The 72,089-nt window shown below is 45.4% G+C and overlaps 1 protein-coding gene across 2 annotated transcripts; it reads right to left on the bottom strand.

Moving 5' to 3' along the window:
- Positions 1–21,298: 21,298 nt before the first annotated feature.
- On the bottom strand, positions 21,299–61,369 carry TMOD4 (tropomodulin 4). Of its 2 annotated transcripts, none has more exons than XM_082275329.1 (10): positions 58,971–59,110; positions 47,194–47,352; positions 42,994–43,150; positions 38,098–38,220; positions 31,766–31,855; positions 31,120–31,250; positions 29,448–29,555; positions 23,713–23,856; positions 22,086–22,230; positions 21,299–21,748 (listed from the first exon to the last, which is right to left on the bottom strand). In XM_082275329.1, exons 1-10 carry the CDS (start codon positions 59,097–59,099, stop codon positions 21,720–21,722), a joined length of 1,215 nt encoding a protein of 404 aa, XP_082131455.1. In that variant the 5' UTR covers positions 59,100–59,110; the 3' UTR covers positions 21,299–21,719. The 2 variants fall into 2 exon arrangements, with proteins under 2 accessions (XP_082131455.1, XP_082131456.1); XM_082275330.1 differs by lacking the exon at positions 58,971–59,110 and adding an exon at positions 61,267–61,369 and having other exon boundaries at positions 21,300–21,748.
- Between the last annotated feature and the right edge of the window lie 10,720 nt (positions 61,370–72,089).

Genomic DNA, 72,089 nt, shown 5'->3' with positions numbered 1-72,089 from the left:
GACACTGGCAGGGAAGGGGTTAAATGTGTACCTAGGGGCGTGTTTCTAACTGTATGGGGGCGGGGCTTGTGAAATGATCACAGAAACCTGTGCTTGCTAACTGTGGGGAGGGGGGGGGGGCTCTGTCACAGGCACACAGAGATCGGGGTTTCAGCTTAGCTGAGACACACGATCTCACTGTGCCTGTCTGACAGGAGAGCCTCCTGCTTTGTTTACATAGGCAGGCGGCTCTCCTGTCAGTTTCTCTGAAGATCGCGGTAGGCTGGTGGCGATCGCGCCCGCTCCTCCCGCGGTCTGACTCCTCCCGCTGTGTCTAATCCACATGCCGACGAAACCGCGTGCACATAATTACGTAGATCTACGTGATTATGTGCAGCCGAGCCGCCCTGCCGCAGTAAATCTGTGTGGGGAGGTCGGCAAGTGGTTAAATATCACTTGGATTTTTTATTTCACGTCGCAACACATGAATGTAGGGGGGTGGATGGAAGACGATGGAGGGGGGGGGGGGGAAAGAGGTGGGGGAGGGAGGATTCAAGAGGCAAGGTTTAGGGGAAAGGGCCTGGTAGTCGCAAGATCTTTCTTGGTTAGGGTTATTCGGATTGCATACACTTCTCTCCTCCTACCCCCCCCCCTTTTTTTTTTTTTTTGAGGATTTGTAAAGGAAACTTGTACATCCTGTATACTGTATTACAAAATATAATACTATATGTATTGCACACTGCACTCATTGTGCACTAATAATGTTTTCATTACATGTTTGCATTCTTTTGAGTCCTGATTAGAATTAGCCCCCCCTATGTTACGCCCCTTGTTACTATAAGAGTACAATAGTAATATTAATGTGATACCTATGTAACCATGTCTATAAAAACCTTCAATTGCATCAAATAAAGCAGAACAGTTATTTTGGAAAGATGTGGAGTGTATCTTTTTGTGTCTGTTCCCTACTGCAGTAGTTATTAGTTGGAACTAGAGATCGACCGATTATCGGCACCACCGATATATGGAGGGCCGATATGCACTTTCCCCGATATATCGTAATCAGCCCCAGAGGTTGCCGATATTTCGGGAAAGTGCTTGTACCGGAGTGATGCCTGCAGCTAGAGGTATCACTCCGGTTCCGGCATCCATCTCCGACGGCCAGCTGTCACATAATGACGACAACCGTTGCGGCTGAGACGCCGCTCGGCTGTCATTACAAGGAGCAGGAAGGGACGTGTTTTAAGGCAGTGGTCCTCAACCCTGGTCCTCAGGGCCCACTAACAGGCCAGGTTTGCAAGATAACTGAAATACATCCCAGGTGATATCATTTGCTGCTCAGTGATTGCAGTGCTCAGTGATTGCAGGTAATACTTAAAATCTGGCCTGTTAGTGGGCCCTGAGGACCGGAGTTGAGGACCACTGTTTTAAGGGACACACTGGCCATCGGCTATTAAGAGCACACCAGAAATAGACGTCCACCTCCCGCTAGGGAGGTGGTTTAATACAGAACTATAGATGGAAGCCTTTGTAAAAGTATTATGATGTAGACAAATAGCCACTTTCGCTTTCCTGTAACTACAGTATTCATAATGAGTCCCATGATGTAATTGAATCTCACTTTCACTTTCCATCACAAGTGAGTTTCATAGCCTGGAGCCCAGAGAGTCATAAAGGTCAACCAATAGTCAGATCCATGCATATGTTTATGGCAACCTTATGACGGCTTCTTCTGTTGCGCAACTTGACTGCTCCCTTCATAAGAATGTTTACTGTTAAAGAACAAGCACAGAGCTTCCTGGAGACACGTTAAGGGTATTTCCACTAAGGATTAGTTGGCATGATATTGGCATTCCACCTGCATTAAATGCTGAAGTGAGTTTTGGACCCTCAGCTTAAGAATTGAAAGGCTTTGCAACGCTGTGGACATTTTTGACCCATTCGTGGTTTCATCCATGGTTTCCTCTGTTGTGCAACTGAACCGATCCCTCCAAAAGAGTGTTTAACACTAAAACATGGACACAGTTCTACCTTCTATTAACAAGGTTTTTGGCTATTGAGGATTACGTTGGACTTTCCACCTTCCCTAAGTAAATTTCGGACCCTCAATTTAAGAACTAAAAGACTTTTCAACACGGTGGACCTTTCCTGTAACGTGACGATGACACAGAAAGGAATGAATGACTTCTGTTCTTACTGTCTCCATGCTCCTGTGCCAGCTGTCGAGAAGTGCCTACCATGCGAAGCCACTTTGTGCCAAAACCACCTGAGAGTGCACAGCAAGTCTTCAGACCACACCTTGACCAACGTTTGTGCTTCTCCAACCCTCAGGAGATGTCTACACCACAATTCCGACTTTTCCTCGTACTGCCGTAAGTGCAAAACTGCTTTATGTTTTAAATGTGAACTGAACTTCAGTCATGCATTTCACGGTGTGGTAAACCTCAGAAATGCTCATGAGGCCAAGAAGAAGAGGTTGAATGAGGTTCTGGTAGAGTTGACGACTAAAAGGGAAAAAATCCCTGACCAGATCCAGCAGTTGGAATTGGCAAAAGATCGGCTGACCCAGAAGATCGGAGACATCATCTCCCTCCTCAACGACGATGACCCCGTGGCCGTCTTACAGGAAGAAGAGTCGGAGAGGAGTGATTTTTGTGACATTCAGGACAGTGACAGGAAGATGAGAGAAATAAAAGGACAATCCAGACAGGTAGTGAAAAAAAACCACGACCTTTTGATGGTGTTTTTTAGTTTAGTTTTTTTAGTTGTAATGCTTTATGCTCCATTTTAAATCAGCTACTTGAGTATAAAGGATTACGAAAATTCCACTTTTTTTTTTTTATTAAAAAAAATGTTTTATGGAGTGCCCCAAGATATGTAATTTCCTGATACTGTGATTGGCTCACAGATTTTCCAAGACCTCTACACTAAGATACAAGTAACATTTTGGGCATGCCATGCAATAGGAGTTTAATTTTTAGTGAGAGACTCCCTAAGGGTTATCTTCTTCTACATTGAATCAGAGACTGTTCTTTCCTCATTAGAACACTAGAAGTGCACCGGGTGGTTATAATTAACCAGACCCTCCCATTTAGAATCTGTCTGGAAAGGACATGGTGACACAAATAGTTATTTCTTCAGAACAGTATAGAGTAGGAATCTGCTGTATTTGTAAAGCCTAGTACACACGCAACGATTATCGGCCGACCGATCGTCCGTCTTTTGTCCAGAGTGGTGTTTTGTTGGTTGGAATGTGCCTAGACTGCACACGAATTTTCTCGCCCGACAGAATTCTACTTCAGAAGTGATGTCATCTGTTTGTTTGCTTTCTTTGTGTTTTTTCTTCTCTGAGCATGCCCAGTCTTGCTCATTAGATTTTTCCCTGTCGAAATCTGTACTGACTGCACGAAAATCGGACGTGTTTTGACGGCGGACAAAAATTTTATAGCCTGCACACCAGATTTTTTTCGGCCGAAAAGTCAGAGTCGGTTGTCGGAAGCATCATACTAACAAGCCGAAAATCGACAGATCGGTTGTCGGACGAAAATTCCCTGCCGAATTTCGACACGTGTGTACAAGGCTTTAAATCCCTGCAATGAACATTGATCACGGGAGAGGATCAATGTCCATTGCAGAATGAGGGGATCGTTTTTTTTTTTTTTCCCCCCAACAAAAGTGGAGTTACACTTTAAATAGTGCGGAGACAATTTGCCATCCTAGAACTTGTCACTTTCATCTGGTCATTGATCACCACCAGGCCCGGATTGGCCAATCGGGAGAACCGGGAGAATTCCCGGTGGGCTGGTCGGGTTGAGGGCCGGTGACACCGGTGTTCTAAAATTTAGAACACAGCTGACAGAGAGGAGGCAGGACTGGTTGCTTAGCAGAGAGGAGGCGGCACGGATAGAATACATCCTCGGGTCTGAGAGGAGGCGGGGCTGAGGCGGGACAAACTGCTTAGCTGGGAGGAGACGGGACGGAGGTAGAGAAAAAATGTAATCAGCAAGCTCTGCATTATTACAATTATGCTCGACCTCCGTCCCGCCTCCTCCTAGCTAAGCAGTTCGTCCCGCCTCCGCCCCGCCTCCTCTCAGACCCGAGGATGTCTTCTCTCCCTCCCACCTCCTCCCAGCTAAGCACTTCGTCCCGCCTCCTCTCAGACCCGAGGATGTCTTCTCTCCCTCCCACCTCCTCCCAGCTAAGCACTTCGTCCCGCCTCCGCCCCGCCTCCTGTCTCAGCTAAGTAATCTGTCCCGCCTCCTCTGCCAGCAATGACCTAATGACGCTGGGGGGGGCGCCATTTTCAAATCGAAAGAAAAAAACTGCAGTGGCCCAGCAGTGGCGCTCGCCTCTCATCACGGCCAGGTAAGACCCCTCCACAGCCTCTGACCATCTCCCCTTGTACCATGCCCACAGCCTCTGACCATCTCTCCCTGTACCATGTCCACAGCCTCTAACCATCTCCCCTTGTACCGTGCCCACAGCCTCTGACCATCTCTCCCTGTACCATGTCCACAGCCTCTAACCATCTCCCCTTGTACCGTGCCCACAGCCTCTGACCATCTCTCCCTGTACCATGTCCACAGCCTCTAACCATCTCCCCTTGTACCATGCCCACAGCCTCTGACCATCTCCCCTTGTACCATGCCCACAGCCTCTGACCATCTCTCCCTGTACCGTGCCCACAGCCTCTAACCATCTCTCCCTGTACCATGCCCACAGCCTCTGACCATCTCTCCCTGTACCATGTCCACAGCCTCTAACCATCTCTCCCTGTACCATGCCCACAGCCTCTAACCATCTCTCCCTGTACCATGCCCACAGCCTCTAACCATCTCTCCCTGTACCATGTCCACAGCCTCTAACCATCTCCCCTTGTACCATGCCCACAGCCTCTGACCATCTCCCCTTGTACCATGCCCACAGCCTCTAACCATCTCTCCCTGTACCATGCCCACAGCCTCTAACCATCTCTCCCTGTACCATGCCCACAGCCTCTAACCATCTCCCCTTGTACCATGCCCACAGCCTCTAACCATCTCCCCTTGTACCATGCCCACAGCCTCTGACCATCTCCCCTTGTACCATGCCCACAGCCTCTAACCATCTCCCCCCTGTACCATGCCCACAGCCTCTAACCATCTCCCCTTGTACCATGCCCACAGCCTCTAACCATCTCTCCCTGTACCATGCCCACAGCCTCTGACCATCTCTCCCTGTACCATGCCCACACCCTCTAACCATCTCTCCCCTGTACCATGCCCACAGCCTCTAACCATCTCCCCTTGTACCATGCCCACAGCCTCTAACCATCTCTCCCTGTACCATGCCCACAGCCTCTGACCATCTCTCCCTGTACCATGCCCACACCCTCTAACCATCTCCCCCCTGTACCATGCCCACAGCCTCTAACCATCTCCCCTTGTACCATGCCCACAGCCTCTAACCATCTCCCCTTGTACCATGCCCACAGCCTCTAACCATCTCCCCCCTGTACCATGCCCACAGCCTCTAACCATCTCCCCTTGTACCATGCCCACAGCCTCTAACCATCTCTCCCTGTACCATGCCCACAGCCTCTGACCATCTCCCCTTGTACCATGCCCACACCCTCTAACCATCTCTCCCCTTGTACCATGCCCACAGCCTCTAACCATCTCTCCCCTTGTACCATGCCCACAGCCTCTAACCATCTCTCCCTGTACCATGCCCACACCCTCTAACCATCTCTCCCCTTGTACCATGCCCACAGCCTCTAACCATCTCTCCCTGTACCATGCCCACAGCCTCTGACCATCTCTCCCTGTACCATGCCCACAGCCTCTGACCATCTCCCCCTGTACCATGCCCACAGCCTCTAACCATCTCCCCTTGTACCATGCCCACAGCCTCTAACCATCTCTCCCTGTACCATGCCCACAGCCTCTGACCATCTCTCCCTGTACCATGCCCACACCCTCTAACCATCTCTCCCCTGTACCATGCCCACAGCCTCTAACCATCTCCCCTTGTACCATGCCCACAGCCTCTAACCATCTCTCCCTGTACCATGCCCACAGCCTCTGACCATCTCTCCCTGTACCATGCCCACACCCTCTAACCATCTTCCCCCTGTACCATGCCCACAGCCTCTAACCATCTCCCCTTGTACCATGCCCACAGCCTCTAACCATCTCCCCTTGTACCATGCCCACAGCCTCTAACCATCTCCCCCCTGTACCATGCCCACAGCCTCTAACCATCTCCCCTTGTACCATGCCCACAGCCTCTAACCATCTCTCCCTGTACCATGCCCACAGCCTCTGACCATCTCCCCTTGTACCATGCCCACACCCTCTAACCATCTCTCCCCTTGTACCATGCCCACAGCCTCTAACCATCTCTCCCCTTGTACCATGCCCACAGCCTCTAACCATCTCTCCCTGTACCATGCCCACACCCTCTAACCATCTCTCCCCTTGTACCATGCCCACAGCCTCTAACCATCTCTCCCTGTACCATGCCCACAGCCTCTGACCATCTCTCCCTGTACCATGCCCACAGCCTCTGACCATCTCCCCCTGTACCATGCCCACAGCCTCTAACCATCTCTCCCTGTACCATGCCCACAGCCTCTGACCATCTCTCCCTGTACCATGCCCACAGCCTCTAACCATCTCTCCCTGTACCGTGCCCACAGCCTCTGACCATCTCCCCTTGTACCATGCCCACAGCCTCTAACCATCTCTCCTTGTACCATGCCCACAGCCTCTAACCATCTCCCCCTGTACCATGCCCACAGCCTCTAACCATCTCCCCTTGTACCATGCCCACAGCCTCTAACCATCTCTCCCTGTACCATGCCCACAGCCTCTAACCATCTCCCCCTGTACCATGCCCACAGCCTCTAACCATCTCTCCCTGTACCATGCCCACAGCCTCTAACCATCTCTCCCTGTACCATGCCCACAGCCTCTGACCATCTCTCCCTGTACCATGCCCACAGCCTCTGACCATCTCTCCCTGTACCATGCCCACAGCCTCTAACCATCTCTCCCTGTACCATGCCCACAGCCTCTAACCATCTCTCCCTGTACCATGCCCACAGCCTCTAACCATCTCTCCCTGTACCGTGCCCACAGCCTCTGACCATCTCTCCCTGTACCATGCCCACAGCCTCTAACCATCTCTCCCTGTACCATGCCCACACCCTCTAACCATCTCTCCCCTTGTACCATGCCCACAGCCTCTAACCATCTCTCCCTGTACCATGCCCACAGCCTCTGACCATCTCCCCTTGTACCATGCCCACAGCCTCTAACCATCTCCCCTTGTACCATGCCCACAGCCTCTAACCATCTCCCCCCTGTACCATGCCCACAGCCTCTAACCATCTCCCCTTGTACCATGCCCACAGCCTCTGACCATCTCTCCCTGTACCATGCCCACAGCCTCTAACCATCTCTCCCTGTACCATGCCCACAGCCTCTGACCATCTCCCCTTGTACCATGCCCACAGCCTCTAACCATCTCCCCTTGTACCATGCCCACAGCCTCTAACCATCTCCCCTTGTACCATGCCCACAGCCTCTGACCATCTCTCCCTGTACCATGCCCACAGCCTCTAACCATCTCCCCCTGTACCATGCCCACAGCCTCTAACCATCTCTCCCTGTACCATGCCCACAGCCTCTAACCATCTCTCCCTGTACCATGCCCACAGCCTCTAACCATCTCCCCCTGTACCATGCCCACAGCCTCTAACCATCTCTCCCTGTACCATGCCCACAGCCTCTGACCATCTCCCCTTGTACCATGCCCACAGCCTCTAACCATCTCCCCTTGTACCATGCCCACAGCCTCTAACCATCTCCCCTTGTACCATGCCCACAGCCTCTGACCATCTCTCCCTGTACCATGCCCACAGCCTCTAACCATCTCCCCCTGTACCATGCCCACAGCCTCTAACCATCTCTCCCTGTACCATGCCCACAGCCTCTAACCATCTCTCCCTGTACCATGCCCACAGCCTCTAACCATCTCCCCCTGTACCATGCCCACAGCCTCTAACCATCTCCCCCTGTACCATGCCCACAGCCTCTAACCATCTCCCCTTGTACCATGCCCACAGCCTCTAACCATCTCCCCTTGTACCATGCCCACAGCCTCTAACCATCTCCCCTTGTACCGTGCCCGCAGCCTCTAACCATCTCCCCCTGTACCCCATAGACATGCATTATGTCCGTATATCATCCGCAAACGGATAGGATGTTCTTTTTTGTTATTCATAATGTGTTGCTTGCATATTTGTTTGGCTTGTCTTACCTTCTCTGCCTTAATAAAAATGTTATATTTGAAAAAAAAAAAAAAAACATTCTACGAGACTGTCCTGTTCTAATTAAACATTCTTTAGAAGGAAAATACTACACACCCTCCATCCACTCCACTGGAATCCACTAGGAAGTGGTTGCATGCAATGACAGGCAAGAGGCTGCCGTCCTGAAGAAAGGACCTCTGCATGCTCTGTTCAATCTAGCAACAAGAAACAGGAGACATCTCTACAATACCGAAAGCTGAAAGGCAGAAATGAAAAACACAAATGTACGGAGCCCTCGTTATTCTATTATTATTCTATTTCACACCTGTACACCACCAAGGGCCAGAGCAATTTTTACATTTCTATGTGCCTGTTTATTATGCAATAAGTTTGTCATTATAATAATGTAGATTGTTGTTTCCATTTTTAAGACAAGCAAGGATTTCTTTTGGTGATATTGTCTTGCACAAATTATTTTATTTTTTTATGCAATCTAAAGCCAAACATTTGCCTGTTGGGAATGACACTAAAATGATGACTCTGGTACAAACCTTTTTTTTTTTTTTATTGTGACGCTGAAAATATGTATGAACAAACTGAATAGAAAAAACGTTTAATTAATAAAGGTTAGAAAAATATAAATTAAGCAGAAAATAAAAAGTTAAGGGCAGAAGGAGAAGAAGGTGTTATTTAGGGCTGTTTAGGGTAAACTAAGTAATAATAAGAATTTAAAAAGCACACATTTTTATAAAAAAAAAAAAGAAACAACTTTTCCATCCGGCTGTAGGATCGGATGAAAAAGGACAGGCGGTCCGTTTTCATCTGATCTCCCATAGAGGAGAGCGGGGATCTGACGGGTCCGTCTCTGCAAAGCAAGCAGGGACCGACCTGTCATTCGCCTGCTCAGCAGGAATCAGTGTATCGATCCCTGCTGGGCAAAACAGAGTTCGCCAGGCGGAAAGCCCGTGTGAAAGGACCCTAACTGACATCATATGCAGGTTAAACCTCATCCCTTTTGATCTACTGATGAATAAAATAGAGTTTATACAAAGTAACAATGTTACTTGTATCACATCTGAACAGTGTTTACAAACATTTCATCAGATGGTCTGTTTTTTTTTTTTTTTTTTTTTTTTTTACAGCAGCAGCCTCTATTACACATGATATATTTACACAGCAACGCCCAGCTATTATAAATTATGTATATACTTTATATACACTTTATTACCAAAAGTATTGGGACGCCTGCCTTTACACGCACATGAACTATAATGGAATCCCAGTCTTAGTCCATAGGGTTCAATATTGAGTCGGCCCACCCTTTGCAGCTATAACAGCTTCAACTCTTCTGGGAAGGCCGTCCACAAGGTTTAGGAGTGTGTCTATGGGAATGTTTGACCGTTCTTGCAGAAGTGCATTTGTGAGGTCAGGCACTGATATTGGAGGAGAAGGCCTGGCTCTCAGTCTCCACTCTTATTCATCCCAAAGGTATTCTATGGTGTTGAGGTCAGGACTCTGTGCAGGCCAGTCAAGTTCCTCCAACCCGAACTCGCTCATCCGTGTCTTTATGGACTTTGCTTTGTGCACTGGTGCGCAGTCATGTTGGAACAGGAAGGGGCCATCCCCAAACTGTTCCCACAAAGTTGGGAGCATGAAATTGTCCAAAATGTCTTTGTATGCTGGGTAGGTGAGATGTGAGAAAGGTTTTGGGGGTGGGGGAAAGTGAGAAATGAGGGCTGATGTGTGCAGAGCTGGAGATGGGGGAGAGGGGTGGAAGTGAAATGTGGACAGCCTGTAAAAGAGAGCAGGACTCTGCGCACACCTAAACCTTGCACTCTGTATGTAGCACACTTCTCAACCCTGAACTCTGTATGTAGTACATTCTTCAACCCTGCACTCTGTATGTAGCACACTCCTCAACCCTGCACTCTGTATGTAGCACATTCTTCAACCCTGCACTGTGTATGTAGCACACTTCTCAACCCTGAACTCTGGATGTAGCACACTCCTCAACCCTGCACTCTGTATGTAGTACATTCTTCAACCCTGCACTCTGTATGTAGCACACTCCTCAACCCTGCACTCTGTATGTAGCACATTCTTCAACCCTGCACTCTGTATGTAGCACACTCCTCAACCCATACACCCTGTATGTAGCACACTTCTCAACCCTGCACCCTGTATGTAGCACACTTCTCAACTCTGCACTCTGTATGTAGCACACTCCTCAACACTGCACTCTGTATGTAGCACATTCTTCAACCCTGCACTCTGTATGTAGCACACTCCTAAACCCTGCACTCTGTATGTAGTACATTCTTTTTTTTTTTTCAAATTCTTTATTTATTTAGACATGAAAGAAAAGTACAAAAGTGCATCAAAGTACATATAACAAAAGCCGTAAACATCAATCCTCCAGAGTGCAAGTCATACAAGGAGCAGTCAATATATGAATTCAAAATACCCGTATGTTTCCGTTAGCGGAAACTTCGTTCAAGTCAGTAAGGGCCGGGGAGGATACCAGCAACTTGAATAATAGCAATTATAGTGAGCATCTCCACACACCCGTGGACAGTGCTCAGAAACATATGCATAAGGGATCTGAAACAGTTCAGAGTTTTCATACTGAAAAACAGGGGAGAGAGGCAGGGAGGGGAGGGTCAACCAACATGGGGGAAATGAAAAGTGAAGAGTGAGGGGGATAGAGCGTGGGTTAACCCTGCACTCTGTATGTAGCACACTCCTCAACCCTGCACACTGTATGTAGCACACTTCTCAACCCTGCACTCTGTATGTAGCACATTCTTCAACCCTGCACTCTGTATGTAGCACACTCCTCAACCCTGCACCCTGTATGTAGTATACGTCTCAACCCTGCACTATGTATGTAGCACATTCTTCAACCCTGCACTCTGTATGTAGCACACTCCTCAACCCTGCACCCTGTATGTAGTATACCTCTCAACCCTGCACTATGTATGTAGCACACTCCTCAACTCTGCACTCTGTATGTAGCACATTCTTCAACCCTGCACTCTGTATGTAGCACACTCCTCAAAGCTGCACTCTTTATTTAGCACATTCCTAAACCCTGCACTCTGTATGTAGCACACTCCTCAACCCTGCACTCTGTATGTAGCACACTCCTCAACCCTGCACTCTGTATGTAGAGCACACCTGATCTCAACACTCTGCAGATAATGAACTCCTGAACTCTGTACATAGCCTACCCCTGAACCCTGCACTCAGTACATAGCTCACCCCTGAACTCTGCACTTAGTACGTAGCCCATCCCTGAACTCTGCACCCTGTACATAGTGCACCCATGAACCCTGCTCTTTCTACATAGCACACCCCTGAACTCTGCACTCTCTAGATAGTGCACCCCCTGAACCCTGCATTTCGTACATAGCGCACACCTGAACTCTGCACTATGTACGTAGCGCACCCCTGAACTCCGCACGTAACACATTGCTGTTATTGATTACCTTCCACTGCTAGTGCAATTTTCCCACACTCACAGTTTGATGCGGTTCAGTGGGGGAGTGGGTTGGGGGGATGTGTTGAGTTCCTGCACCTATTCTCTGAGGAAAAAAGCCCCGGATAAATTTATGTAGTCTTAATTTTAAAGTCTTTAATTTTAAATTTATGTAGTCTTTTCAACTGGCCCTTTAAAGACAACCTTAATGCTGATTCGGCCCGCACTGATATTAGGTTGACGCCCCTGATGTAGGGGAAGGTGTATAAACCAATGTTCTTGCACTCAGGGCCAGGGGGGCACGACAAACCCATCTGATCCATCCGGCTACTAGTTGCTGTTGCGTTAGTAATTGAAGGAGTTAATTCCCGTCCCTGTTATAATCTCCAAGGACACAATAACTGGAGTTTGCCCGCAGTTGGATGTTTGTTCTATAAACACAGGTCAGACCTGTTTCTACAAGGAAAGGGACACGTTCACTTTCCATTTCTGCTCTTTAGCCATGGCGCATTCCGATCTCAAAGGGTTGCTCTGCTGCCCTCTCTGCCAGGGAAACTTTGCAGATCCCGTAACCTTAAACTGCGGCCACAATTTTTGCCGGGTTTGTATAAAAAAGGTGCTGGTGTCACAGGCCTCCAGCGGCTTCTATGCCTGTCCTCAGTGCGGGGAAGGAAGTCGCAAACATCCTCAGCTTAAAAGAAACCCACAGTTAAGCAACATCGCCCAACATCTCCGCTCTACGGAGAAGGCACCGAAGTCATCAGTGGTCTACTGCATTTCTTGTGCCGGCTCGCTGGTCCTTGCTGTGAAGACGTGTCTCCTGTGTGGCGTCTCGCTGTGTCTCAATCATCTGAGGCTCCACAGTAGGTCAACAGAACATGTCCTGGTGGACGTAAACCGCTTTCTGTTGCAGCGAAGATGCTCCAAACACAACTGGAACCTGGACCGATACTGCTGGAACCATAAAGCTTGCGTCTGTGAAGTTTGCTCTTCAGAAATAAAGCACAGTGGGCATCAGATGCTAGCGATCGACTACGCCTTCGATTTAAAAAAGGAGAGGCTGAAAGATAAGATGGAGACGCTGACCGCAAAGTGGGAGAAGACCGTTTCTCGGATACGGCGGTTGGAAAAGGCGAAGGCCGAGCTGACGTGCAAGATGGCCCACGTCAATGCGATGCTGAACACACCTGATCCCTTTGCTGTGTTGTTGGAGAGAGAGTCCGAAGGATTTTTCTTCTGTGATGTGCAAGAGGAGAAGAGGTGGAAAGTCAAGATGATTGTAATAGGTGTCGTTTTCTTACTTTTAGCGATGCTTTTTCCAATAATCGTGACGACCATGTTTTCAGGTGGAAAGGTGGCAAGGTACTGATAAGCAGGAGGCACAAACTCTGGCCACCATGGCATACCCTGCTTATCAAAGGGTTAAGTGTGTCTCTAGGGGTACTTACTAACTGTGGGGGGGGGGGTTAAACTGATTGGGGGAAGACATAGATCCTTTTTCCTGCTTAGCAGGAACACAAGATCTCCATCTTGTCTCCTTGCAGAATGGCAATCTGACCCTTGTGTACATAGGCAGACCACCGTTCTGCCTCTCCCGGGGATGATCGCCGGTGGCCAGGGGACATTGGGTCTGCCGGACCCGTTAATATCCCCGCTGGCTAATCCCGACGCGATGACACCATCTAGTGGCTATTGAATGAAATGACCTACAGGTATGTCGTTTCGCGCAATAGCGCCACTTTGCTGCAGTATATATGCGGAGGCCGGTTGACAAGTGGTTAAAATCACATAGCGATGGGCAAATCTGTTCTAGTTCTGCACTGGTTACTCTGGCGTGTTTTTAAACTGATCTGCAGTTGCAGCGCAGTGCACCTGCGCGTTACCTGCACTGAACCATAGACTTCTGCTTTTATCTGCGAGTATGGTGTGCTGATTGTGTAGCACACCTTCAGGATATAATAGAAGTCAATGGAAAAGTTCAGCTAACCTTCAGGATATAATAGAAGTCTATGGCAAAGTGCAGCTAACCTGCAGGATATAATAGAAGTCTATGGCAAAGTGCAGCTAACCTGCAGGATATAATAGAATTCTATGGCAAAGTGCAGGATATAATAGAAGTCTATGGCAAAGTGCAGCTAACCCGCAGGATAAAATAGAAGTCTATGGCAAAGTGCAGGATATAATAGAAGTCTGTGGCAAAGTGCAGGATATAATAGAAGTCTATGGCAAAGTGCAGGATATAATAGAAGTCTACGGCAAAGTACAGCTAACCCGCAGGATATAATAGAAGTCTATGGCAAAGTGCAGCTAACCCGCAGGCTATAATAGAAGTCTATGGCAAAGTGCAGCTAACCTGCAGGATATAATAGAAGTCTATGGCAAAGTGCAGCTAACCTGCAGGATATAATAGAAGTCTATGGCAAAGTGCAGGATATAATAGAAGTCTATAGCAAAGTGCAGGATATAATAGAAGTCTATGGCAAAGTGCAGCTAACCCGCAGGATATAATAGAAGTCTATGGCAAAGTGCAGGATATAATAGAAGTCTATGGCAAAGTGCAGGATATAATAGAAGTCTATGGCAAAGTACAGCTAACCCGCAGGATATAATAGAAGTCTATGGCAAAGTGCAGGATATAATAGAAGTCTATGGCAAAGTACAGCTAACCCGCAGGATATAATAGAAGTCTATGGCAAAGTGCAGCTAACCCGCAGGCTATAATAGAAGTCTATGGCAAAGTGCAGCTAACCTGCAGAATATAATAGAAGTCTACGGCAAAGTGCAGCTAACCTGCAGGAAAGCCATAGGTGACCTGCGCTGCACTCATGGTGCCAGTAAACTGAAGCGCATCAGTGTGAAAGCATCCAAAATACCCTTTCACACGATCGGTCTGATTGGGCTCGCATGTCTGTTTTTCAGGTGGACCCAATCAAACCCTCCATTCACCTCTATGGTGGATTTGTGTCCATTTACTTCCACCAACCACCAATCTGATCTGATAAAAAAACAGAAGGGTATCTGTCTGGGTGGATCGGATCTGAGGGCCCATTCTAGAGTACAGCGGGCTGTGTCAGTGCCCACTTTGCATGTGCAGAGTGGGCTCGGACCTGCCATCTGCCCGCTCCACTTATTGTGGCCCGCGACCAGTTACCGGCTTAAGTGGCCCTCACACTTTAAAAGATTGGGCACCCCTGTCCTACAGGGTACAATGTTCAGACCTGCAAATTAATGAAGCATAATCTCAGATCAACCGCTAATAAAAGGAATGACAGCTTATAATTCAAAGCAGTCGCAGCTGTATCAACCACTCACCAGTGGACTGCTAATTCAGTCACTTAGGCAGTGCAGTCCACGTGACCAACAAAAGCATACATTAGGTATATATAGGAGATTGGCTGGTCTACTTATTATCTAGATGAGGAAAGATGCTGTCCTCACTACAGGAATAATATTGTTCTAGCCCTCTAATTGCTAAGAGTGACTGCGTGTATGGATGATTGCATGTGCCACTGCAACCCCCATTTCTAGACAATGTTGTCTTTTACTTTAATTCTATTATAGGCTTTGGTTGAGGGGCCCGTAGAACCCAGTTTACGTTTAGGAGCCCTGGAAACCCATTTTCCAGCTCCCTAGGCCCCTCTTATGTGTAAATCACCCTGTGTCTATTAGGGACACAGGGTGACCAGGAAATGATGGACAGCTACTTAATGGGCAGTGTAGCGGAATGGACACTGGGAGTATGGTTTGGATTGCTTCAAGTGGGACAGTAATATTTTCAGCCATGTATCTCGAGAAATGTGAGGACAATTCCTGGCCTGTTTGATTCTGAACATGTTCATTGAAAGAGCTAATCACATTGGCCTCAGTTCCATGTCCTTCAGTGTCAGAGACGGACAGTCTGTCACTGGCAGTCTTTTCCTATTATCTGTGTATTGAGGTGTGATGTGGATTCTGTTAAGCCTGTCTGTCCTATTGTTAATTGTTAATGAACTCACATATTGTTTCTGTTCAGATGGCTAGATAATTAGTTCCGGGTAATTCTATTTCTGTATACAATTTCAATTGCATATGATAATGTAATCAGGCAGCCCTTGACCTGATGGGGTAATCTGATCAGGCGGGGGATGCTTCCCTGTGCTGTATATATTGTGTGAGAGTGTTCAATAAACCAGTTGACTTCCAGAACTGTGTCGTCCAGTTACTGGGGGGGGGGGGGTCGCCTTGGATATTTTAGTACTTCCTCAGCTTCAAGGATTATACAGCGGAGATACCTAGGCTGGGTATTAGAGCCCTGCTACAGACTACAGAGAATATGGTTTGGATTACTTCAAATGGGACAGTAATATTTATCAACAATATACCTGAAGGAATATATGAAGACTCTGGGACTCTAGGCCTAGGATCCATGTTAAAGGCCTAGCTGCCTATTGCCAATAGGGGACTGCTCAGCACAGTCCGACTCATAGCAGATGCTAATATCAGCTCAACCGCCTGTCTTCCACACATTATTGATTTTGCTGATTAACTCATCTATTGTCTAATGTGGGGATGTGTTTACACTTATAATAATGTGTATTGTACTTTGTGAGCTCGATGACATCAAGTCTGCTAGTTAATTAACTCAAATTAAAATAAATCACTGTCATCTGTTAGTTGATGAGGGGAAAGTAGAATACTGTTTGTGTTGGTTGTTCCTTAGATACGTTAATTATATTTCTGTACACAATTTCATCTGCAAATGATAATGTAATCAGGCACACCTGACCTGGTGGGGTAATCTAAACAGGAGGGGGATGTCCTTCTCTGTGGTTCATATTGTGTGGGAGTCTGTTCAATAAAAGTTGTTGTTCCAGATCTATACAAGCTAAGTTCCGGTTAGTTTTGTATGGGGGGCGGCTGTAATATCTGATATCTATGTTCAAGACTGGGAGGAAGCCGTTACAGACCCTATACTGGGCATTTTGTCTGTGATGTGATATATATATATATATATGAAATTTAGCTTGACACTTCTGCTCTAGGGCAGTGGTCCTCAACTCCGGTCCTCAGGGCCCACTAACAGGCCAGATTATAAGTATTACTTTGGGGAGATGCAGACTAGAGTACTGCAATCACTGAGCAGCAAATGATATCACCTGGGATGTATTTCAGTTATCTTGCAAACCTAGCCTGTTAGTGGGCCCTGTAGGCCAGGGTTGAGGACCACTGCTCTAGGGGAACAAAACACTGAAAAAAGTGAGAGATCTTCCTTAAAGGCATCCGTGATATAAAATATGAAACTGAGTTGCTTGGCGAATATGAAACTAAGTTGTTTGGTGGTCAGCAACTCAACTTGGCTGACTAGACAGACTCAAAATGACTTTACTTGCTGCATGCTTGTTCCAGGTCAGGGACTCAAAAGCCTTAAAGCCAAAGCCAACCAAAAATGAGTGATTTCCGTCAGCAACAGCAAACAGTGTATTTCATATCATGGAAAAATGCTTTCTAGATGCCTATTGTAATTTTTTTCCTGGCTCTGTTCTATGGCAGCTTATCATTGGAAGCTAAAGATTGTCCTAAGGATTCCCCAGGATGCAAAGATTTTCCTTAGGGTATCTCCTGTGCAGTGCGTACTCAATATGCCTGAAAAAAAAAATTGCAACTTAAACTTAAGTGATAGTACACACTATCAGTTTTCTTTTTTTCGTTCATCCCAGGGGGCTGAACGAAAAAAAAAAAAAAAAACTGAAGAGCTCGGGAGGAGACCCTGTATTGACAATCTGATGTTCGTACAGCAATCTTCACACTGAGCTATTGTGTTTTGACCCCCCCCCCCACGGAAAACACCAGTCAGCACTCTCAGATGCCAATCGGCAGACCTTTTTCGGTCATTCCCCTTCGACAGAACCCAGGCGTTCAGCCGGCTGCCGTACACACGGGTCAAATGTTGGCCAGTTTCTATTGAACCGGCCAACATTCAGCCCGTGTGTATGGGGCTTTAGGCTTCTGTTACATATTCTGGGGATCAGGGAGGTAAGCAGCTATCAGATTCTCCTCCACCCAATGGAATGTCTGCAGAAGCAGTACCTAACGCTAGAGATGGACCTCTCTGGACTGTCAAACCTTCAGTTTTATGCTGGCATGAGAAGGGCCAAGAAATATTTTACACTATATGGCCAAAAGCTTATGGACACCTGACCCATCACAACTATATGTTAGAGAAAGTTGGCCTCCATATTTGTCGGGATTCGAACCCGTAACCAGCCACACCCCAGGCGGTAGCCCTGCTTACTAGGCTATGGTCCTTTCTGGACATTCCTCCCTGAAGCCTATTATTTAACCTTAGTCTTTTCAAGCCTTGCTCACCGCCCTTGATTCCCCACACCTGGTACTTCCCTATAGAAGTCCAGCCCCTTGCACTCCAGCTTGCTGATTATTGTGCTCCTGAGCCTTGATCAAGCTTCTCCTCATCTGTTGCTCTTGTCTACTACCATAAGTCCACTGCTGACCAGGAATTGACTACCGACTACTCTTCTGCTTTGCCCCTACCTACTAAACTGCTACCACCGTTGCCGATCCGGATTGTCTGACCACGCCCTGACCTTTGGCTCGTCTGACTTCTCTCTAGTTATCCCTTGTCTGCTCCTCCGCCTCCGGACCGAACCTGTACTCTGCCTGGCTGGGTGATCCTGGGGACCGCGACCTGGTGTTAGCTTGCAGCGCAGTCCATTCCCACCATCAGGGGCTCTGGTGAATACCAGCTAGCACTTAGTTTCCGCACCTCAGGTGAACCCGTGTCCTCGTCAGAGTACTACCTAGTGTCCATCCGGTATCCAGCACTGCCACCACCGTAGCCTATCCGGATTGCCTGACCACGCCTCCGCCAGACCTCCTGCACCTACTACCTGCCTTCGATCCTTGCCACTGAGCTCCACTCCTACCTCCAGCCAGCTGTCCTCTGACTCAGGTGAGCCTGTAAGATTGTTACAATATTACATCTTCCACTCTTCTGGGAAGGTTTTCCACAAGATTTTGGAGTGTCTGGGGGAATTTGTGTCCATTCATCCAAAAAAAACATTTGTGAGGTCAGGTACTGATATTGATTGAGAAGACCTGGCTCACAACTAGCATTCTAATTCAACCTAAAGGTGTTCAGTAGGGTTGAGGTCAGGGCTCTGTGCAGGACACTCAACTTCCTTCACACCAAACTGGTCAAACCATGTCTTTATGGAGCTGGCTTTGTACACGGGGACACAGTCATGGTGGAACAGCAAAGGTCCTTTACCAAAGGTTGGAAGAGCACAGTTGTATACCATGTCTTTGTATGCTGGAGTATTAACAGGACCCTTCGCTGGAATCCTCTGAATTCAATTATTTGAGGTAAGGAAGGGGGGGGGGGGGGGGGTTACATGCTTCTAGCTAGTCATATAATGTGTTCCTTGCAGTGACAGAAGGGGCAAAAATGTACTCTAGCAGAAGATGGGGTTGAGGCATGTACCAGACATTATGGTCATGTTTGACACAACCTCTGCCTTCCTATCAACCTTTGGAGAATGCTGACGCATCAAAGAGGAGTTCTGGAGATGTAAATAACACACCTGGTTTACATTGGCAGGGAAATATTTAGGGGTATTTTGGGCATATTTGTATGCAGTTTTTTGGTTTATCTTTTAAACGAAAAAAAAAAACAGACTGGAGAAAAAGAAAGGGAGGTAAAGAAAACAAAAAGAAAACAGGTAAAACTTACTTTATTTACAACTTTTAAATACAATTAATTTATACTTTACCGATATCACCCCTTCCACCTACACTCAATTTCACATCTTCAGCTACAAGCAAGCAGGACCTGGAGGTCTACATATGGGAAGGCAGCCATTGTTGTGAGCTTGGAGCGGTGTATTGCGGTGAGCTGACCATTGTATTGGGCCTGGAGGTGTATTACTAGGAGCTGACCATTGTACTGGGTCTGGAGGTGTATTACTGGTTGCTGACCATTGTATTGGGCTTGGAGGTGTATTACAGGGAGCTGACCATGGTATTGGGCCTGGAGGTGTATTACTGGTTGCTGACCATGGTATTGGGCCTGGAGGTGTATTACTGGTTGCTGACTACTGTATTGGGTCTGGAGGTGTATTACCGGTTGCTGACCATTGTATTGGGCCTGGAGGTGTATTACTGGGAGCTGACCATTGTATTGGGCTTGGAGGTGTATTACAGGGAGCTGACCATGGTATTGGGCCTGGAGGTGTATTACTGGTTGCTGACCATGGTATTGGGTCTGGAGGTGTATTACTGGGAGCTGACCATTGTATTGGGCCTGGAAGTGTATTACTGGGAAGTGACCATTGTATTGGGCCTGGAGGTGTATTACTGGTTGCTGACCATTGTATTGGGCCTGGAGGTGTATTACTGGGAGCTGACCGTTGTATTGGGCCTGGAAGTGTATTACTGGGAAGTGACCATTGTATTGGGCCTGGAGGTGTATTACTGGGAAGGGACCATTGTATTGGGCCTCAATGTGTATTACGGAGAGCTGACCATTTTGTATTGGGCTTGGATGTGTATTACAGGGAGATGACCATGGTATTGGGCCTGGAGGTGTATTACTGGTTGCTGACCATGGTATTGGGCCTGGAGGTGTATTACTGGTTGCTGACCATTGTATTGGGCCTGGAGGTGTATTACTGGGCGCTGACCATTGTATTGGGCCTGGAGGTGTATTACAGGGAGCTGACCATGGTATTGGGCCTGGAGATGTATTACAGGGAGCTCACCATGGTATTGGGTCTGGAGGTGTATTACTTGTTGCTGACCATTGTATTGGTCCTGGAGGTTTATTACATGGAGCTGACCATTGTATTGGGCCTGGAGGTGTATTACTGGGAGCTGACCATTGTATTGGGCCTGGAGGTGTATTACTGGAAGCTGACCATTGTATTTGGCCTGGAGGTGTATTACTGGGAAGGGACCATTGTATTTGGCCTGGAGGTGTATTACTGGGAAGGGACCATTGTATTGGGCCTCAATGTGTATTACGGGGAGCTGACCGTTGTATTGGGCCTGGAGGTGTATTACTGGGAAGGGACCATTGTATTGGGCCTCAATGTGTATTACGGGGAGCTGACCATTGTATTGGGACTGGAGGTTTATTACGGGATGGTGACCATTGTTATAGACTTAAAACACGCATTAGAACTACAGTGGCCAATGGCGGTGGGTAAGCTAAGGTGGCTGTTTGTCATTTCCCCAACATGTACGTTTCTAATTTAATAGTGGGCCTTGAACCCAGAGATATGGTTTAAACTTCCAAAATGTCAGCTACCTTCTATCCGGTGATACTGCTAGACCTCATTCTTCTACATACAAGGTCAGTTGCCAAAATGGCTGCCTTTGTAATTAGGGAAATGGTAGGACTCAACCTTATAAATATTAAGACAGATTACAAAATGACAGCTTCCATTGTGCCTAAGTGAGTTTCCAGACAAGCACCCAGAAGCCCCAACTGGGACCTCCCCACTTTGACACATTTCATCCTGGGTTGGCACTTAATTGTAGAGATAAGACGTTTATCTCTATGATTAAGCTTGTCTATCCAAAGGTGAAATGCGTCACAATGGAAAGGCCCCAGGGGGGCTTCTGTGTGCATGTCTGGAACAATAAAGTTCTTTTGAAACGCTGACATCATTGGTGTGAGGCCAGTCCTTTGCAATTATGGTCTTACATATATTGGTTCAGACTGACAGACAAAATGACCGACCCCTTGTGTGTACACATAGGGATCTCTGTAGGACATCAATGACCAGGGACAAGAAGGTGGCCTAGGGACTTCGGCAGAAGAGAATGGGTGGGGACATATGTGGAACACATGAGAAGATGGCATATTTCCTCTATCCATATGATGATCGTACAAAAACGGGATGAACACTAAATGGTGGACACCAACTAGAAGATGAATGAGGCTGGATATCTGGCAAGTATCTGGACACATTAGGGGTTCTTCTTTTTGCTCTGGCGACCTGAGAAAATAAGAGACAACAGCTCATGAAGAACAGCATGGCTTCCGCTATGTCAACCTTACCTCAGAAATTAAAGGCTAAGTCTACCTTATGCCCCCATCGTCACCATGTTACATTCTAAATATGGGTGTAACATAGTATAAAAAGTCATGTTAGCCTTTAAATTTTATTTTTTTTCCCCACCAGTTAGGATATTATTTGCTAAGACAACACTGAAGACACCTGTGTGTGCCATGGTGTAGGAACCTGCACTTCCCAACAGTACTCCATATTTGGGTGGAGTGGCACAGTGCTGGACACTCCTAGGGACTTCTCTACTGCCCAGTGGGATACTTACGGAGCTCCAGGTTTCTGGTGATTGCCGATGATGCCCGAGCCCTTGGTCCCTGCTGTGTAAAATGGTACCCGAATCGAATAATAGAAGGACAGTTCTCAATCATAGAGGCCATCTCCATCTCTACCGTGTCTCCAAGGTTCTGATGCTGCAATAGGGAACAAGAGTTGAAAATTCAGTCACTGAGAGCTCAGTTCTCACCCTCTAAGCATATGCCCATGCGTGTAGGGCAGGGTTTCTCAACCAGGGTTCCGTGGAATTCTAGGTTTTCTCCTGAGATTGCTATGGGTTCCTCCTGAGGTTGCTAGAGGTTCCTTGAGCAATGGGCAATTTCTGATAAGTTCCCAATGACACCATTGTTCCTTTTAGCTATCTGTAAGGGGGGTAATTCTTCCCAATGATGACAAGAGTAAGGAGCATTCTTCCCACTGACCATCACACTAATGTGTCATGAGTTGTAAATTTTTAATTTTTAGCAGGGGTTCCCTGAGACCAGAAATTTATTTTAAGGGTTCCGCTGTGTTTAAAATGGTTGAGGAAGGCTAGTGTAGATACAAGAACCTGCTGTCAGTTTGACAGCCAAGGTCCCGACCTGAGTGGCAGTGCTACTTGCTTTGCATTAACATCGAAGCCCAGGAAATAGGTGCTTGGTAAAATGTATACAACCATTGATACATTGTAGATCCCTTGGTCTTTCAGAGAAACTAATTGCAATGTATCTATTTTTTTTCCTTTTACCTAAGACTATAAGGAAACTTTTTCATTTTGGATAGGGAGTAGGGAAGAGCTTGTTTTATGTGTCAATTTTTTTCCTAAACAAACCTACACACAAAGTAAGAGGACATCTCTTCAACGTAAGGAATATCCCATCTTAGATAGTTGTTACTGGAACAAGTTGAAGAATTTCGGTTGTAGAAGGACATCAGCCTTTCCACCTCAACTCTGCAACATAACCCGCCCATTGACTCCTAGAACCCCCGAATCGACCCCCCCCCCCCCCCGCTGAGCAGAACGGACTCCGTCGGGCGGTGCAGGGGAGGACTGGGCCAGGGGGCAGGGAGGCAATTGCCCTCCGTGCCGCTCTGATGCCCCATTAAAAAGGCTGCACCGCTTCTGCCACAGAAATGCCTAAAGGATTCTTGGTGAAGAGAAGTAAAAAGTCCCCACCACTGACCTACTGAGTATGAAATAAAGACAAGGACAGAGCGCACCCCTCCCCAGCATGGATGGTGTAAATAGTGTCTGAACAGAGGCCAGTTCCATGCCCCACTGGAGACTCCCCTCCCCCAGCCAGCCCCGATCAAGCTGCCCCAGCTCCCCACAGTCGCCCCCTGCTGGCCAGGTCAGCAATTCAGATTTGGCCAGTGAGTAGAGAGTACCTGGAGCGGAGCTTCAGCCTGGAATGGGGGTCAGGAGGAGGCCTGAAAGAGGGATAGTAGGAGCAATGCCAATTCGCTGCACCATGGGCTTCTGGTTTGTACTTGCCCCCTGGGCCAAAGGTTGCCAGTCAGCCCCTGGGTGTGCCTGTGTGAAAGGGGCCTATCGTGTGTAAGAGGACTAACAAGCATGCTTTACTGTTGTGGGTTTAGGTAACACAAACACAAGCCAAGCGCACGTAAAGTAACATTACCTGGTTATCCACCTTGAGTTCATTCAATGTAGAGTTGTGCTTCATGGCCTGAATGACGGCCAACATCCCCGCACTGGAGATAAAATTTGACTCGATATTCAGACTCTCCAAAGTCTTGTTTACCTTCAACATTTCGGCTACAGCCTGGAAACAGATAAAAAAATATTTGGTCACAATTAGAGGGCAGTGTGATTGCCTCTGGGGATCTATGTCAAAAGGCAGTGACATACCAATTACCTACAACACAACTGGAGAGCCTACACCTTCAGACCATTCAGAGTCATCTTATGCACCATCTTTTACGACTGATCAGTATTATCTGAAGAAAATATTACTGGTTCTATATATATATATATATATCTCTATACAAATGGGAGGCAACCGGAGGTGACCCGGCGCTGCTGAAGACGTTGGATGACGAAACGCGTACAGCGCCGTGGCATCACTTCCGGTTCCGGCACTAGGGTGGAGCGCATTGCGTTCCAAAGACCTGTTAAACCAGGGGTCTTTAAACTATGGCCCTCCAGTTGTTCAGGAACTACAATTCCCATCATGCCTTGTCATGTCTGTGATTGTCAGAGTTTTACAATGCCTCATGGGATGTGTAGTTCTGCAACAGCTGGAGGGCCGTAGTTTGAGGATCTCTGTGTTACACGCTTGTTTTACATTGGATCATTGTGAGTACCCGATTTTATGTGTTAATGTGAATAAAGAGTTTAAGCAATATTAAACTATTGGCCTTTTTTTGCCCTACGTGAACCACCTGCCTACACCTTGTCCCGCTATACCTGGCTGTGATTGGAGCATATATTTTATATGAGAGCGGACCCCCCCGAGGCCTGGGCATTCCTGTAGGAACCATTCCGGAGCCCTACTGGGTACTCCTGACATACCCCTAACCCCAGGACCCCCGGAGAGGATCAGGATCCACCAGAGGGATTACCTCCTGTATCTATATACCCGCTCTTTACCCCTGTGTGGGGTGGGTATTTCTGGTGAGTGGGCTACCAACCTTAGGGGCACCGAGCACCTCACCTACCACGGGGTTGATTCCAGTATTCCATATGAAGAATTTTGTCACTTATATGGGACTAATTTTGTCACTTTGTCACTTTATTGGATCACCAACCTTTTTTGTCACTTAGTTTATCTTTATTTATCGATTATCATTTTTGATGCACCAGATATATATACAGCACAGTTTTTTGCTGCCACTGAGTCACTTTATGTAGATTTCATTAATTGCACTGGTCACTTTAATTATTAAATAACTTGTTGTATTATTTACCCTTGCACTTTTATTGGACCCATTTATATTTATATTTTACAACCCTTTATGCACTCAGTCACTTTATACACTGCAATTGTTATTTATTTAAATACTTTATAAGGGTCGCACCTTTTGCCACATTATATTTTTTAAATTATTATTTATTTTTGTGCCATATTGATATTTATTTATTTATTCATCTTTGTGCATGCCTTTACACACTTTTCTGTCAATTTATCGACATACCTTACAGTAGACAGCACCATTCCCATACCTAGATTTCATATTTTATATAGTCTCTGACTATATTTCTGGGGGAGGCTGCAGCCTACTTACCTACCCAATATATATCCATTAGGCTCCGTTCACATGTAGGCGTTTTGGGGCGTTTTTGGGGAGTTTTTCTGCTCTAGGATCAGCTCTCAAAACGCCCAACAAGACAAATCCTATTCATTTCAATGGCCCCTGTTCACATCTGAGCGTTTTGACGCTGTGAGCAAAACGCCCAACGCTCAAAAAAGTACATGAGCTTCTTTTTGGGCAGATTACAGGCGTTTTCCATTGGTCTCTATTCAATTTTAAAAACACCTGCACAAAAAACGCCTGTAAAACGCAGTAAAAACGCAGTAAAAATCGCGGTAAAAAACACGTGAAAACGCTACGCTCAGGTGTGAATGTAGCACTTTGACATTATTATTATTATTAACCACTTACCGCAAACTGACGTTAATTAACGTCAGCAGACTTTGCGGGGTTATAGCTAGATAGAGGCACCATCCAGGTACCGTGGTTTAGAGCCGACGGTCGGCTTTCCGTCGGTAACGACCGATGCGGCTCGGGAGCCGCTCGATCGTTACCCGGGGGTGCGGGAGGGGACGTCCCCCCCCCCTCCCGCCGCCTTCCGTGGCTTTTACCGGGGCTCCCATCCCACCGGGAGCCCCGAGCACCCAGCCGGCACATCCGCCGGCTGGATGGAGTCCCGATGAATGCCGGAAACGGCTTCGATCGGGTCTCCGATGACGTAACCCGGAGGCGGCGTCCATGACGTCACTTCCGGGTTACTGTGCTGCAAAAGGCGGCAGTTTTAAAAAACGGCTGTATGCAAAATGCAGTTTTCGGCGTTTTGCATACAGGGAAGTGTAGTGGAGGGGTTTGGGGTCTTTTAGACCCTCAATCCCTCCATAAAGTGTACCTGTCACTGCATATTGGTGTCACAAGGGATGTTTACATTGCTTGTGACAGCAATAAAAGTGATCAGATTTTTTATTTTTTTTAAATAAATAATTAAATTAAATAAATAGGAAAAAAAAAAAATTTAGCCGCCCCCGTCACCATTAGCTCGCGCATGAAAAAAAACGTATGCGCAAGTCGAGCCGCAAATGAAATCGCTGTTCAAACCCCACATGTGAGGTATCGCTGCGATCGCTAGAGCGTGGGCAATAATTTAAAAAAAAAGAGATACACTCTAACTCTAAACTGGTAACCGTTAAATAAATTTAAAGCGTCGCAGATTGAGATCTCTATTGACCGTAGTTTGTCGCTATCCCACGGGGGGGCGCAATTTTAAACCGTAACATGTTGGGTATCTATTTACTCGGCGTGACATCATCTTTCACAATATACAAAAAAAATGGGCTAACTTTACTGTTTAGTATTTTTTAAATGCAGTGAAATGTGATTTTTCAATTTTTTTCCAAAAAAATGGCGTTTTAAAGACCGCTGCGCAAATACCGCCTGACAAAAAATTTTGCAATGTCCGACATTTTATTCTCCAGAGTCTTTGCTAAAAAAATATATATAATGTTTGGGGGTTCTAAGTAGTTTTCTAGGAAAAAATACTGTACTAGTTTTAACTTGTAAACAAAAAGTGTCCGAAATAGGGCTGGGGCTTAAGTGGTTAATAATAAAAATAATATTAATATTAATTTATTTAATTAATTGGGTGTTTATTATTATTATCAATATTGATATTAATAATAAATGTAATATTTTTTTTAAGGTTAGGGGTTATTATTTATTTATTTATTATTACATACTATTAATTTATTTCATTTTTTTAATTATTTATTTATGATGGTTTTTAGTTAGTTGTGTATTTATTTAACATTTATTTGTTTATATATTACTATTTATTTATTTGTTTTTAATTTTTTTAATTTGAGCAGAAAAAGTCGCGCGTTTTCCATTCTTTTCTAAAGGAATAAAATTGTGCCAAAAACACACAAATCTGCCCAATTTGAGCTTCAAAAAAAAAAAAGCTCTAGAACTTTTTTAATCTTCAGGCGTTTGGTTTCAAGTGAATCGGAGTGTAGATGTGAACCGTCTCCATAGAGAATCTTTTTTTTTTTTTTTTCCCCTCCAGCGATTTGGAGTTTGGAGATGTGAATGGGCCCTAAGCGTGTATTAGGAAATTCAGATCTCTATTCATTTTATTCATTCATTGTATTGTCTCCCTCTAACATTGTAAAGCGCTGCGTAAACTGCTGGCACTATAGAAATCCTGAATAATAATAATAATAATTTTGTAAGCACATAAAAGACCCCAAAAAATAATAAAAATAAATAATTTCTTAATATATAAAATTTTGAAAGCAATGATTTATATGAACACAGAATTCATGTGTCGCAACAAAGTGGCCTCACTCTGACCGCCTGGGGTACTATGGCGCTCGAACGCTCCCCCCCTTACCTACGCTCAGAAAATGACGTCCAGAAGCCAAGAAACCAACAAAACTTCCATTTTTCCCTGTTCTAGTTTTATAATTGAGCCCCGCTCATCCCGCTTTCCCCTCCAAACCCTCATTTAAAAAAAAAAAAAAAAAGCAGCTTATAAACAAAATTACATTTCATTTTTTTTTTTTTTTTTTTTTTGGGCACATTATTTGCTAATTTGCAGATGAAAGGTAATAAAAGTAATGGATTTCAAGTCCTGGGCCTGCAAAATGGCTTTTTAATTCAATTACTTTACATTCAGAGAGGAGAACGTAGTTAATGAACATCCATTACAGACAAGCAATTTACCATCGGATGGATAGAGCGTGTAGGGGGGGGGGGAGGGGGGGTGGCCGCGCGTTGACGTAAGCGATGTCTTCTCTTATGCATTTTGTGATCCATCTGGTGCGCTTTGGGTGCTCCAGCTCTTTGTTGCCATCTAGTGGTCAATTGTTAATATAGCAGCTTGAATAAAATAGCCTGCGCTTTGGGTGCTCCTAGCTCTGTGTTGCCATCTAGTGGTCAATTGTTAATATAGCAGCTTGAATAAAATAGCCTGCGCTTTGGGTCCCCCAGCTCTGTGTTGCCATCTAGTGGTCAATTGTTAATATAGCAGCTTGAATAAAATAGCCTGCGCTTTGGGTGCTTTAACTCTGTGTTGCCATCTAGTGGTCAATTGTTAATATAGCAGCTGGAATAAAATAGCCTGCACTTTGGGTGCTCCAGCTCTGTGTTGCCATCTAGTGGTCAATTGTTAATATAGCAGCTTGAATAAAATAGCCTGTGCTTTGGGTGCTCCAGCTCTGTGTTGCCATCTAGTGGTCAATTGTTAATATAGCAGCTTGAATAAAATAGCCTGCGCTTTGGGTGCTCCAGCTCTGTGTTGCCATCTAGTGGTCAATTGTTGTTATTATAGAAGCTTGAATAAAATAGCCTGCCCTTTGGGTGCTCCTAGCTCTGTGTTGCCATCTAGTGGTCAATTGTTAAATAGCAGCTTGAATAAAATAGCCTGCGCTTTGGGTGCTCCTAGCTCTGTGTTGCCATCTAGTGGTCAATTGTTAATATAGCAGCTTGAATAAAATAGCCTGCGCTTTGGGTGCTCCTAGCTCTGTGTTGCCATCTAGTGGTCAATTGTTAAATAGCAGCTTGAATAAAATAGCCTGCGCTTTGGGTGCTCCTAGCTCTGTGTTGCCATCTAGTGGTCAATTGTTAATATAGCAGCTTGAATAAAATAGCCTGCGCTTTGGGTGCTCTTGCTCTGTGTTGCCATCTAGTGATCAATTGTTGATATAGCAGCTTGAATAAAATAGGTTAAACCCATACTGGATGATAGTTGGCTTGTTTTGCGCACAGAATTTTAACTAGAATTTAAATTGTCAATTTTCATCCTGTTTTGCATCTCAGAGCTGCTGTTCTCCTGCCCCCTTTTTTCAGCCACTTCCTATCTTCATGCAGTGTCAGCTGCACAGCATTGCTCTTGACTGGCTTTGTGATAACAGTGAGCTATACATGCACAATGCATGGGGGGCGCTGCCACTTGTAGTCACCATCAGAGACACATGTGAGAGGGTGACAACTCATGGGGCACATTTTGGGACACAGTTGTCATCCTATAACAGGAAGTGCCTAAACAAAGATTTTTATGGCAGGATCACCAAGTATTTAATTATGAAAGCTGCAGCTTTTGTAAAAAAATAAAAAAAATAAAAATAAATAAAGGTTAAAAATTTTAAAGACTTAGTCTGGAACTTACGTAGGCCACGGGGTCATTACTACGGGTGGCCACTAAAGTCAGCTTTTTGACGTGAGTGTTGCTTTTCATCGACTCACAGACCTCCTTCAGCGTCGGGATGGGAACGTCCTGCAAGAGACAGTGACAACAGATTTACAATGATTGGTTCTGCCTGGAAAAAAGTCCACCAACCCACTACCGCAATTATGTCATGACTGTCTTGCACACCAGGAAGCCTCATTCCTGGGGACACAGGATTCAGTTATTCTTACTACCACCTAAATTCCAGAAGGTGGCAGTATAACCCACATGTCAAAGACTATTCTATTAATTGCATGTTTCTCCTGAAGGTGTCAGTATAACCCATATGTCATAGACTATTCTATTAATTCCATATTTCTCCTGAAGGTGTCAGTATAACCCATATGTCATAGACTATTCTATTAATTCCATATTTCTCCTGAAGGTGGCAGTATAGCCCACATTTCATTGACTATTCTATGAATTCTACATTTCTCCTGAAGGTGGCAGTATAGCCCACATGTCATAGACTATTCTACAATCCTGTGTTCCTCAGTGAATGATAAAAAATTATATTTTGAACTTACCATAAAACCATTTTGTAGTCTATTGAGGGACACAGGATTGACAAAAACTCTTTGACAGATGGGATATACTGCCGCTTTCAGGAGAAATATGGAATTTATAGAATAGCCTATGACGTGTATTATACTGCCACCTTTTGGAGAAATATGGAATTCAGAGAATAGTCTATGACATGTGGGTTATACTGCCACCTTCAGGCGAAATATGGAATTCATAGAACAATCGATGACATGCAGATTATACTGCCGCTTTCAAGAGAAATTTGGAATTCATAGAACAATCAATGACGTGGGTTATACTGCCACCTTTAGGAGAAATCTGGAATTCATAGAATAGTCAATGACATGAGTTATACTGCTACCTTCAGGAGACATATGTAGTTCATAGAATAGTCAGTGTGAGTTATAACTGACTATAACAATCTTCAGGAGAAATATGGAATTTGAAGAATAGTCTATGACATGTGGGGTATACTGCCACCTTTAGGAGAAACATGGATATCATAGAACAGTACATGACATGTGGGTTTTACTGCCGCCTACAAGATAATTTTATAATAAATAGAATAGTCTATGACACGTGTTACACTGCCACCTTTAGGAGAAATATGGAATTCATAGAATAGTCTATGCTATGGCATGGGTTATACTGCCACCTTCAGGAGAAATATGGAATTCAAAGAACAGTCTATGACATGTGGGTTTTTACTGTTGCCTTCAAAAGAGTTGTGGAATTAATGGAACAGCCTAATTGCCACCTTTAGGAGAAATCTGGAATACATGGAATAGTCTATGGCGTGGGTTAAATTGCCACGTTTAGGAGAAATATGTAATTCATAGAATAGTCTATGACATGTGGGTTGTACTGCTGCCTTCAGGAGAAATATGGAATTTAAAGAATTGTCTATGACATGTGGGGTATACTGCTCCCTTCAGGAGAAATACAGAATTCATAGAATAGTCTATGCCTTGTGGGTTTACTGCCGCCTTTAGGAGGTTAGGTGGCAGGATCCTCCAATTGTCCCAGAATAACAGAATCTTGTGTCCCTGAATGAACAATGAATGACAATGGAATGTCCTTCACTTACCTTGATATTATTCAGATTGACTTCCTCTAAGTCTGAGGCATTGCTTTTGATCTTCTGCAGGGTTTCCTCCACGTTGGTTGGGTTGGGTGGCTCATCAGGGACAGGTTTGTATTGGTCTGGCTTTACCACACCTGTGGAAGAAAAGAACTGGATATCTATGCCATGGCATGGAGGAGGTCATGTAGGCAACTTCTTTATCAAAGGTTGCCTAGGTTTGTGCACACATCCTTTAGCTTGTCTATTTAGTCATTCAGCTCAACACCTTGGGTGTCACTATACCCGTTTTCATATACATTGAGCCGTGAGGTTTGGTTGGTCGTCCTGGACCAACCAGAGAAGGCCAACCTTCTCGCCATTGTTGCTGGTTAAGTTGCTGACTAGTTTATCCAGCTCCATAAGGCACAAAGGGCCACATCATGGATCAGCCAATCAAAACACACAGATAACAAATGCACAGTTTAAGTACCAAAGGATCCAATGAGGGTATTTGGGTGGAACCATCTGAGCACAGTGCATGCAGTGAAACCAGGTTCTCTTGACCCAATAACATACATTTTCAGGCCCAGGTCTGTGCAATCACAGCAGCAACTGGGCAACACAAGCACTGAATGGATTGATGTTGACAAGGGAGAGGCATTGTACGTACTGTTGATTCCCTCCGTGTTGGTGATGATTCCAGAAGTAATGGCGTCGTAGTATTGCTTATTACTCATCAATGTGTACATCCCCAAGATGGCTGAAAGAGACAAAAATAAAACAATATAAGTCAGTTAAAAATGGGAGCTAGAAAAGCCATACTGTGCAGTTACACTATATGGACCCCTATCAGACCTAGATGGTCTCGAAATAGGTTGGTCATCCCATTCAAGACCTTGGCCATTATTATGGAGTCCCCCCCACCATGGCCATTAATATGGAGTTGCATCCCCATGACTATTTACAAGGAGTTGTCCCTTCCCCTTCACATGGTCATCCATATGAAGTTGCCATCCTATGCCTTTATCATGGAGTTGCCTCTCCATGGCTATTAATAGGCAGTTGGTCCATCATGGCCACTAATATGGGGTTTGCCCCTAAGGCCATTAATAGGCAGTTTGTCCCCAATGGCCACCAATATGGAGTTTGTCCTCCATGTTCATTAATATGGAGATGGTCCTCCATGGTCAATAGTGTGGAGTTGGCCTCCATGGCCATTAAGATGGAGTTGGTTCCCCATAGCCATTAATATGGAGTTGGTCCCTCATGGCCATTAGGATGGAGTTGGTTCCCCATGGTCATTAATATAGAGTTGGTCCTCTATGGTCATTAATGTAGAGTTGGTCCCCATAGCCATTAATGTGAAGTTGGTCCCCCATAGCCATTAATAAGAAGTTGGTCCCCCATAGCCATTAATATGAAGTTGGTCCCCCATAGCCATTAATATGGAGTTGGTCCCCCATAGCCATTATTATGAGGTTGGTCCTCCATTGCCAATAAGATGGAGTTGGTCCCCCATAGCCATTTGGATGAAGTTGGCCCTCGATGGCCATTAATATGGAGTTGGTCCCCATGGTCATTAATATAGAGATGGTCCTCCACATCTATTAAGATGGAGTTGGCCCTCCATGGCCATTAATATGGAGTTGGTCCCCCTGGTCGTTAATATAGAGTTGGTCCCATATAGCCATTAATATGGAGTTGGTCCCATATAGCCATTAATATGGAGTTGGTCCCATATAGCCATTAATATGGAGTTGGTTCCCCATGGCCATTAAGATGAAGTTGGTCCCCCATGGCCACTAGGATGGAGTTGGTTCCCCATGGTCATTAATATAGAGTTGGTCCTCTATGGTCATTAATGTAGAGTTGGTCCCCCATAGCCATTATTATGAAGTTGGTCCCCCATAGCCATTAATAGGAAGTTGGTCCCCCATAGCCATTAATATGAGATCGGTCCTCCATTGCCAATAAGATGGAGCTGGACCCCCATAGCCATTAAGATGAAGTTGGCCCTTGATGGCCATTAATATGGAGTTGGTCCCCATTGTCATTAATATAGAGATGGTCCTCCACATCCATTAAGATGGAGTTGGCCCTCCATGGCCATTAATATGGATTTGGCCCTCCATGGCCATTAATATGGAGTTGGTCCCCCTGGTCATTAATATGGAGTTGGTCCCATATAGCCATTAATATGGAGTTGGTTCCCCATGGCCATTAAGATGGAGTTGGTCCCACATGGCCAATAAGATGGAGTTGGCCTTCCATGGTCATTAATATACAGTTAATCCTCCACAGGCCAATAATAGGGCATTGGTCCCCCATGCCCATTAATATAGAGTTGGTCCCCCACGGCCCACTCTGGCTGCCTACTAATGGGTCCAAGGGCCACATGATATGTTCTGTTTACATAGAACATTCTCACCCATTATAACCAGGCTGACTATCTGGATTAAATATGTAGTATCTTCACCATACACACTGCAGTGATCATGTCTGTCCACTAGGGGGGTCACAAAGCTTGCATAATAAACTCCTGTCTCCTGTATGTGGGGGGTAAGAGGATCTCTAATTCCAAATATAACAGCTGAACGGTTCCTGCGCCTTACAGATCTGCTGAGGTGGGGGGAATGGGACAGACTCGGGTGGGAATGAGGTGTGAGGACATGAGGACTGTACTGTACTGCGGAGCCCCCGGGTGCTGATCGCTCCGCTCCAATACAAGCGCCTCACTGATGATTTCAATGGGAAGATCCAAAAATAAAATGCAAACAAAATAATAAGAACCTACGTGTTAAAGTGAACCTGTGCTCCAATGTTAACTAAATAGGAATCAGAAGGGCTGAATAATGTGCCATGCCTGGAGAAAGTGCTGCTCCGGGCTCCTTTTGGTGCTGCTGACTGGTGGTAAGGCCAAGTCATATGAAGAGCAGGATCAGAGTCTGGTTTGGCTCATTCTCTTCCTCCGCATGTTGGAAAGCGCTTTTAGAAATGTAAGCAGCACTGGTGGGAGCTTGGAACAGCATTTTCTCCAGGGACCTATACAGTATTTCACAAAAGTAAGTACACCCCTCACATTTGTGTAAATATTTTATTCTATCTTTTTATTGTGACAACACTGAAGAAATGACACTTTGCTACAATGTAAAGTAGTGAGTGTACAGCTTGTATAACAGTGTAAATTTACTGTCCCCTCAAAATAACTCAACACACAGCCATTAATGTCTAAACCGCTGGCAACAAAAGTGAGTACACCCCTAAGTGAAAATGTCCAAATTGGGCCCAATTAGACATCCCCCCCCCCCGGTGTCATGTGACTGGTTAGTGTTACAAGGTCTCAGGTGTGAATGGGGAGCAGGTGTGTTACATTTGGTGTTATCGCTCTCACTCTCTCATACTGGTCACTGGAAGTTCAGCATGGCACCTCATGGCAAAGAACTCTCTGAGGATCTGAAAAAAACATTCCCCCTTCCTAGCACAAATCCTCTACCCCTCAAATTTCCCCTCCGAGCACAAATCCCCTCCCCCCACACCAAAACCCCCTACATCCTAGCACAAATCCCTCCCTCCCCACAAATTTCCCCTCCGAGCACAAATGCCCCCCTCCTACCAAACATCCCTATTAGCACAAATCTCACTCCCAAAAATAATGTCCCCACCTAGCACAAATCCCCTAACTTTTATAGCAGCCCCCCCCCAACTTCCCCCTTCTAGTCAAAATCCCCTCCCCCATATATATTACTTTTTGCCCCCCCCCCCGCCCAAATTTCCCCTCCTAGCACAGACCCCCTTCCACTGGATATATTACTTTTTCTAGCACAACCCCCCCCCCCCCATTTCCCCTTCTAGCTCAAATCCCCCCCCCCCTTATATATATTGCCTTTTCTAGCACTAGCAAACGCCCCCCCCCCAAGTTTCTCCTCCTAGCACAGATACTCCCCCCCTGTATATATTATCTTTTCTAGCACAACCCCCCCCCCTCCCCAAATTGCCCTCCTAGCACAAATACTCTTCACCCATCCTTCCCTTCAACACAAACCCCCCCCCCCCCCCCCTCAAATCACCACTCCTAGCCTCCTGCTGCCCCCCTCCCAACACCAATCCCCTCCTCACAATCTCCTTGTGGTGCCCCCACGCCTCACATGTACCACGGTGCTCATGGCAGCTGTTCCTGCCCACCCCCTGTCCCAGCCCTACGTGGCAGTATTATGGAGAACCCCCCCCCCCCCCCCCATCCACTTGCCGTTGCAGCTTAAGTTGGGTTGGGGAGGTAAACCTGCACGTATTTTTGTTTGAAGACACCCCCCCCCCCCACCCCATCCTTAATTGAATCTTCATGCAGAATTGTGTGATCTTTTGAATTTTAGCATGGCTGTCCTGGCTCCGCCCACACGGTTGCGTCATCCAAGTCTGAGAGAATTCCTATATGTCCCATCTGCCCAGGGCCAGGACAAGGGGTGGGCAGGAGGAGCGGCTGCCCTTGGCGCAATGGGTTATTGCAGGTATAGGGGCCCCCTGACCCTAACCCTGAAGTAAGGGCGGGGGGCGCAGTTTGGCATATTTGCCCTGGGCGCTGGATGCCCTTGTCTCGGCACTGCATCTGCCACTATGGCGGAGCACCCCGGTGATCTCTCCTCCCACTTCCTCCAGAAGGTCTGTACCTGAGGCTGGGAGAACAGACTTTATACAGCACCTGACCAAGGGGGCAATGCCCTGCAGGCCTCATTGTTGCTGCATTTATTACTTTTTGCAGGGGGGTGGAGTGATCCTTTAAATGGTCCTTTCCAGGCCCGGCTTGTAGCTCTCTAGTAGCCCGGGTGTCAGAGACCCTTTTCTGTCCCCATGCCTCATGGTGACATCAGCTTGTTGACTGCAGAGATCTGATATCCTTCCACTCCGTGCGGGGTCAAGTCTCCGGGAGACGGACATAACTCCTCCACTAAGTCACATCAGACCTTCCAACACAGATTAGCTCGCAGCTTCAATCGCACTGAGTCACCGCCGCCACTGCCTTACACTCCTAAAGAAGATGGTGACCCGAACCGAATGACATTAGGCGTGTTGTGTGCACTCCACCCATCAACAATTGTTTGTTTTCTCTTTTCCATCCTTTGTTCCATTCCAGTGCTGCTGATCTCCTGCAGCCTAATTACACCCACTTCAGCAATGGCTGCGTGGCATTTCTCAGGGCGGGTTTCCTGATGGTGACAACAGTGGACCATGCCTGAGCCACTTGGAACCCGTGTGACAAGGTGACAACACAGGAGTATAATTGAGAGATAGAAATAGAGCGTTGTCACCCTATAACAGGAAGTGCCTGAACAAGGACCACAATGGCAGGATTACCAGAGATTGTTATAATAAAGCTGCAGTGAGGGCTGCATGACATTTCTCAGGGTGGGTCTCCTGATGGTGACAACAGTGGACCATGCCTATTCATTCGTTTTTAGATATGATCTATGAACACACCTGTGTTGGACTATACCATACCATCGCACACCACACCACAACCAACCCACACCATACCACACCACACTACACCATACCATTCCACACCATACCAACCCACACCATACCACACCATACCAACCCACACCATACCACACCACACCACCCCACACCATACCATACCACACCATACCAACCCACACCATACCACACCATACTATCCCACACCACACCATACCAACCCAAACCATACCACACCATACTATCCCACACCACACCATACCATACCACACCACCCCACACCACACCATACTATCCCACACCATCCCACACCACACCATACCATACCACACCACCCCACACCACACCATACTATCCCACACCATCCCACACCACACCATACTATCCCACACCACAGCATACTATCCCACACCATACTATCCCATCCCACACCATACTATCCCACACCACACCATACTATCCCACACCATACTATCCCATCCCACACCATACTATCCCATCCCACACCATACCATACCACACCACCCCACACCACACCATACTATCCCACACCATCCCACACCACACCATACTATCCCACACCACACCATACCATACCACACCATCCCACACCACACCATACTATCCCACACCACAGCATACTATCCCACACCATACTATCCCATCCCACACCATACTATCCCATCCCACACCATACTATCCCACACCACACCATACTATCCCACACCATCCCACACCACACTACACCATACCATTCCACTCCATATCACACCACACTACACCATACTATCCCACACCATCCCACACCACACCATCCCACACCACACCATACCAACCCACACCATCCCACACCACACCATACTATCCCACACCATCCCACACCACATCATACTATCCCACACCATACTATCCCACACCATACTATCCCACACCATACTATCCCACACCACAGCATACTATCCCACACCACACTACACCACACCATTCCACTCCATACCACACCACACTACACCATACTATCCCACACCATCCCACACCACACCATCCCACACCACACCATACCAACCCACACCATACCATACCACACCATCCCACACCACACCATACTATCCCACACCATACTATCCCACACAATCCCACACCACACCATACCACACCACACTACACCATACCATTCCACTCCATACCACACCACACTACACCATACTACACCATCCCACACCACACCATCCCACACCACACCACACTACACCACACCACACCATCCCACACCATACCATACCATAGACACTGACAGTATTGATTAGTTTGTAGATTGTACGGTATATAGGGGTGATTATTTTGTAGATTGTACAGTATATAGGGGTGATTAGTTTGTAGAATGTACAGTATATAGGGGTGATTATTTTGTAGATTGTACAGTATATAGGGGTGATTAGTTTGTAGATTGTACAGTATATAGGGGTGATTAGTTTGTAGAATGTACAGTATATAGGGGTGATCAATGAACACACCCGGTTTGGACCATACCTGCGATATCGCACATCTCAGCGTCCGTTGCGTTGGCCAGGGCTTCCTCCAGCTCTGGCTCCAGTGTGATCTGCTCCTCTTTGGGGATCTCACGTTTGGGGTTTTTGGGGATGAATGGCTTTCCTGCGGAAGAAGGAGGAATTATTTGCTTGTCACTTGGAGCAAAACGGTCAGATTTCCAGTATAATTCCAAGTCAAAGATCAAGAAATCCGTGTCTTTGTTCACCCAACTCTAAGGGTTTATGTCAGGTAGAACAAGGTGTCCTCTACAAAGCTTTCTCTTAGCAATAATATAGAGATATTCATACTGTCAGTTATCACCCTGACCTCCGGTCTTCCCTCCAGTCCTCCCGATGGCCTTCCCTCCAGTCCTCCCGATGGCCTTCCCTCCAGTCCTCCCGATGGCCTTCCCTCCAGTCCTCCCGATCGCCTTCCCTCCAGTCTTGCCTCCAGTCCTCCCTATGGCCTTCCCTCCAGTCTTCCCTATGGCCTTCCCTCCAGTCTTCCCTATGGCCTTCCCTCCAGTCTTCCCTATGGCCTTCCCTACGGCCTTCCCTCCAGTCCTCCCTATGACCTTCCCTCCAGTCTTCCCTATGGCCTTCCCTCCAGTCTTCCCTATGGCCTTCCCTCCAGTTTTACCTCCAGTCCTCCCTATGGCCTTCCCTCCTGTCTTCCCTATGGCCTTCCCTCCAGTCTTCCCTATGGCCTTCCCTCCAGTCTTCCCTATGGCCTTCCCTCCAGTCTTCCCTATGGCCTTCCCTCCGGCCTTCCCTCCAGTCCTCCCTATGACCTTCCCTCCAGTCTTCCCTATGGCCTTCCCTCCAGTCTTCCCTATGGCCTTCCCTCCAGTCTTCCCTATGGCCTTCCCTCCAGTCTTCCCTATGGCCTTCCCTCCAGTCCTCCCTATGGCCTTCCCTCCAGTCTTCCATATGGCCTTCCCTCCAGTCTTCTCTATGGCCTTCCCTCCAGTCTTCCCTATGGCCTTCCCTCCAGTCTTCCCTATGGCCTTCCCTCCAGTCTTCCCTATGGCCTTCCCTCCAGTCTTCCCTATGGCCTTCCCTCCGGCCTTCCCTCCAGTCCTCCCTATGACCTTCCCTCCAGTCTTCCCTATGGCCTTCCCTCCAGTCCTCCCTATGGCCTTCCCTCCAGTCTTCCCTATGGCCTTCCCTCCAGTCTTCCCTATGGCCTTCCCTCCAGTCTTCTCTATGGCCTTCCCTCCAGTCTTCCCTATGGCCTTCCCTCCAGTCTTCTCTATGGCCTTCCCTCCAGTCTTCCCTATGGCCTTCCCTCCAGTCTTCTCTATGGCCTTCCCTCCAGTCTTCCCTATGGCCTTCACTCCAGTCTTCCCTCCTGTCTTACCTACGGCCTTCCCTCCAGTCTTGCACAGTTGTACTGGTTCCCCTCCTGGACTGAAATTACTCCAAATACATTTACCAGGGGACAAATGAAAAATGAATCCTGCCCCCCCCCCCATGTAATGGAGATGAAGAGATATGGACATGTTTGCAGTCCATATCAGGAGAGCAGCCTAGGGTGACCACCATGGCTCCCTCCATGGATACAGCGGAGGAGTGACGTAGTCACCCAGAGACAGGAGTTTCTTCTGGCTCGCCAGGTGAAAGTAAAAGCAAAAGAAACTTGAATAAAGAAAACAAATGCAGTCACCACACCGAGAACTAGTAAGCTGCAATTTATTATATTTTTGTTTTTATATTATTTATATTTTTTATTTCTATATTTTAGAATAACGCCAGACTATTTTTATTTTCGATAATTTATGGCAGTAAAATAGCAAATCTGCTGCTCAGCAGTACGGGAGAAGCAGCCAGTTCACTTAGAAGGGAGAATATAGCCTGCAGCTGCCGACGTCCGTCACTGTGACGGGCGGCGGGGGAAGGAAAGTTAAAGAGACACCGGCAGTATTTCTTTTAGAACTTCCATTGCTGAATGTATTGCTGGAGAATAAAATTAATCATAAATATCTATAAATATAATATTATATAATATAAATATAATAATATATATGTTTTTACATATTATTGGATCATTTAAAAGATCGTATTTGAAAATTCAAAATTTTAAATCATATTTTCTTAAATGCGACATCCTAGAAAAAAAAAAAAAAAATACTCCCAGATACAAAGGTAAATTTCTACATAAAAAAAAAAAAAAGATGTGTGGCAAAAAAAAAAGTCCCTCTCGATAAACCATCTGACATTTTTGCTGCTGAATATTCGAGATACCAATTTTATATTTTAGACCGGAAGGTTTTAACCCCCATGTTGACCAGGCCATTTTTTGCATTACATTAACTGACAATTTTGTGGTCGTGCGACGCTGTACCCAAATAAAATTGATTTTTTTTCCCCCCCCCCGCAAATAGAGCTTTCTTTTGGTGTTATTTGATCACCTGTGCGATTTTTATTTTTTGCGCTATAAACAAAAAAAATTAGTGACGATTCTAAAAAAAAAAAAAAAAACCCAAATAAAAATTGATTTTTTTCCCCCCACAAACAGAGCTTTCTTTTGCTGGTATTTGATCACCTGTGCGATTTTTATTTTTTGCGCTATAAACAAAAAAAAAAAATAGTGACGATTCTAAAAAAAAAAAAAAAAACAAACCCAAATAAAAATAATTGTTTTTTCCCCCCACAAATAGAGCTTTCTTTTGGTGGTATTTGATCACCTGTGCGATTTTTATTTTTTGCGCTATAAACAAAAAAAAAAATTGTGACGATTCTAAAAAAAAAAAAAAACCCAAATAAAAATTATTTTTTTTTCCCCCCACAAATAGAGCTTTCTTTTGGTGTTATTTGATCACCTGTGCGATTTTTATTTTTTGCGCTATAAACAAAAAAAAAAATAGTGACGATTCTAAAAAAAAAAAAAAACAAACCCAAATAAAAATAATTTTTTTTCCCCCCCACAAATAGAGCTTTCTTTTGGTGGTATTTGATCACCTGTGCGATTTTTATTTTTTGCTCTATAAACAAAAAAAAAAATAGTGACGATTCTAAAAGAAAAAAAAAAACAAAGCCAAATAAAAATTAATTTTTTTCCCCCCACAAATAGAGCTTTCTTTTGGTGGTATTTGATCACCTTTGCGATTTTTTTTATTTTTTGCGCTGTAAATAAAAAAAAGTAGTGACGATTCAAAAAAAAAACCAAAAAAACTATGTTTTACTTTCTGCTATATTAACATTCCCAATAATAATAAAAAAAAAAAAAAAAATCAAATGTTTTCATTATTTTAGGCCAATTTGTATTCTGCTACATATTTTTGGTAAAAAAAAAAAATAGAGTATTTTGATTGGTTTGTGCAAAAGTTATCGCGTCTACAAACTACGGGAAAGATTTATGTCATTTTTATTTATTTATTCTTTTACTAGTAATGGCGGCGATCAGTGATTTTTGGCGGGACTGCGACATTGCGGCGGACAGATCAGACACTAACACTTCTGCTACATATTTTTGGTTAAAAAAAAAAAAATTACCAATAAGCGTATTTTGATTGGTTTGCCCAAAAGTTATCACGTCTACAAACTAGGGGGGAAAGATTTATGTCATTTTTATTTATTTATTTTTTTTACTAGTAATGGCGGCGATCTGCGATTTTTAGCGGGACTGCGACATTGCGGCAGACAGATCGGACACTAACACTTCTGCTACATATTTTTGGTAAAAAAAAAAATCCCAATAAGCGTATTTTGATTGGTTTGCGCAAAAGTTATCGCGTCTACAAACTATGGGAAAGATTTATGTCAAGTAATAGCTGTGATCTGTGACATTGCGGCGGACAGATCGGACCCCTAACTGACATTTTTGACACTTTTGGGGGGGACCAGTGACATTACTACAGTGATCAGTGCTAAAAATATGCACTGTTACTGTACTAATGACACTGGCAGGGAAGGAGTTAACACTAGGGGCAATCAACTGGTTAAATGTGTCCCTAGGGGGTGTTTTCTAACTGTGGGAGGGATGGGCTTGCTGCATGAACACAGAGACCTGTGTTCCTAAATAAGTGGAACACAGGATCCCTGCGTTCATTATTGACAGAACAGTGATCTGCCGTGTTTACAATGGGGAGCGATGCCACCGGGCACCCGCGGCCACCGGACCCACTGATTGGCTTCCCTAATGACGAATGGGCATGTGCGCGGTCCCCCCGCGAGGCGGCGTACAGTTACGTGGTTACACCGGACAAAGCTGACCTGCTGCAGTAAAACTGCGGCGACGGGCGATAAGTGGTTAAAGTATAATATCAGGACCTGTACTGTGTGTGGAAGCAGCGGCCTCTCTACAGAGATCCAACACCAACCCCCCCCCCCCCCCCTGCTGAGTCAGAGCTAAAACTCTTCAATTGGTAAAACCTGTGCTTCCTGCTGATTGGAGAGCTCTAATAAGGGGTATGTCAGACCACTGCTGCTCCACACAATGCAAAAGGTGCTTCTCTGCAGCATGCTGGCAGGGGACGGGCTTTTCTACTCAGGCTGTGGCTTCTTTATAAAGAAAACCAACTGTGGGGAGCGATTGCAAGTTAATGTGTGTTGTCTTAAGGGCAGCCCATTGAAAAAATGAGCTGCCAATGAGCCACAGCATCCACGCGGTGGTGTAGCATATAACCTCCTCACAGTCTGCCAAACGCCCTCTGAAAAGCGACCCACCGCAGTTTGCTTTTCAGAGGGGGGGGGCAAGGGCTGCCATATATATATGAACAAGCTCTAAAACATTGCACACCTGGAATGCATTCATTTAAAGCGAAAGCTCAATTTGATTTTAAATAATAAAAAGAAAGATGGCCGTATTTGCAGCACTCTACTCTTCTACGGATCTTTTTAAAACAAAGGAACGTTCACCCGTTCCTGAGACCCATCCTAAATTCCAAAATGATACCTTTCTTTTCTCCTGTAAACGGCACAAGGTCTTCCCTCTCCTTGGCGTTGATGGCCTCCTGCTCCAGGTGCTGCATGAGCGCGTCTCGATCCAGCGGCCCAGTGGGGGTCTTCTTCGTTTGGTCTTTCTGACGCATTCCCGCCGGGAGCATGATGTTCTGAATAAGCAGAAAGAGAAAACTGTCAGACCTCCTTGACTGCAAGGGAAAATGGGGTTCTGGCCTACAGCAAATACTGACTTGGAAAAAAATGGCAGTTAGGATGTGAGTAAAAATGGCAGTTGGGATGTGAATAAAAATGGGAGTTGGATTCTGAGTAAAAATGGCAGTTGGGATCAGCTGTAAACTGACTATATACATTACAATCTGAATCGCCAGTTTACAGCTGATCTAACTCACAATGTAACTATACAATCTACATCAGACTTCTTTGTTTGGTCTCTCTGACGCATTCCCGCCTGGAGAATGAGGTTCTAAATGAGCAAGAAGAGAAAACTGTCAGACCTCCTTCCACTGCCAGGGAAAATAGGGTTCTGGCCTCCAGCAAATACTGGTTTGAAAAAAATGGCAGTTAGGATGTGAGTAAAAATGACAGTTGGGATGTGAATAAACATGGGAGTTGGAATCTGAGTAAAAATGGCAGTTGGGATGTAAGTAAAAATGGCAGCTTGGATCTGAGTAAAAACAGCAGTTGGGATCAGCTGTAAACTGGCTATATACATTACAATCTGAATCGTCAGTTTACAGCTGATCTGACTCACAATGTAACTATACAATCTACATCAGACTTCTTTGTTTGGTTTAGCTGACGCATTCCTGCCTGGAGAATGAGGTTCTAAATGAGCAAGAGGAGAAAATTGTCAGACCTCCTTCCACTGCCAGGCAAAATAGGGTTCTGGCCTCCAGCAAATACTGACTTGAAAAAAAATGGCAGTTGGGATGTGAGTAAAAATGGCAGTTGGGATGTGAGTAAAAATGGCAGTTGGGATGCGCTATAAACTGGCTATACGCATTACAATCTGAATTTCCAGTTTACAACTGATCTTATACTCGCAATGTAACTGTAGAATCTCCATCAGATCTACCAACAACGAAGGAAGGTGAGGGCCATTCCTATTGGATACCAAGACAATGGATTGTTTAGGAAAGCTCTCACACTAACAGTTTTGGTCAGTCTAAACACAATGATACAGAGATTGTACATTTAGATTGGGTTACACTTCATAGTTTATTTAAAGGCTAACTCCACTCAAAAACAATATTTCAGTGTTGGGTAGGTCTTGGAATGGTCAGCTGACCCACCAAATTCTCCTATCAGGCTCAAGTTTAAAAATTTCCCACGATAGTGTGTCTCTGCCCCTCCCCCTGTAATGATGTGGATGACTCTACGTTATTGAGATTCCATTAGGGTAGTATGACACCGGCATTTGTTTTTGTACAGGCTGCGGCAGGCGGGAGGTACAGAAAGTTCCGGTGGGGTTGTCCCAAGAAGTTCTCTGCTCTGAAAAGGTGATTTAGTTGGCAACAAACACACTGAAATATAAAATTTGGATGGAGTTGGCCTTAAAATGCGGCCACCTTTACTGAGCACAGAAAACTGAGGAGACCTTACACCAGAAAAGGAAAAATAAAATAAAAGGTTATAAAAATTAAAGTGTTCGTAAACCCAGGAGCCTGCATTCACTATATCTGGTCTCCCCAGGAGCCTGCATTCACTATATCTGGTCTCCCCAGGACTCTGCATTCACTATATCTGGTCTTCCCATGACTCTGCATTCACTATATCTGGTCTCCCCAGGACTCTGCACTCACTATATCTGGTCTCCCCAGGAGCCTGCATTTACTATGTCTGGTCTCCCCAGAAGCCTGCATTCACTATATCTGGTCTTCCCAGGACTCTGCATTCACTAAATCTGGTCTCCCTAGGACTCTGCATTCACTATATCTGGTCTTCCCATGACTCTGCATTCACTATATCTGGTCTCCCCAGGAGCCTGCATTTACAATATCCGGTCTCCCCAGGAGCCTGCATTCACTATATCTGGTCTCCTTAGGAGTCGGCATTCACTATATCTGGTCTCCCCAGGAGTCGGCAGTCACTATATCTGGTCTCCCACAGTACACGAAAATGCAATTAATTTAATAAATATAAACTGCTAAATACCTTTTCCCATCAGCGGTATATAGCAGTATTGTGACTTGTATCAGTTCCAAGTAAAGCTTGTAGGAGTTTTCATTCTCCCCTGAACATAGGTCAGAGCATAAAGCTAACATGTTTCGGTGGCTAATAACTACCCCATCAACGACCTAAATGTTGGCAGTGATTTAAAATAATACTAGACCGCAGTTGCATGATAGAATGATATGACAGACTGGCGACCCAGATCTCCCTGTCCTTCTATTATGCACAGGTTGTCCAGTTTTCTTTGGAATTGTTGCCAGTATTCGGGTCCTGATGAAGGGGGAGTTACGACCCCTGAAACATGATGGCTTTACCTACTGATGAAGAGGGAGTTATGAGTCCTCGAAATGTGTTAGCTTTATTTACTGATAAAGGGGAAGTTGTAAGCTACCGAAAAGTGTTTCTTTTATCTACTGATGAAGGGGGAGTTATGAGCTCCTGAAAAGTGTTGGCTTTACCTGCTGATGAAGGGGGAGATGTAAGCTACGGAAAAGTGTTTGTTTTATCTACTGTTTAAGAGGGATGTGTTAGCTACCAAAAGGTGTTTGTTATATCTACTGATGAAGGGGAAGTTATGAGCTCCTGAAAAGTGTTGGCTTTACCTACTGATGAAGGGGGAGTTATGACCCCTGAAACGTGATGGCTTTACCCTCTGATAAAGGGGGGTTTTGGGCCACCAAAACGTGATGGCTTTACCTACTGTTGAAGAGGGAGTTATGAGTCCTCGAAATGTGTTGGCTTTACCTACTGATGAAGGGGAAGTTGTAAGCTACCGAAAAGTGTTTCTTTTATCTACTGATGAAAGGGGAGTTATGAGCTCCTGAAAAATGTTGGCTTTACCTACTGATGAAGAGGGAGTTATGAGCTCCTGAAAAGTGTTGGCTTTACCTACTGATGAAGGGGGAGTTATGACCCCTGAAACGTGATGGCTTTACCCTCTGATAAAGGGAGGTTTTGAGCCACCGAAACGTGATGGCTTTACCTACTGTTCAAGAGGGAGTTATGAGTCCTCGAAATGTGTTGGCTTTACCTACTGATAAAGGGTAGTTGTAAACCCCCAAAATGTGTTGGCTTTACCTACTGATGAAGGGGAAGTTGTAAGCTACAGAAAAGTGTTTTTTTTATCTACTGATGAAGGGGGAGTTAAGAGCTCCTGAAAAGTGTTGGCTTTACCTACTAATGAAGGGGGAGTTATGACCCTTGAAAAGTGTTGGCTTTACCTACTGTTGAAGAGGGAGTTATGAGCCCTCGAAACCTACACTCTTTGGGAGCTCATAACTCCCCATTCACCAGTAGATAAAGCCAACACATTTCAGGGACGTATAACCCCCCTTTATCAGTAGGTAAAACCAACATGTTTTTGGGGCATGTAACTCCCTCTTCAACATTAGATAAAACAAACACTTCAACAGGCAGGCCGTGTTCTATGAGTCAGTTTAAGTGCAAAACCTCCAAGTTGGATTGGAACATGCATCTAATTTCATTGGATTAAGTAAAGTGCTGCCTACTACGGGGATTCCATGTCCAAGTGGCACTTGGTTCCCTGACATTAAAGCGGATTATAGACTCCAAACTACAGTGCCACCTACAGTCAGGTTTTGTTCACTTAAGCGTACACCCGTGTGAGGGCCATGTTTTGGCCAGCATGGGAAGCACAGGTGTTCCGTCCATCCCCATGGAATGCATGTCAATTGGCAGGATCACCAGATAAATTAAATAGAAAAAGCTTAAAAAAGTCAAAGGAATGCGGCCACCACATTCAAGGATTGGTAAACTGCAATATATTACTTTGTTCTTGGTTAGCTGGCTGGGGGGCACTTTGTGTCTCACCAGGAGCCAAAAGAAGTGGCACCGGAGGTCTGAGCTCAGCCATTTGAAACACCAACCTGTGAACCATCTGATCTGTAGCCACCCGGAACTGAAATATCAGATTTGGGTGGATAAAAAGTTCTGTAAAAAGTTGCAGGCCTTTCTATCATTACTGGGCAAGTAGTCTATTCAATATATGGGAGCTCCGTACCTCGGGGTCCATCTCCTGCAGCTCTAGGTCCAGCTGGGCCAGCTCCTCCTCGGACATCCCTCGCATGATCGCATCCTCGTCTATGTCCCGGTACTTCTCCAACTCCTTCTGGTAAGACATGGTGATGGTGGGGGAGGTAGGAGCACGTCTCAGCCCCTTCTGGAGAAGAGAAATACAATTCTTAAACTGGAGACAACAAAGAGGAACATCACATCCTGAGGCCAATAGAACGATTCATCATGAAAGATCAGGAGGTCAATCATCAGTATTAATTTAGAGCATTTGACACGTACATTGTAAGTAATCACCTTTATAGAGTCAAGGATGTCAGAATACGAATACACTGGGCCCGGGGCTGCCATTAGAAATCACTGGGCCCCGTACACCCAACCCCCACCCCATTACAAAATTTACAATTACTTTATATGAGTTGTCGGTACCTCGGGCCGAAGAAAGGGGGGGGTCGGGACTTTTAAGGCAAGTATCAATAGTCGTAGACAGTGAAAACAGAGTAAGTAAAAAATAATAATGACATTTAATTATTCAGGGTAAGTACAATTAAATGCATGAGTGATAGGGTTATAGACCCTAGTGAAGGTTGTGAGATAGTTAGAGGTTCTGTGACATGTGGTATTTAGTGACTTTAGAGTATATCTCTGTCATTCCATGCTGTTGTAGCTAGGATTTTCAGATCAGAGATGTCTCCTGCGTTCCTACGCGTTTCGGCCCTTATAGAGCCTTTTTCAAGGTTATCAGTCACCAATTTCCAATTTCTATGGATTTAATATAGATACGATCTTAAATCCATAGAAATTGGAAATTGGTGACTGATAACCTTGAAAAAGGCTCTATAAGGGCCGAAACGCGTAGGAACGCAGGAGACATCTCTGATCTGAAAATCCTAGCTACAACAGCATGGAATGACAGAGATATACTCTAAAGTCACTAAATACCACATGTCACAGAACCTCTAACTATCTCACAACCTTCACTAGGGTCTATAACCCTATCACTCATGCATTTAATTGTACTTACCCTGAATAATTAAATGTCATTATTATTTTTTACTTACTCTGTTTTCACTGTCTACGACTATTGATACTTGCCTTAAAAGTCCCGACCCCCCCCCCTTTCTTCGGCCCAAGGTACCGACAACTCATATAATTTCTACCAGGGACGACGGCAAACCCGACTAGACATAGCTTTATAGAGATCAAAAACATTTGTAAAATTTACAATTACAAAATTGCTTTGTGCGCGTGTCCAAATCATTTGGTGGAGGGAGGATTATGGTGTGGGGTTGTTTTTCAGGGGTTGGGGTTGGGCTTGGCCCCTAAAGCGTCAGCATACCAAGACGTTTTGGACATTTTCATGCTCCCAACTTTGTGGGAGGAGTTTGGAGATGGTCCCTTCCTGTTCCAACATGACTGCGCACCACTGCACAAAGCAAGGTCCATAAAGACATGGATGAGCGAGTTTAGGGTGGAGGAACTTGACTCAATATTGAACCATACGGAAAAAGACTGGGATGCCATTAAAGTTCATGTGTGTGTAAAGGATGGCGTCCCAATACTTTTGGCAGTATAGTGTATGCTTTAAATTGGTAGTTGTTTTCTCATTTTGTGTTTTTTGAAGGCCTGGCTCGCAGTCTCCACTCTAATTCATCCCAAAGGCAGTCTATTGGGTTGAGGTCAGGACTCTGTGCAGGACAGTCAAGTTCCTCCACCCCAAACTCACTCACCCATGTCTTTATGGACCTTGATTTGTGCACTGGTCCAAACCATTTGGTGGAGGGGGGGTTATGGTGTGAGGTTGTTTTTCAGGGGTTGGGCTTGGCCCCTTAGTTCCAGTGAAGGGAACTCTTAAGGCGTCGGAATACCAAGACATTTTGGACAATTTCATGCTCCCAACTTTGTGGGAAGAGTTTGGGGATGGCCCCTTCCTGTTCCATCATGACTGCACACCAGTGCACAAAGCAAGGTCCATAAAGACATGGATGAGCGAGTTTGGGGTGAAGGAACTTGCGAGCAAAGTTGGTAACATGATAATTGTCCAAAATGTCTTGGTATGCTGACGCCTTAGGAGTTCCCTTCACTGGAACTAAGGGGCCAAACCCAACCCCTGAAAAACAACCCCACACCATAATCCCCCCTCCACCAAATGATTTGGACCAGTGCACAAAGCAAGGTCCATAAATACATGGATGAGCGAGTTTGGGGTGGAGGAACATGGGAGTCCTGACCTAAACCCAATAGAACATCTTTGGGATGAATTAGAGCGGAGACTGTTAGCCAGGCCTTCTCGTCCACAACAGTGCCTGACCTCACAAATGCTTCTGGAAGAATGGTGAAACATTCCCATAGACACTCCTAAACCTTGTGGACAGCCTTCCCAGAAGAGTTGAAGCTGTTATAGCTGCAAAGGGTGGGCCAACCCAATATTGAACCCTACGGACTAAGACTGGGATGCCATTAAAGTTCATGTGTGTGTAAAGGCAGGCGTCCCAATACTGTTGACAATATAGTGTATCTGCTTTATAAATGTGATGGGGGTGATAGGGATGGAAGGTTGTTGGTTGGGATCCCTCCGGCTCTTATCACCTTGTGACACACATTTATAACTGACACTGACAGCCGGCAGCTATGGGACCTCCTCCCCCCACCCCTTCACTGCCACACAGCACACACATCTGTCCCTATATCTCTCTTTAGCACATAGCAATGTTTATACAGCATACCAACACTACTTCTCCATGTCATTCCACATTCTATCTGTGACCCCATTGGGGAGATTTTCCCTTACTTCCTGTCCCTGTGACACCTGTATATATAAAGGAAGGGGGACGTATGGCTATCAACAGGACAAGAACCGCTCTACTAAAATGTGTGTTATCTCTCTATGGACACATGTGACCCATCTTCGATTTTATCTTCTGGATGGACATACATTTCAGCATTTATTTATATTGTGACATAATTGTATCAAATTTATATATTCAGTATATATATATATATATATATATATATATATATATATATAAAAGAAATGGAAACAACCAATCCTAAAAGCCCTTTACAATGAGGTGTTTCTAAACCACCCATAAAACGCTTTTGCAGCGGGGTGGGGCACTGGCGGGGCGGTGAAAAAAAATCCTGCAAGCAGCATCTTTGGAGCGCTCAAACTGCCTCAAAAGCATCTATAAAGCGCTTCTTGAAGCATTCATTTCAATGAAGAGGGGTGTTTTTGAGGTGCTTTTTTTAGGGGTCTAAGACCCCTTTCACACTGAGGCGCTTTCACGTTAAAAAAAGAGCCTGGTGTTATCGCTCTCACTCTCATACTGGTCACTGGAAGTTCAACATGGCACCTCATGGCAAAGAACTCTCTGAGGATCTGAAAAAAAGAATTGTTGCTCTACATAAAGATGGCCTAGGCTATAAGAAGATTGCCAAGACCCTGAAACTGAGCTGCAGCACGGTGGCCAAGACCATACAGCGGTGTAACAGGACAGGTTCCACTCAGAACAGGCCTCGCCATGGTCCACCAAAGAAGTTAAGTTACACGTGCTCAGCGTCATATCCAGAGGTTGTCTTTGGGAAATAGACGTATGAGTGCTGCCAGCATTGCTGCAGAGGTTGAAGGGGGGGAGGGTCAGGTTGTCAGTGCTCAGACCATACGCCGCACACTGCATCAAATTGGTCTGCATGGCTGTCGTCCCAGAAGGAAGCCTCTTCTAAAGATGATGCACAAGAAAGCCTGCAAACAGTTTGCTGAAGACAAGCAGTCTAAGGACATGGATTACTGGAACCATCTCCTGTGCTCTGATGAGACCAAGATAAACTTATTTGGTTCAGATGGTGTCAGGCGTGTGTGGGGGCAACCAGGTGAGGAGTACAAAGACAAGTGTGTCTTCCTACAGTCAGGCATGGTGGTGGGAGTGTCATGGTCTGGGGCTGCATGAGTGCTGCCGGCACTGGGGAGCTACAGTTCATTGAGGGAACCATGAATGCCAACATGTACTGTGACATACTGAAGCAGAGCATGATCCCCTCCCTTCAGAGACTGGGCTGCAGGGCAGTATTCCAACATAACGACCCCAAACACCTCCAAGATGACCACTGCCTTGCTAAAGAAGCTGAGGGTAAAGGTGATGGACTGGCCAAGCGTCTCCAGACCTAAACCCTATTGAGCATCTGTGGGGCATCCTCAAACGGAAGGTGGGGGAGCGCAAGGTCTCTAACATCCACCAGCTCCGTGATGTCATCATGGAGGAGGGGAAGAGGACTCCAGTGACAACCTGTGAAGCTCTGGTGAACTCCATGCCCAAGAGGGTTAAGGCAGTGCTGGAAAATAATGGCGGCCACACAAAATATTGACACTTTGGGCCCAATTTGGACATTGTCACTTAGGGGTGTACTCACTTTTGTTGCCAGTGGTTTAGACATTAATGGCTGTGTGTTGAGTTATTTTGAGGGGACAGCAAATTTACACTGTTATACAAGCTGTACACTCACTACTTTACATTGTAGCAAAGTGTCATTTCTTCAGTGTTGTCACATGAAAAGATAGAATAAAATATTTACAAACACCTTTAAAAAAAAAAAAAAAAATATATATATATATATATACATATTTACAAAAATGGGAGGGGTGTACTGACTTTTGTGAGATACTGTATATACATGATACTGCACTTCTGGGTAGGGGACGTGAATGCGCGCCGGTGGTGGCTCGCTTCCAATCACACACAGCGGGAGCCCAGCGGCGGCTACTGCAGACTTGATGCCCGCCGATCATCGTGCAGAGAGGGAGAACGGCGGTCTGCTTATGTAAAGAAGGCCAATCACCATTCTGACAGGAGGGAAGGCATGGATCCTGTGTTCCTGAAAATCAGGGACATGGATCACTGCCTTCCCATAGTAAAAGCACCTCCCCCCACAGTAAGAAAACACTGGCTAGGCACACCAGTTAAGCCCCTGATGTTAACCCCTTCCCTGCCAGTGTCATTATTACAGTAACAGTGCATATTTTTAGCACTGATTACTGTAGTAATGTCACTGGTACCCCCAAAAGTGTCAAAAATGTCAGTTAGGGGTCCAATCTGTCCACTGCAATGTCGCAGTCCCGCTAAAAATCGTAAAAATCGCAGATCGCCGCCATTACCAGTAATAAATAAATGAAAGAAGCCTCATTCCCATGCCAGGTAGAATTAGAGGGACGGTTCACCTTCTGTCCGATCGCCTTCCCTTCCATCCTCCACTTACCCAGAATGCCGTTCTCTACTCGAGGATCGCGCAGAAGCCGGTGAAGAAAACCGTATGAAAAGAAGTCATACTTTCCAGGATCAACGTTGTCTCCGCCCCCCAGCATGAAAATACGAAGATCTGACTCAGCGAGAGCCGGGGAGATCACTATCTACACACAGCTATCCAATACCGACAAGAGGCCACACCCCCTCCCACAGACCACACCCCCCTCCCACAGAGATACAATGTAACTCATTTACTGTACTATGCTAACATAGGAGTATATAATACAGAATAAGGACAGATACCGAGAATTACACCCAGTTTACAGGACAAGAGAAGTAGTACTGTGCAGAGTCCATACATACAGAATAAGAACAGATACTGAGAATTACACCCAGCATACAGGACAAGAGAAGTGGTACTGTGCAGAGTCCATACATACAGAATAAGAACAGATACCGAGAATTATGCCCGGCATACAGGACAAGAGAAGTAGTACTGTGCAGAGTCCATACATACAGAATAAGAACAGATACCGAGAATTACACCCGGCATACAGGACAAGAGAAGTAGTACTGTGCAGAGTCCATACATACAGAATAAGAACAGATACCGAGAATTACACCCGGCATACAGGACAAGAGAAGTAGTACTGTGCAGAGTCCATACATACAGAATAAGAACAGATACCGAGAATTATGCCCGGCATACAGGACAAGAGAAGTAGTACTGTGCAGAGTCCATACATACAGAATAAGAACAGATACTGAGAATTACACCCGGCATACAGGACAGGAGAAGTAGTACTGTGCAGAGTCCATACATACAGAATAAGAACAGATACTGAGAATTACACCCGGCATACAGGACAAGAGAAGTGGTACTGTGCAGAGTCCATACATACAGAATAAGAACAGATACTGAGAATTACACCCAGCATACAGGACAAGAGAAGTAGTACTGTGCAGAGTCCATACATACAGAATAAGAACAGATACCGAGAATTACACATGTGCTCAGTACCACTCCCCATAGATCCCCCAGATGGGGGGGTGCAGTACTATACTGACCATGTGGGGTTCTCTCCAGGCAGAGGTGATGGGCGGGGTTATCGGGGGATCAGGGAATTATCCGTCCTCCATGGACAGTCAGAGTCGGGGATTATTCCCTTATCTCTGCACCACTGAGCTTCCAAAGACTTCACCCGGAAGCCTCATTAACCTCTCCGACTCCGACTGACCAACCCCCACCCCATTCTGTACCCACTTACTGTGCTACCAGGGACTCTGTCTCCTGTACAATGTATGAGAATTCAGCAGCTGCGCCCCCTAATGGCTATTTGCATCAGACAATGCAAGCGGCTTCCTTGCTGAATGACCGCTACAGGAGATGGTCAGAGACTGCAGACATACTACAGGAGATGGTCAGAGACTGCAGACATACTACAGGAGATGGTCAGAGACTGCAGACATACTACAGGAGATGGTTAGAGACTGCAGACACACTACAGGAGATGGTCAGAGACTGCAGACACACTACAGGAGATGGTCAGAGACTGCAGACATACTACAGGAGATGGTCAGAGACTGCAGACACACTACAGGAGATGGTCAGAGACTGCAGACATACTACAGGAGATGGGCAGAGACTGCGGACATACTACAGGGGATGGTCAGAGACTGCAGACATACTACAGGTGATGGTCAGAGACTGCAGACATAGTACAGGAGATGGTCAGAGACTGGAGACAGACTACAGGAGATGGTCAGAGACTGCAGACATACTACAGGAGATGGTCAGAGACTGCGGACATACTACAGGGGATGGTCAGAGACTGCAGGCAGACTACAGGAGATGGTCAGAGATTGCAGACAGACTACAGGGGATGGTCAGAGACTGGAGACATAGTACAGGGGATGGTCAGAGACTGCAGGCAGACTACAGGAGATGGTCAGAGACTGCAGACAGACTACAGGAGATGGTCAGAGACTGCAGACAGACTACAGGAGATGGTCAGAGACTGCAGACATACTACAGGGGATGGTCAGAGACTGCAGGCAGACTACAGGAGATGGTCAGAGACTGCAGACAGACTACAGGAGATGGTCAGAGACTGCAGACACACTACAGGAGATGGTCAGAGACTGCAGACACACTACAGGAGATGGTCAGAGACTGCAGACATACTACAGGAGATGGGCAGAGACTGCGGACATACTACAGGGGATGGTCAGAGACTGCAGACATACTACAGGTGATGGTCAGAGACTGCAGACATAGTACAGGAGATGGTCAGAGACTGGAGACAGACTACAGGAGATGGTCAGAGACTGCAGACATACTACAGGAGATGGTCAGAGACTGCGGACATACTACAGGGGATGGTCAGAGACTGGAGACATAGTACAGGAGATGGTCAGAGACTGCAGGCAGACTACAGGAGATGGTCAGAGACTGCAGACAGACTACAGGAGATGGTCAGAGACTGGAGACATAGTACAGGGGATGGTCAGAGACTGCAGGCAGACTACAGGAGATGGTCAGAGACTGCAGACAGACTACAGGAGATGGTCAGAGATTGCAGACAGACTACAGGAGATAGTCAGAGACTGGAAACATGTTACTCAAGACTGCTAGAGGTCACTCTTTCTACAGTTCCGTTTACAGCCAATTCTCCCACATGAGTGCCCCCAATGTCTCCATAAAAATTACTGATTTATTAAAATAAAATGACTCATCATTATCATCATCATCTTATCATATTTTTATGATTATCATATTTTCATCACCATAATCATATAATCACAATCACTACCATCATCATCATCTTTATTCCATCATCCTCATTATCATATTATCATCTCCGCCATCATCATTATCATACTACCATTATTATCATTGTCACATCATCATATCATCATCATAATACCATCATCTTCATTATCCCATCATCTTCATTATCCTATCATCCTCATCATCTTCATTATCCCATCATCTTCATTATCCTATCATCCTCATCATCTTCATTATCCCATCATCCTCGTCATCATCATATCATCATTATCTCATCATCCTCATTATCATGTTATTATCATTGTCACCATTCAATCATCATCCCCATCATCATTATCGTCACCACCATCAACATTATCATATCATCATCCCCACCATCATTAGTATATTACCATCATCACCACCATCATCTTTATTATCCCATCATCATCCCATCATCATTATACCAACATTATCATAATCATCATCACCACCATCATCATTATCATACCATCTTCATATAATCATCATGACCATCAGGAACATCATCATCACCATCATTAGCACCATATCATCATCATCACCATAATATTTTCATCATTACCATATTTTCACCGTCACTTCCATCATCATCGCTGTTATCATACCGTCTTTATCCTATTATCCTCATAATCATTATATTATCATCATTATTATCCTATCATCATAATCCCATCATCATCATCATATCATCATTATATCATCATTATCCCATCATCATATCATCATTATCCCATCATCATTATCCCATCATCATCATCATATCATCATTATCCCATCATCATGTCATCATTATCCCATCATCCTCATCATATCATCATTATCTTATCGTCATCATCATATCATCATTATCCCATCATCCTCATCATACCATTATCATCACCACCAACATCCTTATTATACCATCATCATCATACTGTATAATCATCATTGACATATTATCTTCTCATCATCATCGCCAACTATATCATTATCATCATCATCATCCCATCTTCATTATCATACCATCATCATCATCTCATCTTCATCTCATCATCATCATCATAATATCATCTCATCTTCATATCATCATCATAATATAATCTCATCTCCATATCATCATCATCATCATCATAATATGATCATCATCTCATCTTCAAATCATCATCACCACTATCATCATCCCATCTTCGTATCATCATCATAATCATCATCATTATGACTTTCCTCAGTAAGATCCATTAGAAAACATTCAGAGTATAAAATACATAAAAGATTGATGGGTGATAATCTGATTACTCAGCAGAATCCGTTCTTAAAGAAAAAGTTGCGTTCACTCTGCCAGAGTCGGCTTTTATGTAGGGTAAGTTATGGGGTCCCCCTATCCCGGGCACCTGTGATAATGTACAGTGTGACATGTCAAGAATGTCTTCATACAGATGGGGGAAGTCACTGATAGGTCCACCGATGGCCGCCCCCGCCCCCCCTGTATAATAAGCCCCCCATGCATGCGTTGCTCCTCCTCACCACATCCAGAATATTTTTGTTTTGTGGACCTCCAGGCCGGTAACAACCCCCCCCCCCCATACATTATATATATATATAAACAGCCACCTGTTCCTCAGCAGGGGCCCCAGGGGCGGCGTTAAAAATAATCCAGCAAGACCCTTAAAGCTCTAAGACAACACAGAGGATGGCGGGGGATAGCGATGCCCATCCCCCGGGAATCATTACAAAAAGCCGTTCTGTACGCCGGGATTTACACCAATTGTGTCACCGCGGGAAGCGTCTGTTCTGCTGGAGGTTTACCAGGAGAAAACCCAAAGGGGGGGGGGGGGGGGAGGGGGGAGTTAGAACCCCTATCAGGTGTTTTTTTTTTTTTTTTTCAGCCATCTGTGTCCCATTGGGAAGACTTCCCTTCACTTCCTGTCCCAGAGATGCAACAGGAAGTGAAAGGATACATGTGGGAGTTCCCCTCTTAGAGTCCGTTCCCACCAGCAGCATGCTGGAAAAAATACACCTTTTTTAAATAAAAAATAAGAATACAGTAAAGTTAGCCCAATTTTCCATAATGTGAAAGATAATGTTACGCCGAATAAATAGATACCCAACATGTTATGCTTCAAATTTGCGCACGCTCAAGGAATGGCGACAAACATTGGTACTTAAAAATCTCCATAGGCGACGTTTTAAAAATTTCTACAGGTTACCAGTTTAGAGATACAGAGGAGGTCTAGGGCTAGAATTATTGCTCTCGCGCTACCGGTCGCGGCGATACCTCACATGTGTGGTTTGAACACCGTTTACATATGTGGGCAGGACTTGCGTATGCGTTCGCTTCTGCGCACGAGCTAACAGGGACAGGGCGCTTTATTTTATTTTTTCCTATTTATTTTATCTTTTTTTTTTTACACTGTCCCTTTAAAAAAAAAAATATTTTGATCACTTTTATTCCTATTACAAGGAATGTAAACATCCCTTGTAATAGAAATAAGCAGGAAGTGACGTATGATGTCGCTCCGGTCCTCCAAGGCCATAGAGTGGAGTGGGGGTCAGCTTTCCCTCACTCGTCTTCCTGCCTAGGAGGGGAGAGGACCTGGTCGTTTTCCCCACTTACTGGAGCCATTGGTAGAAAACGACCAGGAAGCGATGGGAGGGGGGCACCTCTTCCGCCGCCCATAAGGGGGATCTCGCGGCGAATCCACTGCTGGGACCACCTTTACATTAAAGCAGACCGCCCGCTGTTTAAAAAAAAATACTGGGTTTATGGCCGCTATCTGCTGCCATAACCCCGGTATTTAACGTACCGACGTATATATATATATATATATATATACAGTGGGCGGTCCGGAAGTGGTTAAAGAGGACTGGTCAGAGGAATAAATTCCTGACATCACCAATGTACAGTAACCGTTTTAAGGGGCCCACTCACACCAAGGAGCTGCGACCAAGCGCCTGCTTTTTTTGCGCATTCCCACGCTTTACGTTTTTAGGGCAGCCCATTCATTTTAATGAGTGAAAAAAGGATGTTGACGCGATTTTTAAAAGTGTGCTGCACTAAAATGGGAGAGGTCCCAGGTTTAAATCCCGGACGAGCCCCCCCCCCCCTCAAAAAGTATAAAAAGCACGCTTCTGCGGCATAATGCGCTTCAGCAGGCAAGAACGCACGCGTGCTTGCTAGATGCGTGGGGGTGCCCTTTAAAAAAAAAAAGGGCAGCGTGTTTATGCGCGGTGCGGGAAAACGTGTGATTGTGCACACGTTCCCGCACCTGGCGTGAAAGAGCTCTAAATTCTCGTTCACGCTGGTGCAATTTTTAATGCGATTTGACAGTTCCAAATTGCAGGACAAGTTGCACCCTATTGCTGGCAATAGAACTGTTCATAATGCCGTGACTCATGTCGCTGCGATTATGCAAAAGGTTCCTGCACTTTTTAACGATGTCATTGCAACCTGCATAGACTACGGTTTAATGAAGTCGCAAGTCGCAATGAAATCACACTGATCTGCGGCTTTGAAATCACATTGAAGTAGCACCAGTGTGAACCAGGACTTAAGCTCCATTAATACTTGTGCTACTTGCCATGCGACTTTGGACAATAAAGTCGCATCCCATCTTTTTTTCAATGACAACTGTCGCAATGACTTGAAAAAGGTTCCAGCTCTACTTTGGTCCAACTTTCATGCGACTTGAGTGCCATAGACTGCAATATAAACCCTCAAAAGTCGCACGAAAGTCTCACCTGAATGTTGTACATGCGACAGTTGTGCAACAGTTGTCCATTATCATTGGTCAAAGCCAAAGTCGCAACATTGTACCTTTGCCTAGGCTGAGATGATGTCATCGGTTTGCTGCAAGAAGGCGGAAGCATTTCCTCAGTCTCCCCTCCCCTCAGTGATCAGGCTGCAAAATTATAACTTTGAGATGATGTCATCTGTCTTCTGCAGGAAGGGAGAAGCATTTCCTCAATCCCCCCCTCCCTCAGTAATCAGACTGCAACATTGTAACTTTGAGATGATGTCATCTGTCTTCTGCAGGAAGGGAGAAGCATTTCCTCAATCCCCCCCTCCCTCAGTAATCAGACTGCAACATTGTAACTTTGAGATGATGTCATCTCTCTTCTGCAGGAAGGGGGAAGCATTTCCTCAATCCCCCCCTCCCTCAGTAATCAGACTGCAACATTGTAACCTTGCCTAAGCTGAGATGATGTCATCAGTCTGCTGCGGGAAGGGGGAAGCATTTCCTCAGTCTACCCTCCTCACAGTGATCAGACTGCAACATTGTAACTTTGCCTTTGCTCAGATGATGTCATCGGTCTGCTGCAGGAAGGGGGAAGCATTTCTCAGTCTCCATCCCTTCAGTGATCAGACTGTAACATTGTAACTTTGCCTAGGCTGAGATGATGTCATCCGTCTGCTGCAGGAAGGCGGAAGCATTTCCTCAGTCTCCCCTCTCTTCAGTGATCAGACTGCAACATTGTAACTTTGCCTAGGCTGAGATGATGACATTGGTCTTGCTGCAGGAAGGGGAAAGCATTGCCCTAGTCTCCCCCCTCTCCCAGGATATGTTGCCTCTTCACCCCATTTTAATAACCCATTTTTGATAATTATCATGTTAATGAGGATGGGGGAAGGGAGAAACAGGGGAAGGTAAAATATAAGGGGATTAAAAACCTACTGCTGTAAGAACTCTGGCGCCCTCACACCTTTCCTCTACTTCCAGCAATAAAAAATAAAAGATATGAATAAATAAAATAACATAAAATAAAAGAAATGTATGAATAAACAAAATAAAATAACAAAATAAGATAAAAATATGAATAAAAAAAGTAAATTAAATAAATTAAAATACATGTATTAATAAATAAAATAAAATAAGTATGTGAAAAAATAAAATAAGATAAAAATTTTCATAAATAAAATAAATAACAAAATAAGAATAAAAAATAAAATGAAATAAAATAAAATACATGTATTAATAAATAAAATAAAATAAGTATATGAAAAAAGAAAAAAAGAAAAAAATTTGAATAAATAAAATAAATACGCGAATAAACAAAATAAATACATATATAAATAAATAAAATAAATATATGAACAAATAAAATAAAATAAATATATGAGTAAATAAAAAAATAAAATAAAAATAAAAACCTCTCAGTGGTTCTAACCTTTCCCTGTTCCATCCAAAACTAAAATTAAAAATGTCTGAGCTTCAACATAAAAAAAAAATGAAATTGAATAAATAAAATAAATACAGGAATAAACAAAATAAATACATATATAAATAAATAAAATAAAATAAATATATGAACAAATTAAATAAAATAAATATGAGTAAAAAAAAAAAAAATAATAAAAATAAAAACCTCTCAGTGGTTCTAACCTTTCCCTGTTCTATCCAAAACTAAAATTAAAAATGTCTGCGCTTCAACGTAAAAAAAAAAATGAAATTGAATAATTTTGGGTGGACTGGCCAGTACAAAATCCAAACTGCATTACTTCAGTATGCGAACCGACAAGCTAAGTGAGTACATTGAAGGCAGATTGCAAGCTCTTGGGTCCATTTCAATTTCACAGCTTTATAAATACCCGGAGTGGGTATTAAAAATAAAGTTTCCTTCGATCTCCGGCCTGCACACGTGAAGGCACTCTCCGATATGGTGCTGAACTCTCCGTGTCCCCTGAACTGGGTTATTCCTGGCACCAGACCCCCTCCTCCTATTGGGTTACCAGCTGTACGCTCCACCACAAATTATATTTGTATCTCCCGAAATTTTCCCAAAAATTCACAGAACTACTCCCAATATTTAAAGAACGATCTCTAACCGGATGCAGTTGCAGCGTTTGGCCCCCGGCTTCCATATAAAGAAGTGCAATTAAAGATATCAATATACAAACTGCTAAAAATAAAATAATAATCGTTATATCCATAATTCAGCAGATTGATTTATTATCAAATGGATGCGAGGGATACAAAGTAACAAATGGGGTACATTTTGGTGGTAATAATGTATGGGGCTGGAGAAGGGTGCTTACCTTGTACTGTGCCTGCCTGCTGAGTGAGGGATCTGGGTGGCAAGGGGATACTTCAGCGAGGGGTGTGACTGGCTGTCAGTGGCATGCAGCTGGTGCACAGATCAACCCCCCCCCCCCCCCCTCCTGTAGACACCTAGTGGACAGTTAGTAGAACTGCATGCTGAATTGTCCATCACCTGTTCAAAAAAGTCATTAGAGCACGTGTTTTGGTCTGGGAGTTAAAGAGACCTTGTCCCAAGACCGAGCATTCCACCAACAAGCTTCACATAAGGTTATATGTGCATTTTAAGCTGGAATCCAGATTATGTTCTTCCCTTTTACTGCTTTCTTAGGATAGCTATTAGGTGACACCTATATGACCCATATAAGTGCAGCGGCTGCACGGACACAGATTATTGTTTTTTTTTTTTTTTTTTTTTTTGCGCTCTGCAGTGCAGTTTTCACACTCAAAACCAAACACCAAACCAAACAAAAAAAAAAGTGAGCACTTAAAAAGTGCACTAGGTGTACAAATGGTCCTCCTTCGAAGAGAAAGGATCCTAATCCCAATCCCCCTGGACGTAAGGCTCCTGACAGGGACTGGGGTACTCATGGGCCATCTAGCCGAAACCAGGGGGTCCCCTTTCTTCAGGAGCTTACCCAAGTTCAAGTTGGGGCTCCAGAACACCAGAGATCACCACGATCACCTTAATTCCTGATCCTTCATACCTCAGATCACCCTAGTTCCTCCACATTCATACCGGAGGTCACCTCAATTCCTGCACCTTCACATCTCGGATTACCACAATTCCCGAACCTTCATACCTTAGATCACCCCAGTTCTTGCACCATCAGATAAGCCCAATTCCTGCACCTTCACCCCTCAGATCACCCAAATTCCTGCATTTTTACCCCTCAGATCACCCCATTTCATGGACCTTCACCCATCAGATCACTCCAAGTATTTCACATCTCAGATCACCCCAATTCCTGCACCATCAGATCACCCCAATTCCTGCAACTTTACCCCTCAGATTACCCCAATTCCTGCAACTTTACCCCTCAGATCACCCCAATTCCTGCAACTTCACCCCTCAGATCACCCCAATTCCTGCATTTTTACCCCTCAGAACACCCCATTTCATGAACCTTCACCCATCAGATCACTCCAAGTATTTCACATCTCAGATCACCCCAATTCCTGCACCATCAGATAAGCCCAATTCCTGCGCCTTTACCCCTCAGATCACCCCAATTCCTGCAACTTTACCCCTCAGATTACCCCAATTCCTGCAACTTCACCCCTCAGATCACCCCAATTCCTGCACCTTCACATCTTAGATCACCCCACTTCCTGCACTTTCACCCCTCAGATCACCATAATTCCTGCATTTTTACCCCTCAGATCACCCCATTTCATGGACCTTCACCCATCAGATCACTCCAAGTATTTCACATCTCAGATCACCCCAATTCCTGCACCTTTACCCCTCAGATCACTCCAAATACTTTACCCCTCAGATCACCCCAATCAATGGACCTTCACCCATCAGATCACTCCAAATATTTCACCTTCACACCTCAGATCACTCCTATTCCTGGACCTTCACCCATCAGATCTCCCCAATTCCTGCACCTTCACCCATCAGATCACACCTTCACCCATCAGATCACTCCAATTATTTCACCTTCACCCCTCAGATCACCCCAATTCCTTCACTCCTCAGATCACCCCAATTCATGGACCATCACCCATAAGATCACTCCAATTATTTCACCTTCACATCTCAGATCACCCCACAGGGTGAGTGAGCCAGCAACTGGGGGGCTATGGTGTGCGGTGCGGGCTGGAGCTGGCGTGGTCAGGTCCGTCTGCCGCCCCCCCCCCCCCCCCAAACCCATGGAGCACTGCACCTGACTGCAGAAAAAAACAGAGTGACTATAGAAAGGAGAGGGAGTATACCCCCTGGGACTGCCCATGGGTGTAGCCGAGAGTTTTTTCTGCCTAGTGTCCTACTCCTGTAGGGGGGCAGCATAACCCAATGGCAGGCGCTGTGTCTGCCAATGAACGAAAGAGAAAAAAGTTTTCTTGCGTTTTTAGCAAGGCAAGGAAGGTAGGCATGCGGCTTACCTGGAAAGCCTCATTCACATGGGCGAGGAGGCCCATAGACCATGAATAGGCCCCACTAGGTGCTGCTTGCAGGTAGCCCATGTCAGTGGGTATGCAGTGGCTGCACGGGCGCTCATCCTAATTTGACAGGCATGTGGGTGAGCATCCCTAAGTACAGACGGTATGCATTCAGGGGTGTTGCTCACTAGCACCCACCCGCAGGTCAGATTAGGACGAGCGTCCGTGTCCATGCAGCTGCTGCATCCCCACGCACTGATCCTATAACTGGTGGAAGATGATCAGGGACGAATATTTTTGCTATTAGAGTCTTCCCGGAGCAGAAACAAAATGACAGCCATGCACAGAGACAGATGCATTCATTTGACAGAACAGGTTTGCTTGAAATTGTTTCTTTTTTAACACAACATTGCAAAAATAATGCCCCCCCCCCCCCAATCCCCCTCCCTGATTTACTGTCGAATGTCCCATCACATCACTTTGGGAACAAGTGTGCATGCCCATGGAGACAGAGATGTTTGTTTAGCTGCCCCAGTACCACCTGTCTCGGGGTGAGGAAGGGGGGTCGGGTATGGTGGGGGAGGGGGATTTGCAGGAAACCTTCAGGGACTATTGATGGTGGTAACGCGCATACCTTGCATTACTGTGTTCATTTTTAATGGCACCCCAATACACTAAGGCAGCACCCCTGTGCTGCGTCACAATGCACGTCGGTGCACTGCAGCGTATTGCGTCACAAAAACAGGGTCACCAGTTTTGTGGCACATTGGGAAGAGGGGGGGGGGGGTAATTGGCAGCACATACATTTTAATGCACGGCAACGCACCACAGAGAAAGAAAAAGTTTCCCACACTAATATACGTAGGTCCAAGCCGAATGGAACACTTGACCTTCAGGAGATTTACCGCCCTTGGTGACCAAGCCATTACGGCACTGCGTTACTTTAACTGACAATTGTGCGATCGTGCGACGCTGTACCCAAATAAAATGTCACCCCCCCACAAATATAGCCTTTTTTTGGTGGTATTTGATCACCCCTTCTGGGCCCCTCCCACAGCTCTGCTCTCTCTCCTTGTGCAGGGTGACTGGTCTGGTCTCCGCCCCCTCCTGTAATTTTCTGTAGTAGGTGGAGCCTGCTGGGCCCCTCCCACAGCTCTGCTCTCTCCTTCTGCAGGGTGACTGGTCTTGTCTCCACCCCCTCCTGTAGTTTTATATAGTAGGTGGAGTCTGCTGGACCCCTCGCACAGCTCTGCTCTCTCCTTCTGCAGGGTAACTGGTCTTGTCTCCACCTCCTCCTGTAGTTTTCTGTAGTGGAAAGACCTGCTGGACCCCTCCCACAGTTCCACTCTCAGCACAGTGATGTCACTGCTTTTACAAGGTAATATCTGGGTTTGCTGAGGCTCACAAAGTAGATTAATATCCTTTCTGGCCATTGAAGAATACAGTTATATAAAAGCTTTTGTGCCGGGTGTTTATTATGAGTTAAGCCTGGCACACTATGAGTTAAGTCCAGTGAGGTGCATGATATCTCCTTGGCTTAGCTCTATTATTTATATCTGACAGCTTTAAAGTATTCCTGGGTGACGGCTATCTCTGTAGTTCCGGAAGCCCAATGCAGATCCGTCTGAGCCCTACAACTTCAACAAGAGAGTCACTACAGCTACTATACCCGCCCATCCCCTCCTCCTGCCCATTCGCAGAAGCCTTTGTATTATGTGAACACATTCACAAAATACAAAGGCTTCTATGAATGGGCAGCAGAGGGGAGGGCATATCTACTCTGTGTGCCTCCCTCTCCTCTCTATATCATTGTAGTTCCGGGAGAGCAATGCTGATTCTTCTGAGCTCTCCATCTTGAACGGGAGAGTCAATGCAGCTTATATGCCCGCCCATTTCCTCCTCCTACCTAATCACAGAAGCCTTGGTATTATGTAAACACATTTACAAAATACAAAGGCTTCTGTGAATGGGCAGAAGGGGGGGGGGGGATAGCTGCTCTGTTTTTCTCCTCTCAGATCCAGGAGAGTGATTCTGATCCTTCTGAGCTCTCTATCTTGAACAGGAGAGCCACTGCAGCTTCTATGCCCACCCCCTTCCCTCCTCCTGCCAAATCACAGAAGCCTTTGTATTATGTGAATGTGAACACATTCACAAAATACAAAGGCTTCTGTGAATGGGCAGCAGAGGGGAGGGCATAGCTACTCTGTGTAAGATTCTGGTACCTCTGGTACCCTTAATAATCTATTTCCTTCCAAATATGCGTCCCACCTTTCTTACTAGGTGGTACGCATACACCTTTAAGACAGATGATCATCGCTGAGCGCCGCAGAGCGGCTATTTCAACCGCCGGCGTTCTCACTCACATCGTTCGTTCAACCTGCCTTGTGTATCCACATGCTTTCAAGCCTGTCTTGCTGTCGGAACCTCCAGCTGGTTGCTTCTACCTGGAGCAGACCGGAACCTCGCTACTGATCCCTGTATCTCGCTACCGGATCTTCCCCTCTCTACTGGACCCCTCTACTACTAACATTTACTAGTGATAAGTACCCCACAGGGGAATCCTCCATAACCTACTTACACTATCTATCATCTGCACTGTTGCATAGATTGCTAGCTCTTGAGCCTACTACCATCTATCCTTGCACTGGGTTAGTCTATCCTGTAATTGTCATCTGCTGTCCTTACCACCTGTCACCATACTCGATTACTAACCTATCTGCACTCTACCTAAAACCATCTAGTACTCTCCTGAACAAACCTATCAAGTACTTACCATCTCTATCACTGTTCACACCTGTCCCTTCAGCACAACACCTTCATACTGTCATATACATTCCACCACTCCAGGAACATCTTATTGAGTGTGTATATTTCTGTATGTTGAAGCTGACAGGCCCACAGTGATGAGTCTGGAGAGTTGGATCAGGTTATTCAACACATCTCTACATGACTACTGAGTGGAGATTTTGCAGCTGCATATCCAGCCTACTACAAAAACGCAGGAGCGTTACACTCTGTGTGCCTCTCTCTCTCCTCTCTAACAGCCCCTATGGTCTCCCGGGCAGAGCAATAAACCTGTAAGATATAAATAACAGAGATAAGTTCAGATGTCATGCACCTCCTTGGACCTAATTTATATTGTGCCTACACTTTTTAGAAAGTGGCAAAATTCCTGGAATTCAGTTTTAACGGCCAAACTAGGTTTAAGAATCCTTACTACAAAGGTGAAGCCCTCACTCTCTTTACTATATCAAGTCCCATCATTCAGAAGTATAACAAAGAAAAAACAAAAAGGCAAAAAAAAAATAAATCACCAATAAACAATGTTTATTATAGGTTAGACACTGGAGCAGAATGGATCAATGAATGAAACAACATTGTAGCTGCAAATCAGTTTATTAAATTCTAAATGACAGAAAAACAAAACCCCGACAAGTGATCTGCTATGAGAAAAGGTACCCGGAGATGGAGTCAAACTGCCTTAGAGCTGAAGTTTAATCTGCTTATATTTTACCCTCCCTGGTACACCGCTTCCTCCTCGTCTTTTTTTTTTTTTAAACCTTTCCTTTTTCCACTACATGCCGTATATACTCGAGCATAAGCCGAGTTTTTCAGCATGTTTTTTTATGCTGAAAAAGCCCCCCTCGGCTTATACTCGAGTCACTGGCTCACTTACTTTTTCAAAATGGCGCCAACATGTCACCGCGCATGCGTCGTCTGCCCGGGAATAGCCAAACGTATACGGGCTTTGCCGAGCATCGACGGCGCACGCGCGTTGACGTGTTGGCGCCATTTTTAAATCTAAGGCGCCTCACCGACAGGTAAGTGATACTCTTCCGCAGCCCCTGCATTTCCTCATGCAGTGCTGCGGGCATGGTACAGGACATTCTCCTGTACCATGCCCGCAGGACTGCATCTCCCGTGCCATGCCTGTACCTACTGAGCCATGCCTATACCATCTCCTCTACCATGACCTGTGCCATGCCTGTACCATCACCTGTACCATGCCCGAACCATCTCCTGTACCATGCCCACAGCCTTGCATCTCCTGTACCATGCCCGAACCATCTCCTGTACCATGCCCACAGCCCTGCATCTCCTGTACCATGCCCGAACCATCTCCTGTACCATGCCCACAGCCCTGCATCTCCTGTACCATGCCCGCAGCCCCTGTTTTGTGTCTCGAGGTGGTCCAGTTGGGTCCAGTAGCTGCTGCATTTCCCACCCTAGGCTTATACTCGAGTCAATACGTTTTCCCACTTTTTTGTGGTAAAATTAGGTGCCTCGGCTTATACTCGAGTATATACGGTACCTTATTTTAGATCAGGTGGAGTCATCACTTGGTCTCTGTGCTTCTCATATGCAATGCAGGCAGATTAGGGCTGGTGGGAAGGGTCCGCAGGGGGCTGTACATAACTTTCTGATAACATAACAGCCCCCAGCCTCAGTACTCCTCTCAAAAGGCATCAGTCCTGAAGCAAGCAGTCCACAGGGGGCTATTGGGCAGGGCTGAGCACGCAAGACACAAAGCAGCGCATGATTCTCTGATCTTTGATGAATATTTAGCGAACGCATTTCTTTTTAATTGCAGATACTCAGTGATCCTGCCAGTTCCCCTTCATTCCCACCATACCATGCAAGGAAGCCAACCTGTGATGCTGGGGGTCAGTTTGCATTCCTCTGGCTGCGGTTTATAGCTACAGGATGCCATACTGAGCCTGCAGTTCCGTAATTAGCTTTGTCAGCACTTTCCCTGTCGTGCCTGACACAGGATTCCAGGAACTCCCCTCCTTTGTAACATAATAAAGGCACACTATGAGTTAAGTCCAGCGAGGCGCATGACACCCCCTGGCCTTAGCTCTATTATTTAGATCTGCATCACTGTAGTTCCGGGAGAGTGATGCTGATCCTTCTGAGCTCTCTATCTTGAACAGGAGAGTCGCTGCAGATTCTATGCCCACCCCTTCCCTCCTCCTGCAAAATCACAGAAGCCTTGGTATTATGTAAACACATTTACAAAATACAAAGGCTTCTTTGAATGGGCAGAAGAGGGAAGGAGCGGGCATAGCTGCTCTGCGTTTCTCTCCTTTTCAGATTTGGGAGTGATGCTGATCCTTCTGAGCTCTCAATCTTTAACAGGAGTCACTGCAGCTGCCTTGTCCACCCCTTCCCTCCTCCAGTCCAATCACAGAAGCCTTTGTATTATGTGAACATATTCAAAAAATACAAAGGCTTCTGTGAATGGGCAACAGAAGAGAGGGATGGGCATAGCTGCTCTGTGTGTTTCTCTTCTCTCAGATCCGCGAGAGCAATGCTGATCCTCCTGAGCTCTTCATTCTGAATAGGAAAGTAACTGCAACTGCCATGCTCGCCCCTTCCCAATAACTGAAGCCTTTATATTATATGGACATATTCAAGAAATACAAAGGGTTCTGTGAATGGGCAGCAGAGGAGAGGGACAGGCATAGCTGCTCTGTGTGTGTTTCTCTCCTCTCAGATCCGCAAGAGCAATGCTGATCCTCCTGAGCTCTGCATTTTGAATAGGAAAGTAACTGCAACTGCCATGCTCGCCCCTTCCCAATCACTGAAGCCTTTGTATTATGTGAACATATTCAAGAAATACAAAGGCTTCTGTGAATGGACAGCAGAGGAGAGGGATGGGCATAGCTGCTCTGTGTTTCTCTCCACTCAGGTCCGCAAGAGCAACTGCCATGCCCGCCCCTTTCCTCCTCCTGTCCAATCACAGAAGCTTTTGTATTATGTGAACACAATAAAAAAATAAAAAGGCCTCTGTGAATGGGCAGCACAGGGGAGCAGTGGGTGGGCATAGCTGCTGTGTGTGTTGCTCTCCTCTCAGATCCCAGAAGTGTCTCTGGCAGAGCAATAAACCCGTCATGTGAAAATATAGAGCTAAGCCCCATAGATGTCATGCAGCTCCTTGGACTTAACTCATAGCGTGCCTTCTCTTTGAATAAAGTGGCTGAATTCCTTGGATTCAGCTTTAGAACAGAGAATGCAGACATTTCCTTTTGTATCACTGGATACTTGCTTATAGATTGTAAGCTCTTACGTGCAGGGCCCTGCAAATCATCTTGTAATGAAGTGGACTGTCTCACATTACTTTAAAAAGTGCTGCGCAAAATGTTAGCGTTATATAAATCCTGCATAATAATAATTCCCTTGCTGAAGCTGATGTCATTGAGCCACCTGCCCTCTCCCACCTGCCAGGACGATCATCCTGGCAAGTCTCCGCCCCATCAGCCCTGGAAATTCAACTGAACAGCAGTCATGTGACCTCTTTATCAAAGTAAACTTATACAGTACTCAGTGGTAATAGTTTATTATAAACAAAGCCATTATGTTACACTCTGATCATTTATAGAGTATTTAATGATTGGGGATCAGCACTAGCACTGACATACATTTTTCATTTTATAGCAACGAATTCTGGAACAAAAAAATCTTCACCCTCGCGGTGTCCTGAGTTAAAGTGGTTGTAATCCTCTGAAATAAAAAATGAACAAAACATACCCTCCTATAGTGTGTACTTGTCTCAGTCCAGAGCACTATGTTCTGTCTTCTCTTCCCCTGCTATCTGCATGAGCCACTTCCGACAGTCTCTGCCCCCTGGTGCTCAACCTGCAGCCCGAGGGCCACACACGGCCCTTTGGTATAGAATATGTGGCCCTCAGCAGTCTGCAGTGGGAACACTTGATTGCGGTAATAGCATTGATCTCTACCAGCCTCATGTATCATCTTCCCAGATTCATATGGTCTTCTGCCAGTGATGGGGAACCTTGGCACCCCAGATGTTTTGGAAATACATTTCCCATGATGCTCATGCACTCTGCAGGGTAGTTGAGCATCATGGGAAATGTAGTTCCAAAACATCTGGGGTGTCAAGGTTCGCCAACACTGTATCCTGTCCTCACTCTCTGACCCTCATCTCCTCTATTAGGTCTGCAGTCTTGGACACGCCTCTCCAACATCATATGCGGGTCCTTTGATGATGCCAGGGGCCACATTAGCTCATAAGTGGATGACCACTGGTCTATGCCCAATCCCAGGAAATGGCTCCACCCCTTTCCAGCACACAGCAAGTGATTGACAAACTGAGCTGTACAGGAGGCTGGGTGGGGGTGTCCATCCTCGCCACTCAGTTCTCAGATTACACTCAGCTCTATGATGTGCCCAGCCACCCCCACCCTGCCTTCTGGAGCTAAGAATTGCTATGTAACCTGTGTGCTTTATGAGGCTGTAGAGAAGAGATGGCTGCAGATAAACAGGTACAGCTTCTACAGAAGGATTTATTTCTTTTCTGAGTATCACCTTAGTCACTTCACTGGGTAAATGGAAGGGTTTACAACCACTTTATTGGTCTTCTAATTAATCAACAGATTGGAACATTTTTAGGGCTCTTTCACACGGTCCGCCTCCGTAGGCGGATCCGTGTTGCTCAGCGGGGATCGATCCGCGATCCCCGCTGAGCCGGCGGATGACAGCTCCGTCTCCGCTTGCAGAGCGGAGAGGGAGGTGTCTCAGCCCCCGCTGCCCTCTATAGGGGATCGGAAGAGAGCGGACCGCCTGTCCGCTCTCACCAGATCTGATTACTGAACGGATGGAAAAATAGGGTTTCCATCCGTCCAGATTTCACGGAGACACCCGCTGCCCCATAGAGCTGCATGGAGGATCCGATCAGATCCGCCTAAAAAAACTGACAGACGAATCTGATCGGATCGCCCGTGTGAAAGAGCCCTTAGTCTGTTTAATGTGGCTATGGAAAAGAATTGTCGGAGGAGAATGTGAGGGGGTTCCCACCATGCCTGCTATGTTATATCATAGGGAATGCAACAGCAGGAACTGTGAAGGAAACAGCATCCATAGAAGGGAGGGGAGATCTTACCACTGGAGGCACAGGAAAAATCATTAACCCCCCCCCCCCCCCCCAAAAAAAAACAAAAAAATGGATACCAAATTATAAAAAAAGAAAAACAAAAAACTAGACGTCTAACTCATGAAAAAAATAAATAAATAAAAAAAAAAAAAGGACGCCAAACATAAAAGAAGAAAAAAAAAAAAGAAGCTTCTATTTTTAGATGTGCAACGCCCATTCGTTTTTTTGTATGTTAGGCGTCCTTTTTTTTTTTATGTCTGGCATCCATTTTTTTTTTTGGGGGGGGGGGGGGGGGGAATAGTTAAATTCCTGTTAATATGTTTGACGTCCATTTTTTTTTTTTTGTTTTGAGACCAACTATATATAAATTAAAAAAAAAAAAGACGCCAAACATAAAAGAAAAGAAGCTTCTATTTTTAGATGTGCAACATCCATTCGTTTTCTTTTCATGCAAGGCATCCTTTTTTTTATGTCTGGCATCCATTTTTTTTTTTGGGGGGGGGGGGGGGGGGATAGTTAAATTCCTAAAAAAAAAAAATTGGACGTCAAACATATTAACAGGAATTTAACTATCCCCCCCCCCAAAATAAAAAATGGATGCCAGACATAAAAAAAAAAAAAATGACGCCTTGCATACAAAAAAACGAATGGATGTTGCACATCTAAAAATAGAAGCTTCTTTTATGTTTGGCGTCCTTTTTTTTTATATATAGTTGGTGTAAAAAAAAAAAAAAAAAAAAAAATGGACGTCAAACATATTGACACCAACTATATATATATATAAAAAAAAAAAAAAAAAAAGTAAGTCCACCAATGATCATC

The sequence above is a fragment of the Pelophylax lessonae genome (assembly GCF_965119305.1).
Source record: "Pelophylax lessonae genome assembly, chromosome: 13".
Classification (NCBI taxonomy): domain Eukaryota; kingdom Metazoa; phylum Chordata; class Amphibia; order Anura; family Ranidae; genus Pelophylax; species Pelophylax lessonae.
The sequence above is the reverse complement of the archived record's forward strand: the minus strand, read 5'-3'. Positions and strand labels throughout refer to the sequence as shown.

Excerpts from the sequence above, each read along its gene's own strand:
- TMOD4 (XM_082275329.1), bottom strand. The coding sequence starts at position 59,099 with ATGCTTCCGCCTTCTTGCAGCAAACCGATGACATCATCTCAGCCTAGG. Across the intron at positions 31,856-38,097 it reads TGAGATGTGCGATATCGCAG|CCATCTTGGGGATGTACACA; the intron begins GTATGGTCCAAA and ends TGTCTCTTTCAG. Across the intron at positions 29,556-31,119 it reads TCAATCTGAATAATATCAAG|GACGTTCCCATCCCGACGCT; the intron begins GTAAGTGAAGGA and ends TGTCTCTTGCAG.